At 38.2% G+C, this 64,241-nt stretch overlaps 1 protein-coding gene across 2 annotated transcripts; it reads right to left on the bottom strand.

Moving 5' to 3' along the window:
- Positions 1-7,643: 7,643 nt before the first annotated feature.
- On the bottom strand, positions 7,644-43,507 carry SEL1L (SEL1L, ERAD E3 ligase adaptor subunit). Of its 2 annotated transcripts, none has more exons than XM_027637832.1 (21): positions 43,395-43,507; positions 36,660-36,697; positions 36,090-36,312; positions 32,544-32,711; positions 31,823-31,928; positions 29,991-30,153; positions 27,928-27,981; positions 27,788-27,847; positions 27,092-27,173; positions 26,619-26,773; positions 25,811-25,867; positions 24,742-24,810; positions 22,369-22,446; positions 21,465-21,527; positions 20,603-20,690; positions 20,205-20,353; positions 19,487-19,652; positions 17,907-17,981; positions 16,344-16,516; positions 12,829-12,957; positions 7,644-11,632 (listed from the first exon to the last, which is right to left on the bottom strand). In XM_027637832.1, exons 1-21 carry the CDS (start codon positions 43,468-43,470, stop codon positions 11,429-11,431), a joined length of 2,376 nt encoding a protein of 791 aa, XP_027493633.1. In that variant the 5' UTR covers positions 43,471-43,507; the 3' UTR covers positions 7,644-11,428. The 2 variants fall into 2 exon arrangements, with proteins under 2 accessions (XP_027493633.1, XP_027493635.1); XM_027637834.1 differs by having other exon boundaries at positions 17,907-17,978.
- Between the last annotated feature and the right edge of the window lie 20,734 nt (positions 43,508-64,241).

Raw genomic sequence — 64,241 nt, 5'->3', positions numbered from 1 at the left:
TCAGGGCCCCGTTTTAAATACGATTCAAAGTCAACGGACTTTGCCGTCTCCTCCAGGAGACGGGCAGAAAAATATCAGTGTGCAAATAAAAAAATATAATGCAAAAAATCCTTCTGCTCCGGGGTCATTCAACGGGCGTGCTTAAATACAACACTATTCGTTTGTAACTGGTGATTTTGTGCATCAACTTCTAATACAAATTAACAGGCACCTCAGTTCTTTTGTTGTACCCACCCTGATGAATTTCACGGATCAGCAAATATCCCCCTATTAACTTTATTAGTCCTGACTAATACAGAATACAATGTCTACGAACCAAATTGTTTCTAAGCTGTTAAGCTGTATTAGTATTACAAGTCTAATAATATAACTAGTATATTAATATTAATCTCATTTCTGCCTTTAAAGATTTCAGAGAGTAATTTGCATATGGAAATGTCTTTATTGAGGCATTAACTTCTAACCCCAGTACAATTTCAAGGCTCCAGCTGAAAGGAAAATTATGCAAAATGAACATGTGCATCATCAGTACAAACGTGAGCACAGATGTGTACATTTACATTCATTAGCAGATTCTGGAGAGCTGAGGGAGAAGGAAGTCACCAAAGAGCTTCCTAGAAAATTGTACCTTGCCAGCTGAAAAATGTTAATGACCTTAACATTTGCATTAAACATTATAATAACAGCCTTAATGAGTAATGGGGACTGACTCTAAAAATGGTTAGTTCACCTGGAGAAGAATTAAACTTGTGCAATTTTTTTTTTTTTAAGTGTAAAACACTGGGGAAATCTCAAATGTGAAGTGCAAGATAACCACGCAATTACAACTGATGTTATGCTCAGCAGCTTAGCGTGTCTTGTTGACCTGATTGTTTTGAAGTGGCTTTCAAAGAGGGTCGAAGGTTTACTACTGGTGCGTAGCAAGGTGGTGATACACATTAAGAAGTACACAGTCACTCGAACAAAACTCCAAAGCCCCTGTAGCACAAGCGGGGGACAGCCTGTGTCCCAAAGCGCCGACACGAGTGCCAACTAGAGGTGGCTGGGAGGAAATAACACACCGCTCGCACGTTGCCAAACAGGACTTGCAGATCGTGTCTTATCCAGCAGTGCAAAATGTTGATTGCCCAGACAAAGCCAGTCACACAGAAGATGTTTAGTTGCATACGCTGCCCATGGGCCCAAACGGGTTTAGGTTGGGAGCCATACTCATTTACATATGTACAGGGTAACTACAACAAGGACATGGGATAGTTCTGCTCTAGTATAACTGGTATCTTTGTTCCTTCTCGGGATTGTTTTATGAGCAAAAAGAACTACAGATTAGTTTTCCAATTGTTTCACTTTATATTCCCCATCTTTAATAAATCCAGGATCCAGAATAACATCATTGACCTCTGATGTACTGTACTGTGAGAGATCCTGGCTAGAAGAAGACTTTAAGGCTGTCAATCCTTTCCTGGTTTTGGTCAAGTCTTGAACCTCATTTCTTCTTTTTTTCTTTTTTTTTTTCTTGTTTGTTTTCTGAATAAAAGCAGGAGCCATTACAAAGTAACTTCACAACAATACTACACACCTGTAGTCACAAAAGTAGCTACAAATGCTGTTGCAAACAGTCCAACAGTGGCAGTGGTTGCTATATCTTGTATTGCTATAGCACACAGTATGAAATGTCATCAATCAGGTTGTAATTAAGACTCAGCACCAAAAATATGCTTTCCATCTTTTCTGCCCTTTTCACCCCAAATGCAGCTTTACTGATAGCCTTTAGATGGTTTAAACACTGAGGAAAGGGATGTTTCCTCATTTAAAAAAATCATTTAAGGAAAAAGGCTTGCATATAGTATATTATTTTTTAGCACTTTTTCCTCTTTTATCCAGATTATCGGGCTTAAGCTGGCTCTAGCATCAATTACTTTTTCTGATATTAAGTACATTGAATTTCCTTTATTCAACATACTCTTACAATGGGGGGGGGGGGGTAGGGGAGCAGGGGCAGAGAGCAATAAGATGTTTTAGAACATTTGATTGTCTTAAATTATTGATTCCATCAAAGTTACTACATCATTACCACAATATCAGACATCTCTGTTTAGTAGCAGTATTCTGTTTGGACTTGCAAGAAATTTTTACTTTTTGTTTCTGAAATTCTTTTACTAGTCAGACCTAGAATGAAGTGATTAGCAGGTAACATACCTGTTACGTGCTCTTATATTTTCGTGAGTCTTCTCAGAATCAAACCCACAGAAAACACTTTTCTACAGCCCTGCAGTGGTCAGACAATTGAACTTGATGGTCATTATAGGTCCTTCCCAGTGAAATATTCTATTACATCAGAGAATCAAAACTAAAATAATTCCATATAAATAATTATACATTCAATATACGGTTGAACACTGCTGTTCATACAATAGAAAAAGAAGTTAGAATATACTTGAATATTTATCCCCCCTCAAAGTAAGGACAGAAGGGGGGGAGAAATCAAACACACTCCAGACAGCCTGATTTGCCTACTTCAAGTACTTTGGGTTTGAAGAACAAAGATTATATCCTTCCATTTTCTAGAATATGACAATGCTACATATTAACCATAAAAATACAGCATTCTATTGCTGGTATTCTGACTGATGTTGAAAACGTATGAATGATGAGGCTCTACAGGCTTAGAACATGTGAAAACATAACTATAGACACATGTACTGAGTAACTAAAGGTTAGAATGACCCCAATTCTAATTTATTTTGAAAATATGCATTGCCTGACTTTTTGTTCTTTCAACTTGACAGTTAACTAGGGTTTTTAGTGTGCATATTTCATTATAAAGACATCAATAATTCATTACATCTTTGGAAATTATGCTATTTTATTCCAATATAAAACAACAATTCTCATGCAAGCTTTACTGTAGATTTAATTGAATTCATCAGTTAACAGTATTCAATATGTTTCATGATATTAATTGAAGTGAGGAGATGTAATTTAACTCTTAGTGGTATGGCAGCAGAGGCTTAATTCAGAACTCTACAGAAGCACTTCGAGAATTTTTTACCTATGTCCACAATGAAGTCTGTACTTCACGTATTTCTTTATGCTGTATCACAAAGTACAGTCTCACAGGAGTGTTGTCAGTCATGCTCCTCAGCCCATGAGCTGATATTGACTCGACACAAAGAACAGTAAGAGAAAAAAAAAATGGGTTGTGCCAAAAGATTGTTTACTTAGCTCCCTTACCTTGTGCCATGTGAACGCGAGTAGTCTTTGCTTCAGCCAACACAGCCAAGCCTGGAAGACCATTATGGCAAGATCAGTTTAAAACCAATAGCGCTGGGACAAAGGTACTGTTTCCAGCATGGCAGGCCATCATCTTCATTTCCTGTTCATAGACTGGGCATTTTCCCCAAGGAAAGGAACTGCTAAAATGTCCAGGAACTCTTGCTTTTCCAAGTAAAAGCAAACCAAATTAATCAGTAGCTGCAGAGCATGTTCTGCCTGCAACTCGAGCAAGTGAAGAGTTCATAGAATAGCAGTGTCAGGAGTATTATGGCTAGTGGAGGACTTCAGGAGCACCTATTACTTCATATAAGCAGGACCGGGAGAGCTAAAGACTTACTAAACATACTCATTTTATGTAGTTTGAAAGCTTCCTTTTCTGTGGCTGCAAAAAAGTCTTTATGATTTGGCATTTAGAAATCCCAAGGAGAGAGTGGAAATGAATATTTTATTTGTTGTGTTTAAATAAGGGATAGTATTTTAAACTGACACGGACTATCATTTGTTCTAGCACCTCTCACAGTATCAAGTGGGATTAATGAGACATTAGATTTGAAATCTTAAGAAGGGGATTTATTTTTAGTTTATTTTTCCTATTCATTTTCAGTATTTACCATAGAGTTTTTCAGTTTTCAGCCAAAGGATTATTTGCAAACTGTTTACTCTGAGAGCTGTGCTTTATGATGCTGACCTAGTATCACTAGAAACATTTAAAAGTATTTCATATCAGTCTATCTTTTGGAGCTGAACTAAGAATGACAAATGTAGACTTCTGGGGGCTTGTAAACTCAAACATAATAATTAGGCCCAAAATCAAAAAGAAAAAGATTTTACATGTGCAAAAAAAGTAAATTTTTTTTGTTTTTAAAGAGCTATTCACTGAATACGCAAGATAGCAGAGTAGGCAAACAAAAAACATTCAGTTTGTCAGTTGAGAGGTTACATCAGTGAAGAAACCCTTCTTTCTTGCTCTGTTCTGAGAAGTTCCTACCTACTTGCAACCCGTTGCCTTCCACAAAGATCAGACTCCTCGCAGGGAACTCAGTAAGGCTGTTTGTTTAGCAAAGGGGCAGAAAAAGCCAACACAGCTGCGTGCAGTGAGATCACCACATTTATCTCATTGGGTCTGAATTCTCTTACTGGAGTCACCTCCCTTCTGTGCAATGTTTCCCAGATTTCAACAACCAAGTCAAACATAAAATTATTTGTAAAAAATACGAAATCCTTTAGTTATCCAATTACAGCTGAACATTTAACACAACACTGGGTTCCACAATAAAATGTATACATATTTTGGTGTGGCTATTCTTCCTAATGGACTGTTCAGTCCTCTAATCAATGTGATGAAAACCAGAGATGAAACTTAATACAAACTGAAAAGAATTTACTCAATTCCTCCTGATATCACAGCGTCAGTAATGAAGGTAACCAGAACAGTTTGGAAAACTCTCCAACATGTAGGTTGTCAGGCCTTCAGCCTTTGAATTCAAAGCTGGATGATTCTTTAAGAAGTATCCTTTTTATAATGCAAAGTTGTAAACCTTAAACCGGAACATGCCATGTATTTCTTCAATAGTTTTAACATCAGCTATAATAATGACTTTATGAAGTGTTTTGACTTTTTTTATCACATATCCATTTTTAATACTAGTAATGCAAATAAGCTTTTCCTTTAAAATTGCTGTTGAATAGATATGGGAAACTTTCCAAATAATAATAATAAAAAGGCTATTTAGAAGTACCTAAAATGCCATTAATTAATGGAATTTCATTATATAGTGAAGTCCAGAGCCTACTAAACATTAAAGTAAGATTGGAAAGGAATAAATACTGTAAAATATTTTAAATTACAGTTTTCAAGCTATTAGGATAGCTCAGATATTTCACCAGATGGTCTCAGTGAAAAAGTGATTTAAAAAAAATTCTTCATCACCTGTTGCTAAATGTTTTTCACTCTAGTGGGAAAGATTTTATACTCTAAGAAAATATGGATTTAACTTTGCAAAAGAAGGCACTGTTCTGCAAGCTGTGCCCAACTAATCCACATTTTATCAGTACATATAATATTCCAAAAGATGTTGGAAGACAGACTAGCACAATGGTTAACAGATTTACATACTAAAAAAGTTTTAACAGTCCAGGGACAGTAGTCTTTACCAGGTCTTTCTAGAAGCTACATTGATTTTTAATTTTGAACTTTTGCTCTAAAAATATGAGAGTAGTAAGAGTACTGAATTAATTCATTTTGTTAAATAAGTTTCTGAAGCTCCTGCAACCAACAACTTTTTATCTTTCTCTTTCTTTATATATATATATATATATAAATATATATAAACACACACACTTGATATACACACACATGTATTGCCATGATATGACAATGACTGAAAGTGTGGAAGTTACTCCCTTCCCAATCTTTGACACCTCAAGTATTTAACAACTCTGAGTCACCGTTTAGTGTCTAATACCCCCTTGTGGCTGCAAACACACAGATCAGATACAACTTTTTTTTTTCCCCAGCAAAAGCTATTAATTACAAGGAATAAAAAAAAATTAGTATGAATCCTGAACAGAAATGGAGCCCCGTTCATAAATAACAGATGGGAAGTGGAACAATTAATCTTAAAGTACAGCCTGTGTTTAGAAGAAAAGGAAGTACAGAAAGTGACTGACAGCAGAATTGGAGAACTAGAATTTCATTGTTTTCCAACATGAAAATTAATATTCTTCACAAGTTATTTTCAAAAATCTGGAATTGCAACCTGTGTTATACGGAAAGCCCAAAAAGTTGGATACCAAAAAATAAAAATGTGAGCAACCTATCTCTCTGAAGTGGAGGACTGCCTGAAGTGCTGCTGCCCTAAGAAAAGCTTACCAGAGTAAGTGGCAGCAGCACTGGCACCTCTTGGGTTAAAACATTTTGTCTGAGGCTCAATACAGGATTCAGGTGCTGTGTTGTGGAAGTAGAAATCACATTTATCTCTTCCTACCTGAAATGCAACGATGGTGCTCCATTTCCACTTTTCTTTCTGAAAATGAAATTTAAGACTAGATGTTGAAGTTTTCATTACCTGGATGGATAATACCTTGCCCTCCCTCAGCTCAGCTTTGGAAGAAGTTGATTATGGTCATCTGACTATTTTTGACAACAAGTAGGCTAGAGTGACTTTTTTCCTCATTAATTCTCGAGGAATAAAATAACTGAATTCAAAAATGCCATTAAGATCATGACAATTTAGAGAAGACAAAGAACATTTTGGCATTATACCAAATAACACATTCTAATGAAATGGGTGTTGTAGGTTTACAAACTATACTTTCTAGTAATATTTTAATTTTAATTTAAGTGTTTTTAGTTTTAAGACTTAAGAAGAATATAGCAACATAAAAACCCAAACAAAATCAGGAAACCAAACCAAATTTGATGAATTCTGTGGCTCTTTAAAACAAAAAACCCCAACACCTCTCCCAGCCCATCATATACCTGGTACTCAACTCCCACCACAGAAAACAACTCCATATTGACTACAGGCTACAAGTGAAATAAAGTATCCATACTTCTGACCCCACCTCACCTGAGTACATCATCAATCATATTTCAAAACATGGGGTTTTTAGAAGGTGATGGGTGACCTCACCAAGCTTGAGCTTCATCAGTTCAACTCAAGCTGGTTTTAGTACCAGCAATTCTGTTTTTACCTGCAACAAGTGCTATTGGCAGCAGCAGACAACACGAGAAGACTCTAAATACTTCAGAGAACTATGTAACTTGGGTTGATGCCTGAGACAATTTACCCACGGATGCCTTTCCTAGCCATTATCATTGCTACCCCACTGTCCTTTCCTTCTCCCCAGCTCACAAGCACACTGGAAAGCAAATCAACATAATGCATTTACAAGGGAGGACTCGGTCTCAACAGCTGGAGTCTGGAGGGATGAATGGGTCAAAAAAGGCCTAAAAAGCAAGAAAACTTGTCAGCTTGCAATAGTGTCTCCCCCAGTTATCCATTTCTAGTCACTGAGTTACCCCTCTATTAGTATTGAAAATTTAGTACTAATGCTAAAGTTACTGGTCACTATTCTTGAATCACACAGCAGTTCCATGTCTGCCAGACATGGTACAAATACTGTATATGCTGTCACACATACACACACAGAGGGCAAATTCCTAGCACAACGGAAGATAAAATGCATAATTTCCCATTCCCCCTTTTTATGCCACCCCTAAATTAACAGACTAATTTTTTTGAAGAAGAATTCAAGTGAAATAAGTGTGAGAATACTTCCAGGAAGGGGTGCATTTAACAGTGGCACATACCGGTGCACATGACTAACAATTCACATCCTGTTATAACCACTGTGAACACTGAGGGTAACCACACAGGTGGTATCTTTATTTCACAAGATTAAAGATACAGTACAAAATGAATCTGTACATCTTTCTATTAACAGAATTTGTTTACACAATTATATTACATTTGACCAGCCTTTATACTGATTTTAAATACAAAATAAATTTACAAAACTCCTACAAGACCCTTTAAAGAACTGCAGCTGATAAAAACAAAGGGTTCCCCCAATAGTCCCTATTTGCCATATGTATTTGCAGTAGTTCAAATCAAACTAAATCTTTTCAATTTAATATTCTCTGAAACAAAAATAGAATTTCAGTTTATTGTTGCCTATGTAAAAAGAAAGCAACTTGCAAAGGTGAATGTGATCCCCCTTTATAGGCCAAAACTAGCATATAATAGGTGGAAATTAGATAATGCATAGTCTTAAAAAGTCCTTTCAAAAGCCACATTTTAATGTTCTTCTCCAAAGAGAATAACATTTGATAGATTCTATGTTGGTTTGCCTTTTTTTTTTTTTCTAAGAGCAGCTGACTTATGGAAGATGACTAAAAAGTGAGTAAAACTGTCTCATAAGTTTCATGAGGATGTTTGTATCAAAGGTTTTACCTTCTATTACATTGTCCCATTATATTTATATTGTGATGGACCATATAAAGCAAAGAAAAGTTATTTCAACAGACAGCTCTGGGGTAAGTTTCAACAGAGTGATGTACTAGAATCCTGTTTTCTCAGCAATTCAGCATTTCTTTCAACCAGCAAGAACAGATAGTGTCTTTGATTAATAATTTGAGACACAGAATAATGTGTCCCTCCATATTTTCCCACAGTTTTCCTACATATACAAATCCCACCAACACTTACGGCTCCGTAGTTCCATTCTCTGAGCATGGAAAGAAGAGTATGTGTCTGGGAAGGTCAAATAGGCAGGCTCTGGCCTATGTTACTACACACAAAGAATACAACTTTTCCATTCAAACCACGCTGCACACCCAGAAAGGCTTCTCTTAAATCAAGTTTCCATTCTAAAATACTCCTGCATATAAACTGTAAGACAACCTGTGTGCTACCAAAAGGGAAAAGTACTTCACTGCAGTAAACTGAGCAGTCCAGCTCCTTTAGGAAATAGATGCTTGATTAACTGAGTGCACAAGATATATATTGCTAGTAAGAGTTAAATATACCTCCCTCAAAATGCAAGTTTCAGAGCAGAGTAGCAAGGGATTGTCACAAAAACTTAAGCCGTGGTGTAGATAACCGATTTAGAAAGCTTATTCATTTCTTTAATCCCTGAGTTGACTCACCATTACTTATGGTAAGTACCTTTTTTCTTCTACCACTGCATCCAAATGAATGTCATCTGAAAAAGTCAGTGGTAGTAATTTGGTAGAAGGGAAAAAAGCAGGAGAAAGACTTCCTTATTGCTCCTTCAAAAAGCAGTTCTTTAAAGTGAAGTAACTCGCTGATCTTCAATCATTTTCTTCTGCTGATTTCTTCGGATGTAAAAATGTATCAAATTCAGTGAAAGCCATCTATAAGACTGTCACATAGCAGCAGTGATGAGAGATTCTCATGCAAATAGGATAGAGCTTCTAGAATTTAGTTCTAATAGATCAAACAATCAAAACATTTTAATTATGCAGTAATAAAATTATTAAACATCCTAAGAGGCCAATACCAATCAACCAATGGTATTTAACTGAAAAACATTTTCCATATAATCCTTAATTTATTCATGCCAAGCTAAAAAGAGCTATTAAGTGACAGAGGCAAAAATACTTCAGAAGGAGTGTTCAGAAGCCATGGATGTCTTAGAAATGCAGCTGGGGAGTGCTGTACATTTTAGACATGACATATAAGTTCAATACTGTCCCATCTGCTAATTATGATTAAGACTGAACAAGACATTCCTCTACCATATGCTGCAAACCTCCACACTAACACGAAAGATTTGTCTTCACATAACCAGCTTAAGCATTTTGAAGTACTGAATTCTACTTAGTACCTTTAATACTATCCATGACATTTCCATTCACAAAAGGATGGATTGCTTATCTTCTATTCCAAACTACAGATCTACTGTGCAGCAGTCTCCTTACAAATGTATCAAGTATGAAACCATACCAAAATCTCAATTCGAAATAAAATGTATTGATATGTTGTTGCCAATCCGCTGGAAAAATATTTCCACGAAAGGAAGCCTAACCTTTCAACACAACAGCTTTTGTCAGAAAGCAGCTAAAGCCTCCTCACTTGTATTTCATTCAGCTTTGAGACTACTTCTCAGAGGGTTTAATGCTAGTATAGAAGCAAATATTTAACTGCTATTGGTAAATAAGAACAGACACTTCTGCATTTCGTGCTTCTAAACTGCTCAGCCACTGCTTCCCACCCCCAATCCCGGAAATTATAGTTCAGTGAAAATTGTTACTAAATGAAGATTCCTCTTGCAATCTTAAATCATCAGTTCACAGGTCATATTCTTTACACAAATTAAAAGGCCTTTACACTGACCTGGTGACATCAAGAAGCTATAAACCTAGTCTTCTTTCTCTTTGGATTTTCTTGTTACAAGGGGTCCTCAAGATGGCCCAGCCAGAGACATTATTGTGACTTTCTCATGTATATCAGGTATAAAAGAGATTGGCAACAGCCAGAGAATGCTGTAGCTTTGGAGTAGCATCACTGGCATAAAGCCCATGCCCTTTTGTAGAGAGTATGCATTTTTGTGGCCTTTTTTTGTAGATGCATTAAGCAGATGCATGCATGAGATACACATATATCTTTCTTGCAGTGCAAATCACTAACAGGATTGTTGAAAATTAAATACAGAACTTTCAACTCTAAAAACAAACAAAAAAGTCAGCTAACTCACTGAGATTTCTTGTTCTGTCCTTTCTTCAGTGTCTGTAATAATACTGGTATTTTCTGTAATCTAGACTCAGCCTTCTTGTAAGGGCAAATTTACATAACTTAGGAACACTACTAATTTGGTTTTATGTTGTAAAATATTGCAAAATACACAGGCTCCTGAAGTTTTAGAAGTATGTGAGATCTGGGCACTGTGGGGACAGTTTTCAGCTGATGAGTTTTACAGATTCCAATCTGTCCCAATCCGCCTCATGGGCTACATACTGTCTGCTGAGAACTGTCTAGTCTAAGGGGAAAGACGAAAATACTCAAAACAAAAAAGCACAAATGGAGAGTGGCATGTTTGCTGGCTTAGATCATTGAAAAACTCTAACTATGTTAAACTATCCAAGACAGCATAAAAGACCAAAGTGTAAGAAATACGACAAAGTAAAGAAATAAGGACTATAGAAATACTTGGGATGCAGATCAGAATATAAGTTCATGACAGCTCCAGTCTTTTTAGAGTTTGACTATAGTTCAGCTTCTTGGACTTAAATTGGCCATAAAATTATTTATTATTACTTTTATAAAGGGCAACTGCTATCAAGCAGGCAAAAATCTTCCACTGCTAGCTCTCTGTCTCTTAGGAGATGAAAAGGACTCTGAATAAAGAGGAACTAGATACAGCAGGCAACATTTTTGTAGTAGCACTCTTGTGTTTCCACGAAAAAAGCAATAGTGTTATTCCATTGGCACTGAAATAACATTCAAATCAGTTTCAAAATAATTTTCTTATCCCTGAAAAAAGGCATCACTCTAAGCAGCTTTCAAACATTTTTTTTTAAACTTTTTTGCGCCTCTTTTGGGGGAGGGACTGTTGATCCAAAGTCCTAAATCACAATGAAAATTGTTCCTTTTGGAAAAATCCAGTTCTTTCACTGAGGCTTTTGTTGCTATTGCGGTGGTTGATGCTCTGGTGGTGGTTCTTGTTGAGGCACAGCTGGCCGCAGTCCTGCTGGTCTGGGAATCGCTTGGTGCTGCCTTTGTCTGTAAGCTATAATTGTTCCCAGAAGCAAGGCGATGATAGTCATAAGGTAGAGGTCCCACTCAGGCCCCAGTAGCTGGTCCATATCAATATGTGAGAATACCTCCCTCATCTAAGAAAGAAGAAGCCCACATCATCATGTCAAAGAACAGGAATGGGAAGCAATTAAATTTGACTTGTAACATTTTTCAGGTACAAGTACCAGTTTTAAAACTTCAATAGCTCTTTTCCTCTCTGAAAACACAGTATCACGTCAGTGACAATCTTAACTTCCAGGAACTCAAACACCAATAAGACTAAGAGCCATGCTATATAGGATGAGCTATTCTATTTTGTGTTCTAGAGATGAAAGCTTTCAATATGTAGCTTTGTGGCTTTGACGTGAATGACACACCATTAAGCCTCAGGACACCCGGGTGGTACAATGCTCAGGTGAGGTACAGGGAAACTAAAGTGACTTACTGCTAGTTTTGACTGAAGTGCCTCTTTATCAGACCCCATTTGCATAAGCATTAGCCAACATACACTTTATGCTTCACTACTATATCTGATGATACCACAAAGTCACTACCAATTTAAATCTGCATCAGCAGACTTAAAACTTGGAAAAGCTGTGTTCTGCATACTAGCTTTTGTGAGAGCTACATGGGTCTCAAGACTGCATTTTGTCAAACTTAGCTGAATTGCCTGAAACTGCCATAATGTCTGAATTTATTAAGTAATCCAAAAAGGCAGTAAGATGTCAGACTACGGAGAAATATTTCAGACACTACATGGAAAGAATTCACCTTCTCCAAGCAAATATTTTTTTCCAGGGCTATCACTTAAGCAGAAACTCTGCACATCATCAGCTAAACTATCTAATACAAATAACATTTTTTCCCTCATAGAGATCAAACAGAACTCTAGTGAGGTCATTACAACTGAATATAAAATAGCACAAAAATTAGGGGTACAAAAAATATTTCTCTTTTCCTGAACAGCAATTATGTCAGGTAAATCTGCTTAACTTTGATAGCAGATGGTCATGGATAAGAACAGTCAAACAGGTTTGGGAAATTCTCTTCAAGGAGAGAGCAGCACAGAAGAAAACTGGCCGTGCATGTTTCAATTTCACACAGTTACATAAATAAGAATTAGGAATATCATCTTCAGTTACATTCTTCATATCCAACAACAAAAAACACATCTCTCCGAAGTTTACAGAAGGCTTGAGTAAGACTTCTACTTAAGTAAGATTACAGCTCAAGCTTTTTTCTAAAAATGGAAAACACATTTGCTGTTTTCTTTTAATTCTGCACTACTTACATTGATTTCTCGTACATACTGCAAGGAATAAATCACTCCAAGCTTGCAAAGTGCTAGGAAGACTGGAACCTGAGCATCTGGGCTTGCTTCAGCTGCCATGTCATAAAATCGCTTTGCAAGATGAATATCCTAAAGTTAAGAAAATTCAAAGCTCAGTTTTGAAGAACTTGAAAAATTAACCATTTTTTTTTTTTAATAAGGGATGTTTACCTTTGAATAGACAAGTAAAAGGAAGCTTAAATGTGAGGATGAAGCTATTGTAACTCATACCAGAATTGAAGCTCAGAGATTAGTAATAACGTATTCAATCTATTCACTGTAAACAAGGGCAAATATTTAAGTAACCCTACTACACTCTAACATCTACAACACCACACCAGACATGAAAGACTGAGAAAACCCAAGTCCCACAGGAGTATGCAGCAGCATTTCCTCTCAGTTATACTACAGTATGTCTGCTGCATAGTGCAGCCTCTAACCATTTCTGCACATACACACAAATTAGATTTTACTCCTTATCCAAAATGCACACAACTTGCATTAGTGAGGGCAGCAAAAGCATGAGCACAAACAGAGAGCAACTTTAGGAAGAGCTTAAATTAGTGTTCTCTTCTGTGGCAGTTGAAACAAGGTGGTGACTGTAACAGGAACAGAAGATACATGTAACTGAATAGTTTAACTTTCTGTGTTTGGTGTTTTTTTGGCTCTGCTTCAGACACATACTAGGCAATGTTAGGATACCCGGATACAAACTGTCTATGTTCACCCACTACTGTGAAGGACAGGCCTGTGGAAGACTCACCTCTGAAAGTGTTCTAAGTTGGACACATAAAGCAAGAGAAATCTCCAGGACTTGATGCCACATGTTCATTTTATAATTTTATCCTGATTGTGATTACGATAAAGATTTTCTGCTCATTGATAAAGCAAAGCTTAATTCCATAACACTTGTGGAAATCATAGTATGAAAATTCACACATAACGTGAATGTGATGCAGTAATTCATGTTTAGTATTTTAATTCAATAGAACAACTCATTGGGCCTGGAGAGTCTATCTTACGTATAACTACTTAAAAGAGCTTCCTTATCTCCTTTGTACTGTGGTAGTAGTGGTGGTGTAAAAGCAGATCCTAAATTATGGCTCATTTTCATTTCTGCTTATGCACTTAGTTATTCACTTCTACTTGACAGAAAAGTGACAACTGTAGAAGCCTGAGCTATAAGCACACAAATAGCACTGAAACACCATGCCAAATCTTAAGAGAAGACTGTAAGAAAATTAACTCATTTTTGAGCAGTATATGTAATCAGTCTTCATTTTGACATGTAGCCTCAGGCATCGGACAACATTAAATCTTCGAAGAGTGTCTGGGTGTACATGTGTGAGATTTCTGAACAGGCTTAATATTTGGCATTGAACCTGGTACAAGTTTGAAAACCATCTACGTACAGGAAGCGTAGCATAAAATCCTATATGTAAGAAAGACTAGTTTTTCAATAAGAGAGAATAAGGCAAAAGCTGTTTGGTGAAAAAAGGCAACTCAAAACCACATTAAGAAATACCATATTTATACAGGATCATCCAGAACTAACAGTGGCCTAAATTCAAGTTGTGCAGGCCACCTTACTGCAACATCCTCCCTACCTCTGGAGTGTTTGCAATCTTAATGACATGGATATGGGTGAGGGGAGATTTAAAGTACACATCCCTTTCTTCAAAACACTAAATCCCCAATTTTGTTAGATACAATTGTGCTAAAATGTTTATATGTTCCTTCCAGAGGCCTCCAGTGGAAGAAGACTTCAGCGGTAGACATCCTGCTACATCAGGAGACACGATTTTAACTCTCAGTCATTACAGCTCTGCTCAAAATTCAGCCATTTCCATTCTGGGAAAGGAAAGTCAAATATTCTTCTGCTTCATGCAAAACTCAGTCTTAGCCTTTTTCAGAATATCCTAGCCCAGTCCTAGCCTTATCTAGTCAGTCCATTCTCTCACCTTACAGTTGTAAAGTTTTAGAACACAGCAAACAAAGACATTGCATATCCAAAACTATTAAGACTGGTTTTATACATGTAATTTCCTTGCTTAGACATTCTCAGTGCTCCTTTCCCATACTTATACTAACTATCCCTATTTCTCTTGCAGTTCAACTCTTCATTCCACAGTGGATCTGTAGGAGAGAAAACTATTATTCCTCTGCATAAAGCAAAGCTATATATGCTCATCACAAGCCCCTGTGCATTCATTTCAGCTCTGTGTGTAGCCATCTTCGCTTCAGGTTTGAGAATACTCTGTGCAAATGACAGCATTAGGACTCATTTTTCTCATTATGCTGAACATGAGGTAATAACATTTTCAAAGTTTTTATTACTTGCTCTAAATTGGGTTGCATTCAAGGTAGAAACAAAATACAAAAGTCCATGTCTAAAAAGATTTTTTTAAAAAGACAACCTCCAACTTTAGCACAGTTGCTTTTAGTTGCTGGCTAATTTTCAGAAGTTAACTCTACTTTTGAGGGCTCAGTTAAAAAGAGAAAACAGTCCTAAAATAAAATTTGAAAATAAACTTCAGGAAGAATGTAGTATATTGTATCGCCACTTCTACATCTAGATTATTAAGCATTTTTCAAATGTTGATTGCTTGCTGCTGCCAAAGTAACAATATTGACCTAAGACTTACTCTTCATTGTTCTGACTTTTGCCAAGAATTTAGGGGAAAAGAAGCAAAACCTGGTCTTTTAATAGACCAACGGAATAATTAAAAGGTGCACACCTAGACAAAAGCCAAAGGTTGAAGCTTACTGAAAATAAGGAAAATTAAGCCATTTCTTACACTTTCAGGTCAAATTACTACTAAATTTGTACATTAATTGCATGAAATCATCATTCCTTAAGGTAAAGTAGGCTGCTCAAAATTAGTATGCAATTGCTAATTACATTATTTTGACACATACAGAAACATGTTGCTCTGGATTCCGTAAGCTAATTAACTCATATAATACACCACAGGCTTCCCAGGAAAACAGATACACTGTTTTCTTTGGGCAATGTAGCTGCCTGACTTGAAAAACCGCAGCTAAAAATCACATTGTTGGTGCTGCTTATGGTTTGTTACCTTGTTTTCAAAATGTCATGATACAGGAAACAATTTACCCAGTGTTTTAGAGGATGAGAATAATCCTGTGCTAAAATACTTTTAGGCTGGAGTTGATTTGCATTCATTTCACTACATTTCAAAGTCTTGAAAGCATTACTCAGGCATATGGCACTCTTTTTGCCAATATTTACAATTTTGGGCTAGTGTTTTTCCCCGTCTACATACCATTTCCTCACATAGTTAAGTGTGAAGTGGATATACTCATCCATTTCCCATTGGTGAATGTATTGGGAGACATACTAATTCCCACTAAGTGGTTATATAGTAACCAAAGCCCAGTAGTGGTTAGGGACTTAATCTAATATTGGTAAATGTACTCTAATGAAGCAGACTATCAGGGTACATCTTACTCACCTGCTTGATGCCCAGTCCCTTCTCATGCATGTAGCCCAGATTAAACATTGCTTGAGCACTGTGCTGCTGTTCTGATGCCAGCCGATAGTGAATAAATGCAGTTTCATAGTCAACATCAGTACCAAACCCATAAAAATGGTAATCTCCAAGTTTAATTCTTGCAACAGTATATCCTATAAATCAAAAAACAACAAAAAAAGATAAAATAGCTAGGCAAAGAAACACTTTTGGTTTCCTATGAAGATGCAATAGGGGCTTTAGTATTACTTTCCACAGTTTGCATAAACTGTTTATCTTTTCCCCTTCTCACATAAACAGCTCTTTTTTTTTAATTAGGTTTAGCTAAACAAAACACAACCAATTTCTATTTGCAGATAACACCTTTTCCTAGTAATCCTACCAACATTTTTATTGCCATTAAGTAGTATCAGCTGAAAAGCCATAATGTTGTTCAGTTATAGTCACTTATTACAGAAAAACTTTTTGTTTGCTACATGACCATTAAAGGCTTCAACTTTGTTTTTAAAACAGAGTCACTGAAAACTTTAAACACAGTGCCACATCATCATTTGATAACTGAATACTTAACCATTCCATTCTCTTAACTTCTTAACTTTCTGCTAAAAGCCATGAAACTCTAAAAATTAGGCTCCATTTGCATGATACACTTAATCTCTGACATGAAAAACTAGTAGACAGACAGCAGTGCAACAGATGCACTCACATGAAAACTCGAGACCTCAAGATATTTAATCATTTAGTTCAGTTTTGCTTATTTTAGGATAGGATCACAAGCACCACAGTTTAAACTTGTGTTGCTTGGACATCAAGACTGCATTCATTACTAAACTTTGCTTACTTTGAATAAGAAACTGTGTTTCTTAGAAATGATGACAAGTAACAAAGTACTCTTTAGGATTTTGCATCTCTTTTTCTTTCCAAGTAGGTATTTTTCGAAAAGTCAGTGTAAACATTCTTAATGCTGTTTAACACTGCTCTATAATTTCATATGGAATGGCAAAAGAAACATATATTTGTGTTTTAGTACTTTTAATCTTCAGAATCACAGAAAGGCTCCAACCTGCAATCATACTGCAATGACACTAAAGCTGACAATGGAGCAAAAACACCAACTACACTATGCGGAATACAACTTTTGTTGAACAGAAGGAGGTAAGCTTTTCCTCCTTCCATGTTTTTATAAAAAAACATGAAATCAGACATCAATGACTCTACTAAACTTTCCTGTCTCACCATTTGGGAGGCACTCTGGCCATCGCACTCCCCCCACCACAGATTGTTAGGGTCGGGACCGTAGCCCCTTTGCAGTGGCCAGTTCCCTGCCTGACTCCCTATTCATGCCACTCTCCCACAGCCAGACAAGCTTTCCTTACTGGCTCAACTCCAGGTTTCCCAAAACAGAGTCTCAGATGTCTGAATCCTTTAAACAATTTAATAAGGGCACAGTAACACAAAAAGCAGCTCTGGTCCTCCAGAAGGAACCCTGAATAAAGAATGTATTCCTCAACATAAACTGATTGGAATTGTGAGGTACAGACATACCTTGAGAAGCTGCTCTATTCCAGTGAAGCAAAGCTCGAGGATAGGTTTCATTTTCTCCTACTATGCTAGCTTCTTCTAGAGAAGAAATAATTCAGTTAAATAGGATCATGGTATATGAACACACAACCACAAAATAACCCTCATGCTTATAATTCAGTCTGCTGAAATAAATTAAAAACTTGAAGCAATCTGTGTTAGAGCATAAACAAGATTAATCTGAAATTTATAAAAATGCCTTTCATTCATATGGCCTTTCCATTTATCTGCCCACACAAGAGCTAGGAACAAACGATATAATTTCATCTATGGCTTACCACGTGCCTCTCCCATTCCTGTTGATACATACTTGAGGAATGACAGAAGACGCAAGTCTCAAGAGCACATAATTTGCACTTTGAAAAAGCTGCACTCAAATACAAGGCTAAAGTACAATCTATTTTAGTTTGGCCATCTAAAACCCAGGACTAGTCAGTAAAACAAAGGCTTAAACTCATTACCCAGCCATAGACTGCATGTTTTACACAGCAGTGCTTCTGCTACTTCAGAAGTTGTCCATGTCCTAATTTGAGCTGTCCTGAACTATCAGAGTTCAGACAGTTCAAAGGATTTAGAACGTTAACCTCTACTGTAATTATGGTTTCAGCTGTACTATCTCACAGTTGACACACAGATTTTCTGTATAAAGTGTAGTAAATAATTTTAAGTCAATCTCCAGTTGAGATGCAGATATATCTGAGTAATGACAATCAGAGTTTTAACCCAGGGAAAAATGCTATTTCTTTGCAGTAATGCACTCCCAGCCAAGACTGTCATAACTGTAGATGATTCCCTCAGGTACCTTTGAAAAATATTACCTGAAAATGAAGCTGTTAGGTTAGTGTATCAGCCACCAATAGCTTTCTATATAAGATGTAAAGCTGGTAATGATACCTAGATTTGATATTGAGAAAGTTTAAAATACTGGGTCTTGCAGTTTCTAGAAAGAATTGTCACTTGTACTTCCACTGATTCTCTAGGACTTCAAACTTTAATAAAACCAAGTTCTAGACATCTAGTTCCAGTAAGAGACATGGGACAAGTTTTTTTCAAATCTAACAGAACCAACCGTCCAGCTCTTTATCCCTGCTACACGGGCAGTATGAGTAAAGTTACAAAAAAAGAAAGTGCTGAAAAAAGATTTAAGAGAAAGAACAAAGAACACTGAGACTTTTATGCATAGTGCAGGCCAAAGGTAAATCTAATGCAATTCCTACTTTTAAGGATGTGTTTAGGAAGTCCAGGGAAGAGAATATTCAGCACTGTGCAAGTTTCTAAAGATTCTCTCCCTATGCCATTTTAAAATCCCTAAGTCAGAAATTAAGTGTATTCTAATTTTTAGGCCAGAAAGTCATCCTTAGAGTTGAAAATGAAAACTGACTGCTTTCCAGTGTGAAGAGTTGGAAAGAAGACAAGAGTTTCACTGAAGTTCTAACTGAACAAGAGCTATGTAACTGTAGCTTCAAGCATTCTAGTGTTCTACTAAATGGGTTACTGCAGACCAACTCAAAAAAACCTTTTACAGTACAAATTCAGATCCTTACTCTGATCAAGTATGAAAGCAGCATTGCTTTGAGCAACTTCGTAGCCTTGTTCTGCCAGAAGAAGATACTGAACCACCGCAGAATTTGAATCACCATCTTTGTAGCTGTTGTAGGCAGTCATCAGTCTTTCAGACCAACGCCCCCGTTCACATACATTCTTAAACAACTGCGGAGGAAAAAGGAAGGGCGAAGATACTGTCAGGAACTTCAAAAATTTAGGTTTTGCAAAAAGTAAAGCTTTAACATTCTGATGACTGTTCAAAATATTTATATTTCACAGGAAAAACGTGATAGACAAACTCAGCTGCTTCAGACAGGCTTACTTTAAGGTACAAGTTACTAACAAATACAAGTCAGGATTCAAATGCTTACTCAGAATTATTCTTTAATATGTTAGCTTTTTTGTTACATTTAAATTCAGGTCTAAATGAAGAATCTGGTACCTATAAAATACTGATGCTTGCTTTGTATTACATTCTTTGGATTTTCTTTGAAGTTAATAAAGCAAATACAAACCTGACACATCAACATAAATAAAGACTTTTCTCATGAAATACAAAGGAGTCTGCTAATGTATCACTTTGCTTTTTGATACTCTTAACTCTACAGTCACTGGTGGAATTTAGCTAAGAAAAATGTCCTATATAAACTGATGTGGTTATAGCCAATCTTTTGCAAATCAGTATTATTTGACCTTTACAAATTTATTTTACCTTACCTCAACAGCAGTGTGGCAGGATCGCATCACTCCAGTGCCAGTAGCATGCATCTGAGCCAGGTTATAAAAAGCCAGAATGTGGCCACCCTGGGAGGCCAAGTTAAAATATTTCAAAGCTTGTTTATAGTCTTTCTTGACTCCAATGCCATCTAAGAGAAAGAATATGTCATTGCTATTTATTTCTCTTGAAAAGCAGAGTTGTATGAAATACAGTACTTACTCTTTAAAATTACTCAAGAAAAGCATTGTGAAAGTGTTAGGAAAAGGTAGAAGAAATACAAATTCAATGCAGTAAGCCCATTCTACATGCAGTATGTGCACACTTGTAATGCCACCTAGTGAACAGTGACTGAAAAGGCAGGTACTTAGACCTCGTAAATCGTTTTGATACCACTTACTGTAATACATGGAACCTAGCTGAAGTTGTCCATCAACCCATCCCTGTTCTGCAGCCTTCTGGAAATACTTCAGTGCTAGCTCATAGTTCTGCAGGAAGATATGGTCCAGTCATTAAAGCCTGGCAATACATCACAGTTTAAGAGAGAAAATATGCATGTGCACGTGTGTAGGGACTGATCTATATTACAGAAAAATTACAGCAAGATGTTCTAGTGAAAATATTCACCTGGTCGAAATTTGGAAACAAAAAATGAAACAGACTACAATGACATAAGCATGTCTTAAAGTCTGTAGCTATCTCAAAGCTGGCATCCACATACAGCATTGCTATGAACAGTTACGTTTAACAAAACAGAAGCTCTGCTCTGTTTCTAGAACAATTATTTCATTTATTTCCCCAACTTTGGGCTAATTTAACTTTTGACTATCTGTTTGCATAGCTAAATATAAAACATTTGACAAGAAACCTTGTGGGAAATGCAATAAAGCAAATGAACTAATTAAAAGTTTCAAAGTGTTCCTCCACTCCCACAAGAGACACAAAATGGGGACAGTTAGTATTTATTTCACAAGAAAATTAGAGACAAGTTCAAATCTCCTGCCAAAATGTACACCGTTATGCATTTCTAATAACTTAAGCAACATTTTCAAACTTATGAGAGGGAACTTAGCATGCTTTGTAGCTGCTAATTCCATAGTGTATTTTTTTTTTATATTACAGATTTCCTCAAGGAGTTTTCAGTGTAACAGAAATCTTCACAATTAAGCCTTCTACAGCATTTCCCTCCAGAGAAAAAGTTTGTTGACAACAAAAAGTCACACAATCACCTATGATCAGAAAGATGAGTGTCAAAAGCTTACCACTGGAACGCCTCTTCCATAGAGGTAAGCCATTCCTAGTCCACTCTGTCCAACTGGATTACCCTGAAAACACAGAAAAACACTTCTGCAAAGAAAGGCAAAACCTACAGCTGACATCTTTCAAAACTGGTATGTTTTAAACATCACTAAAACATATAAGCACTCAAGATAGATTTGTCTTGTATCTCTGCTCCTAGTAACAGTTATTTAGGAAGGAAATAGCATCTATGGTAAACTTTATTCAATAACTACAGATGATTGACAGGGAAAAAAAATTCAGTACTACTTATGAAAGTCTACTGTGCACTTTTACAGTGTCACACAAGATGCAGAACTCATACCCATAAGAACCACGAAGGCAATTATCTTGCAACAGTCCCTTTAAAACTTAATATACTGTTTCATGTGCTAAGCGTTTATTTTAATATTAATAAACATTATTATTAATAATTATTAATAGTCAGAATCAAATATATCATAATTAATTATAATTAAGTAGTGTATAATTAATTATAATAATAGCATATTAATAAATATTATCTGTTTACAAAAAATAAGCAAAAAAAATCATATCAGTGCACTGTAAATTTCTGCAACAACTTCAGATTAACAGAAACGAGAATTTCCCAGAATTTCAGACTATTCAGGAGACAATATTTCATACTGATGTAGTAGACTCTACTCATAAAAGTTAGACTCCTTATGCCAAACATAGCTTCATGAAGCACTATGGCCAGAACTGGAGGTGGTTTTTGACATCTTAGACAAGCAAGGTCTAATTATGGGCTAATCTGGGAGTAGGCGTGCACACATGGAAGGGCACATAAAGAAGCATTTGCAGCATTTCGAAACTAATCAACTTCTTAGTGTGCATGCTGTATTTCTAGCTTACAGATAATCATACCATATCAGCAGCTTTCTTGAAATACTGAAGAGCTGTTTCATTGCTCTGAGGTACAACATCACTTCCTTCTGAGTACATCTGAAAGGGAAAAGCATTATTGAAGAACAGCTGAAGAAATCAATTTAGCATGAAGATCATGAAGCATCTTCACCTTGCATATGAGAGGGAGTCTATTGCACTTACAATATTCTAACTACTGCATTACTGAATCATCATTAAAGAACTTGGCCAGAAGCAGAAAATACATCTCTCTGCTATAAAATTTAGATTCAGAGGATTTAACTTTCTAATGGAGAATGAACTGCCCATAAAATTAAACAGTTTTCATGGTAATATCCCTCATTTTCAATTTCTACTAATATGCAGTGAAGAACACAATCAGGTAAAAATCTTGAGAGCAGTGGAAGTCTAACGATATTGGCAGTGAAAATACTTTGTGAAAGCGAAGTAAAAATTGGTTACTAAACAGTTCATTTCATTAGACACAAAACACTCAAGCAGTAGAGAAAGCAGGAACTGCATTTTCCTCTGTCAGGTGCCTTGAACAGCACATTATACTATTTTCTGCAGGCTCTAAGGACATGAATTTTGCATTATCTACTGCAGGGACAGCCTGAAAAAGATGAGGTAGAGCTAGTGCTTACTGCAGCCTAACCTTAGAGAGTATTCAAATGGAGTAATAAGCATTTAGCTCCTCACAGGCTGAAGGTAGTCTGCAACCCAGATCTCAGACCAGTAACCTAAATACTTTTCTAAGCAGTAACACATTATCATCACCACAGGCAGCTAGCCAATCACGTTTTAGATTACAAATCATATAATGGCCTGGGTTAAAGATCGTCTAGTTCCAACTCCCATGCCATGGGATGTTAGTCACTAGATCAGGTTGCTCAGGGCCCCATCCAACCTGGCCTTGAACACTTCCAAGGATGGGACATACACAACTTCTCTGCGCAACCTGTTCCAGTGCCTCATCATTCCTTGAATAAAGAACTGCCTAATATCTAATGCAAACCTCTCCTCATTTACTTTAAAACCATTCCCCCTTGTCCTATCACAATCTATCTTGCAAAACGTCACTCTCCCTCTTTTTTATAAGCCCCCTTTAAGGCATTGGAAGACGGCACTGAGATCTCCTGGGAGCCTTCTCTTCTCCAGGCTGAACAAGTCCAGCTCTTTCAGGCTGTCTTCATAGGAGAGGTGCTCCATCCCTCTGATCATCTTGATGGTCCTCCTCTGGACTCACTCCAATGGGTCCATGTCTTCCCTGTGCCTCCCTTTACTTGCTGCGACGCTGCTTTTGATGCAGCCCAGGATGCTGTTTGCCTTCTGGGCTGCAAGTGCACGCTGTTGGCTTGTGTCCAGCTTTTCACCCATGAGAACCTCCAAGTCCTTCTCTGCAGGGCTGCTCTCAATGACTTTTCCTAGTCTGTGCTCATGTCTGGGATTGCCCTGACACAGGGGTAGCACCTTGCACTTGGATTTGTCAAACTTCATGGGATTCTCACAGGCCCACTTTTCCAGTTTGTTCAGGTCCCTCTGGATGCCATCCCATCCTTCTGTTGTGTCAACTGCACAGCTCAGCTTGGTGTCATCTGCAAACAACTCTCTGGCTGCACCCAACCAGTCAATTCCTTATTCACTAAATATTCCACCCTTCAAATCCATGTCTCATCCAATAAGGATGTTGTGTGGGACCATGTAAAAAGGCCTTACAAAAGTGTAGGCAGATGACATCAGTCACTCTTCCCTTGTCGACCATTGTTGTCATTCCATCACAGAGGTAACCAAATTGGTCAGGCATGATTTGCCCTCAGGAAAAAAGTCCTTAAATCTGAGAAAACTGAAATAATGGCCCACCTTGCAGATAGATTCAGGCTTTAGTCAGAGTAAGTGCAGACGTATTGGCAATTCTGACTCAGATGCCTCAGTTCTCTCCACAGTGTAACAATGTTTTTTTTTTTTTTTTTTTTCCTTTGTCATCTTAGTATTTCCTACTGGGTAAATTTTTGAGCAACCTAGCTTTTTCCCCACATACTGTTTGGAAAAGAATAGGAGCCTATTCAAAGGCACACTCCTCCACAGAAAAAGGACATTTAGGTACTTAATTATTTGATTTTTAAAAACCACTCTAGTTCAAGCACTATTTAGAAAAAATGAAAGTTCCTGAAGTGAAGGAAAATTTAGTCTAGACATGTAGTCTGCTATAACACTCAAATCTTGCAGGAAAACTCAAAACAGTAGCAAAATAGAAATACTTAGATTCCAGCATTCAAGTTTTAGACTGCCTGATATCAGAAAGTGGGAAAGATTTGCTTTTTTTTCATTGAAAGGCAGTCAATTTTTTTACTTTTGAGAGCATTTATATCTTACCTTCCCTAGAAAAGCCATAGCATGTGAATTGCCAGCATTAGCTGCTTGATTGAAGTACTCAAATGCTCGCTGTAGAGAAGAAAACAAGTATTTTAGCCACCATGACTATGATTTGAGAATCTTTTCTCACAAACGGAGGAGAGGCAGGTAGGTTGTTTGCCAACTTACCAAGTTCTTCTGGGGATTAAAGTTATCAATTCCACCTAGTTTAATAAATGTAACAGGGTTCCCCACTTATACAATCGGAATATTGAGCAGCAATCCTTCTCAACAGCGTATTCCAAAAAGCAGAAGAAAAAAAATCCCCAAAGTACAACTGCTACTATGCACAAGCTACATAGGTAAATCTTTCTTTTTGTACCTCCAAGCTATGTTTAGAATAGGAGAGATTTGCCAGTTCCTATTCCACTTTTACACAGAATTTGGTTTTACTCATTTTGACCACTCGCTTTCATCTCTGAACCCTTCTGAAGCAGTCATTTTGAGGTATTTTAAATGTGATGACCATTAAATCATTCCTGTTAAATAATTACTGTATTGGATGAAATAATCCTCAGAACTGCATATCCTCAGCTCTCCATTTTTTCAACACCTACTCAAGAAGAGGTTAGCTATTTTAACTTCTATAAGCAATAGCTAGGTTGACTTATGTCAGCAGAAGTTCTATTTTCTATGCATACTTAATATCTTCAGTACTGAAAGCTGCATGGTTTCACCTACAGAAGAAAAGCCACATAAACTAGACTATCATCACTAATGCATGCCCAGCACATCATGAAGATTCTATCCCATGTACAAAAGTTCAGCCAGTTCCCAGTACTACTTGATGAAAACACAGTTTTCGGTTTTGACTGTCTCATTTCTAAGGTGATTAGTCTTAAACTAATTATGTAAGAAAATCAGTTTCATCTACTAGTTTAATTAAAATTAAGTTTTATTGAACAAGGCTGTTGAAATCATTATATACCTTACAGTGGTACTTATACACTTTCGCTTCACTGTTGTCTCAGTTATACTTTCTCACCCTCTGCCAAGTGTCATATGCATCAGAGATATACAGAAAAGATACCTGATGGTTTTGCTCTACTCCTCTTCCTCCATGCAAGTGCAACTGTCCAAGGCCAACCTAAAAATAAATTTTACATTGCAAGTTAGTCACTTTTCCCTAGGGACTTTCTTTTTCTAGTATTACAGATAGCAGTAAGCTAATAACATGCACAAAGGCAGACCATATCAGAGTTAAAGATGCCACAAAGTTTGAAGGAACAGATTTGCTTCAATAACTACAGTACCTATTTTTTCACATTAGCCTAACTGGAAATTTATCCTAGATAGAAGTGACGTGACTGTCCTTGATGCAAAATAACAACTGTTCATTTGAATCCTGTCTACCTAAGTCTAAAATCATATATGACCAGGTTGGATTGTGACACTCAGACTATATTAGCATCCTCCCCTCCCGCACTATGTGTAGAAGAGGTTCAGCCTGCAGCATGCAGAACTCATGTAAGAGCAGAAGCAGTGAGAAACTGAGATCCACAGACATGGCTAGTTTTTTGATAAATCCTTCTTCCACAACAGCTAAAGCTATCCTCGAAAAAGTCTGGCTGGTTGCTAGCAAAAGCCAAGACCTCTTTCCTAAGATACTAAAGTTGTAACTTTGGGCTTATTTTGCAAGAAAATTTGCATTTTCTGTCCAAGTTCTACCTTAAACACACTAAAATATGTCTCTTCACATAAAAGCTAATTGGAAAAGAGCAAAGAGGTTGATTTAGGGGGAAGAGAACACTAAAGCTCCAATGTTTTTCTGTATTTCATAAAGTTCTTCCTGTAATTCTTGAAAATGTCTGCATGCCATCAGGTGAACTTGATCTTACCTGAGCTTGTACATCTCCTTTCTCTGCTAAAAACTGGTAATACTGGATCAAGTCTTCTTCTAGCATGCCACTTGCCATTCCTGGATTTTCTACTTCATCTGCTAAGCGAATTCGCTGAACCACTGTGCCACCAGTCAAAGAAATGTCACTAGCAACTGGAAAACAGATAAGTTTTCAGACAGTTTTGTTCCATACAGAAATTACACCACAAGTTAGTAAAACCCGATCTCTACAGAGTTTCAATTTGTTACTCAGAGAGAATGAATTACTTTGACACCCTCTAATAATTAAAGACATTTTAACAGAGATAAAAATAGCATATCGTGATTCAGAGCCAAATGGATAACTTGTTTAACAGCAGGAATTCTCTAAGTTTGTACTATTAATGTTGACAGTACTTCTAGTATCTTCTAGTTGAGTAATGCAGAAATACATACAAAGTCAAGAATGTTATCCTAGTAAAAGGTTTTTACCATGATTAGCTACAAGTCGGTAGTGAGTGAGAGCAGATTCACAACTCTGAAGGACTCCTATCCCAGCCCAGTACCGGTAACCCTGGAAAGGAAAATATACAAATATGGGACTATCAGTTACTTGAGAACATACCGCTTGTCAGGTTACAAATTTTTTTTCACGTTACTTGAGCAAGATTTGACAAGACAACAGGCAGGACAAAGGCCACAAGTCCATTGTATTTGCATTAAAAGCAACTGACTTCACACCATTAAAGGTTAAGTGTAGCCAATACACTTGAGATATTACTCAAGAAAAAGCAAATAAGCAGAATGATACTTAAGGGTGAACACCTAAAGCCTTTTACTTACACATGTTGCACATATTTGTCTTAAATCTCACAATACTGATTAAAACAGCATCTTCTGTAAAGATCTTTCATAGCTCTCATTAGACTACAAATGTTAGAAGTCTGATACTTCTGCTTGAAGTCAAGAGATGTAAACACGGTTCATCTAAATTCATAGTGGTATACAGCTTACAATGAGCAGACTTATCCTTACATTAAAAAGGAATAATGGGAAGATACTACTGCCCACCCAATGCACGCAAAGTGGTCTAATATTTGGACAGTGTATTCACATGAAATGAAATCTTACATTAAAAGAGTACAAAAACACTCTTGCATCTGTAAAGTTATTAACAATCTTACTTACCAAAATCATATGAGCGATCAAATTTCCTCCTAAAGCTCCAAAAGTGTAATAAACCAGGGCCTTAAAACAAAATAATTTGTTATTTAACATCTGCCTCTAATATAAAACACAAGAACACACCCCGAAAATTTCTGAATTACCTTAGCTTGACTAGAATTGACTCCTAGACCAGATGCATACAGAAATCCAAGAGCCTAGAAATGAAATAAAATTTGTCAGCACACTCTTCGAAAAATCAAGGATCAATTTCCCTGGAATATATATGCATAAAGAAGTCAAACAATAAATCAAAGCTGCAAAGAATATGCCAAGCTCTACCTTCAGTTTGGTACCTGTTATATCTATGCTCTTCCCTGCCCCTTTTAAAGTATGAAGTTTCTAAGTTATTCACTTGCTTAGGATACTAGCATAAACTACTGTTTCACCAGAATTCAGTTGAGTGGATCAAACGCAAGGAACAAACCACTTCCCTGAATGTCAAATGTAGATCCAGAGGTCCCTAACAGTCAAAGTATCCCAGTTTAAAGGCCCTGAAGTGAAGCTCAGCAGTACATGTCAGGTTATCCATGTACCCCATGTCTCATACATCAGTGCAAACATATGAGAATCATGGCCTTCTCTGGAAGACCTGTATTGTTTGAGTCACTGTCTAACAGATCCTCTGAACTCATTATTTTGCATTTGTTCTGCCATGGGCTAGTTGCAACTGTGACTATAAATGTAAGCGGTTAAAATGCACAGAGCTGTTTGGCTGAGGTTTTTTCAGAAGTTATTTTTGTTCTTAAGATTTACATAGTCACTGCACTATCTGTAACACCTGTTACACCTCTGTGGCTCAGAAGAGCAATCAGTAGCACAGAAGATTGTGAAATACAGACACCTTTATATATACACTACGTTCTAACACTATTCTAGGCAATCTGAAAGCACACACAAAAATCATCTCATACAAATGGTATTGAATTCTAGACCAATAAAAGCCAAGGTCTTCCTTGAGATATAGAGTCTCTAGAGAAAACATGCTCCTGCTTTCTATGGTAAACCAGTACTCTACTATTAAACGGGGAGCAGCAGAAAACTTGGTAGCCAAAGAGTTAAGAGAAATTGGGTAATTGCTTAAGCTGACACTTCCAAGAGAACTAAACAGTAAGTATATGCAGATATTGAGTCATTACAATTAATAACACCCATATTTTATGACACTTCATAACAGTAAGTATGAAAAATGCTATAATGTTCAAAGGCTTGTGGACAAAGCAAGTCTCATTTCACTAAACAGCTTTTAAGACGCCTAGGAGTTTATAATTGCTAGATTATAAACTTGTGTGTATATCTACCTAAGACAAAATAGCAAATGAAAAGCCACAACATCCCACACAAACCACAAGAAAAATATAATACAGTTTCAGAAAAGGTTTGTTGGCTGGAGTCACCTATATCTACCTGTTTTTTGACTTATGCATCCAATCTAGTCAGTCATACAACAGATAAGAAATTAAAAGACCACCACTGTACTCTATTACTCGTAATTAAATAATGGTTTTTTAAACTCAAAGAAAAAGCCTCTCAGGCACCAAACTGATGCCTAAAAACGGGGAGAAAAACCTCACCAGGCAATATTAGTACAGACAAGATGGAGAGCAGCTCTTAATGAAGGCCTTCTGGCTTACAGAGTACAAATCTGCGCATGCACGTACAGAACTTACACTTTTATATCTTCTACTAATTATCATATCTAGTAGGGACATCCAATCCTAAGACCCTTTTTGCCCCTGGCAGCACCCTCAGAACTGCCCCACTGGAGCCCCTCCAAGGGTCTTGAGATTTCTATCTTGCTTTATCTACCATATCTCTTGTTATTCCAGTCCAGGTGCATGTCCCAATGCAATGTTCTCACTAAAGATCTATTGCCTTGAAAAGATAGTTAAAAGATGGTTAAACCGAAGCTACGGTAACGTGACACACAAACTGTGAGAAAGTAACAGCCTAAAGCGAAAGAAAACTACAGTTACATTAAAATCTACAAAAAGTTAGAAATCTTAAAAATTCTAAGGCATCAGTTTTTACCTTGAAGGTGCAGGTACCATCTATAAAAGCATACTAAAATAGCATATAAAGGCATATTTACTTACAGAATAAGTAAAATCTATAAAACGATTTATAAACCTATAAAAAGATCTGTAGAATTTAAGGACAGACATACCATTTGGCCTTTCGGAGAACCTTCTTCTGTCAGTTTTTCCAACAGTTCTTTTGATGACTGGATGTTCTGCTTCAGGTAATCCCCAAACAACAAAGCATAAGACACTTTCTCCATGGCCTTGGTATGATTCATGTCAGCTGCTTTCAGAAGATATTGATATGCTCTTAAGAGAAAACAATTTCTTAGTCAACTTGAGGCAAAGAAGATTCCGTTTATAAACCTGAAGATTCTGGAGGAGAAGTGTTTTATTTCTCTGTTTTAGTCTCTATTTTCTACAAATGCATCAACCTATAGTCAGTCATTTGTTCCAGTTACTAATCAACCATATATGTAACAACTTATGATTTAAATAATAGACAAGCTATTTTAATGTTCACTCTGCTCCAAAAGCAAAGCACTACGCATTTCCTGTTCGGTGAGATAGATAAGAAGTTTAAGGTCAAATGATCACGCTTTTGCAGCAGAACAATTTTAAGTCCTGTACAAGGTATCTAGTAGAATCACTCCTGCGACAGCCTGAAACTCCATCCTGGAGTTTCACTTGTTTGAGAACAAAGCCACTCCAGTGAAAATACCAAGCACTGGGCCAAGAAAACTGCATACATGACCAATTAGGTGATGAAACAGTCAAGCTAACAACGAGAAGGATCTCTGGAAATTCCCCTTTCTATTTCAGTCTCAGAAGTGAGGGCAGTCCTTCAAAGTAATTTCACAGCAGCTAGTTTCACAGCAATTATAACCCCCATAACCTTAAACATGGTAACAGTATTGTCAAGCATGATTCAGCTTGGTCTCTCAGGGACCTTTGATAGCGCTCCAAGATTTTTCTTTACCTCTCCTCCTTTCTATTCTCAGACTTGCTTTCTTTCTTTAGGACATACCAAGGCACACCTGGTTACTCATATAATTTCATCTTCTAAGAAGGTTTAAAATGTGCAAGAGAACGAATATCTAATATTGTTTTACAATTCTTACACTATTTTATACCAAAAAATGTTACTCAGAATCCAACAGATATTGTCTCCCTTTGTCTTTACCAACAACCTTATCTCCACAAACAAATTTAAAATAGTAATAATGCTCACATAATAATCAGCAGGAAGTCACCACTTATGAAGTTGTCAACATGAGTAACAGGGAGCTCTAAATTAACACAGCCATTCTTAATTATAGTGAAAAGCTGACAACTATTTAATCACTAATTGGATATATACAGAATAGAGAGCAAAGAGACCAGAATGAACAGAACACTAATTTCTTTCTTATTCTTTGATTTTGTCTACAGGCATTACCCTATTTTCTCATACAACACTGGTTACTAGAATTTTAACAATTTGTTGAGCTTAAGTTTAATACTATTTTTATGGTGACCAAAACCATCAGAAAGCAAGAAAAAAAACAGAGTAGGACAAGAAATGCCAATTTTTCCCACTTAATCTTTGAAGTAGAATGAGAACGGGACTGTAAGAAACAACAGAAAAAGGACAATTATCTTGTATCACGTTATTTTTCTCCTGGGCAGTTACTACATATAAATTGGGGCTAGACAACTGCAGCACCATCTTGCATTAAGTCAATGTTTTGATGACATCCACTTTTCAGAAACTCATCTCACACAATTTTTATTGCATTCAAAGGACTGCAGGCATAGATCTGTTTTTCTAAATACCCTGAAATTACTATTTATTTTCAGTACTATCACTGCATAGTTTGTTTTTAAATCCAATAAAGCTCAAAATCCTGGGGAAACTCATTTAAGTTCATTTTGATTTAAGCAAGAGTGACCAGACTATGTCATCCTTCTCCTGTGGGAGTGGATAAGGTAGACTCACACTTTCTTCTGAGCCTTTTTACTGCTTTCATTAAGGATTTTCATTCCAATCTGATAAACGTCCTCAGCTTCTTGCATCTGCCTTCTCTTATTAGACTGCTCTTCAGCTTAAAAAAAAAAAAAAAAAAAAAGGACATTAAGAGATCCAATTATACAGCTCAACACTGTTCCCTCAGAATTCCTATTACTTCTAAAGGAAAAATACAGTCAGAAATATGTTTCTGAAGACCAATAAACCCAAGTGAATACAAAAAGCTGTCTAAAGGAGGTGTTGAATATCTTAGGAGATGGTTCCTTCTTATGTGATGTCTCTGACATATGAGTTTGCTGAAAAAAATATTTTCATTGCTCGAAAGAAACTGTGTAGTAAGAAAGGTTCTTCCTTCAGGACATTCCCTAGAGAAGGGTTGCCTTTGTGCAACGAATCAGCAAGTATAATGGGAAATACTGCCAAACCCCTATATTACAGCCTCAAAACTTAAGTGTTTTATAGATGCCCCCTCTGCAAGATTTCCTGATTAGCTCTGGGAAGTGGAATTTGCATTAAAACTTTTTCCATCATGAAAACTTTGCCTTTCTAACTACTTGTTTATCACAGTATAAAGTGACCATTAATATATGACAGGGACTTCTAGATCCAGAAATAAAGGGTATTAAGAGGACTGAAAACACTAGCTTAAAAAAGCATTCATTGGACAAGAACAAGACATTAGGGTACTTACATTCACAGAAGCCCCACTTTTGATCTTTCTTGTAATCATAGGTTGTTGCACACCAAAGCCTGCCATCTTCCCTCCCATCTGCAGTGCACTCTGCATATTCCTTCTCCATAAACAAAAAGGGGAAGTGGCAAGGTTCACCATCTGCAGTGCCCCCAATAGCTGTCAACACTGAAAATGCATACCCAAGAATTAGACCACTCTCCTTTATTTCAAAATTAATCTACTATATATAGTAAAGTGCTCCTATGTTGGTTTTAACTCCTATGAACTACAATTAATCAAGTTTTCTGTAAAATTCCTAATTTACAAAAGCCTGAAAAAGCAACTTTTTTTCTAAATAGCACTTGCAAAATATAATTCTTAGTTTTAATCATGAAATAAAGTAGAAGGCATGTAGTTTCTTACATTCCTTAGTTCTAAGCAAAGAAAATACTGTATAGATTAGAGAAGGCAAGTCTAAGTTATATTTTTATTGCCTATCAAAATAAAGAGCCTTTCTCTGCGTTTTCTCTTCTCTGTGAAAGACCTTGCAATGCACCCTTAAAGTACCTTCCAGAGCATATATTAATTTTAGTCCCAGAGTTGACACAACCATGGCAGAACAACACACATCACTAGATGTTACACTGAAAGTACCTGAATATCACCAGGGATGAAAAGACTTAAGTGAAATCACTGCAATGTGGATGGATGGTTATTCTAATCACTACAAGTCCAGTAATTTTCTGGACTTAAATTCCAGTAATTTACTCCTGAATGTACTTACACTGAAAACATTATTTCATTTCATCAATATATTTAGTTGCATTCAAAATGACTTTGAACAATATGATTTATCATTTCTCACGCACTAACACTTCAAAGGTTACTGACTTCAGTACTGCATTATTTTAAAATAACATCAATCTTCTATGGAGACTAAGAATTATCTTTGTTTTTTGAAGATGGAATTATTTCAATTAGACTTTTAAAAAAGTTTTCCTTTTTCACTACGATAAATCCAACACTTGGGTTCAGCTTTTGAAGATGTTTGCAAAGTTGTGCAATTGACAATGTCAATTATACATTTTTTTCAAGTTAAGTTTGCAATTTTTGTGGTTATAGAGAAAGGTAGTTCTTTTTTCTAGAGTCTACAATTGGAAGGCTTAAAGACCATACTAATATTAATATTTCATGTTTATTTTTTGAAGCAAATGTAAGTCTTCACGTGTAGTTAGCCTTTTCAAATTGCTCTTCATAACTGAATTCCTTGGCAGAAATTCCACCACACCACTCCAAGTTAATTATATCACAAGGAGAAGTGTTATTTTCAGTAACTGCATTCAAAAATAAGTGTCCACATGCAATTAGCTTGGAATAATTTCACACATCTGTTAACTACAGAGTAATGTAAAAACTCAAGCTAAGCGTTCATATAACTACAACTGATGGGACCTCGTATCACTGTCATTTGAACAAACTCCAGGATATAAACACTACTTGAGAATTCAAAGTTTTACTTGCTTTGTTTAGTACCTTGTCCCTTGTATCGAAAGCAATTTTACACAGTGCCCTGCATGAGAGTTAGCTGCACACTAAAGTTATGAAATTCTCCCCAGTTCTCCTCTATTTTTGCTCCCAGATAGTAACAAACAGTAACCCCTAAAGCAACACAGCAATGCAATCACAGGTTAAACTGCACACCACAGTTGTTTTACTACATAAATACAAAGTGAAGCAAACAATCTACCCAGAGGATAAATTAGCTTTTGTGAAATTGAGTGTGTAAGTAGCAATCTACCTCTTTTACTATGTCTGAATAAAGTATATGGTATTTAATTTTATTTTGTCCTTACTTACATCTCATTTCAGACTTTATGCTGCAGGAACTACTCATAGATTACTTATAAGTATTGGTTACATTACTGTAAGATTCTTCTAAATAGGAAAATAAATGCAACAGTAATTGCCAGCTCTGTATAAACTTGTGGGCAGTTTTCAGCAAAAACTGTTAGTATGGAACTTCAGTGTTACAAAACACTACAACACAAAATAACAATAACTAATAAAGGATCAAGACAAGTTCTTTCTTAGAAGGTTAAAAGCTTTAATAGCACTAACTCTAAATTATTAATTTTTTTTTAATGGTCAATATCCTGCAAAATACGTGTGGAAACTTGCAGAACATAATTTTTTCCCATGCGATCTCATGACTACACATGGTAGCTAAACTGTATTCAGAAATGCTTTAATGTCCTGTAATGCAATCCTCTCATCAATAGCTCATTTGGGAGATGTAACATCTGTACCTGAGATATGCTCACTTAAAGAGTTTGCCAGAAGACTGATAAAGGACAGTTTATTCTCCTGACAGAATACAAGTACTTTTCTTTCAAAATTGCTTTTTATATAAGGCCAGTAATCCTTCCATCCACATTGCTTATTTATTTCATTAGGTGTTTCAAAAACTGTGCAAGACTTAAACTTATGGTTTTTGAAAGTCACTTGCTGTACTTTGATAGCTGTAGTTAAAAACCTTAGTTGCCAGGGAGCAAGTCATCTGGCTACATTTTTCTGACATAAGATTAAAAGTACCTTAAAGTTTACTTTTGAAATAGGCTTCACTAACTAAATATGGTGCGTAGCTCACTCTTTTGTGGCAGAAAGACATTTAGTGAATTACATACCTTTTACCTGTACAACACAGCACCTATCAACAACAATAATTAATCCTATTACTGAGTTTCCACAAACTGTATACCAGTTCTGCAGTAATAAGGAAGGCTTATTAAAAAACACTCAGAGTTAGTATATTACAGAGCTCATCTCAAAACTCTGCTTTTTTTTGACATTTGAATGAGTTGAGAAGACAAATACCCTTAGTACCAAATAACTAGATTTTTTTCAGTAATATTGAAGATTTACTTTTTAAGAACAAATGAAGAGTCTGGTGCATAGGCTAAGGTACTCAACCATGCCATCTAGTTATCTGCTAGTAACTGCAGTCAAAAAGTCAAATCAAAATTATGCAGTAAAAAAGCAACACTAGAATTTCCTGGAAATTCAGGCACAAGTATATAAGGTTTTACCTATATTTAAAAACTTACTGAAGTTTACACACAATTTAGATGTTGCCCTAAGGCACTCAATGCTGTTCTAGGAAACTTGTCTTTACATCACTATTTGTTCCCTTTCTGTCAACCGACTCGCTGGGCAAACAGCCAGGGGGCTGAAAAACACTGATGCAATTTCTCACTCTATGGCACACAGGACTGTACTTGAGTCCTACTGAAGCAATCGGGGCCTTCTCCATTTAACAGTTAAAGCTTTACAGCAAGATGGAAACAACAGAATAATGGAAAACTCTTTCAAATGCATCTCAGAACCACTCAATAAATTTCAGAACTTTTTGATGTTACTTTCTAATCGAAAAGGCAGCATTTAACATTCCATTATAGAGAGGTTAAAACACAAGATATTTCATATTATTATTTGTGTTCATCCAAATCCTGAAGTTGTTCAGATGCATCTTTCTTGTCCCTTGTTCAAAAGTCTGTGAACAGTTACCTGGACTCTGCATTTCTGCTTCTTCCAAATCCTTATTTAATAGATTTGACATTTCTAGAGAGTTCAACTCTTCCAGTGAATTCTCTTTTTCCTCTTCTTGACTATGAAAGTTCTCTTCATCCTCTGACTGAGAGTCCGATTTCCCCGATTCAAGGAAGATCTGACCTGCTACTACTCGAGTTCCTGTGGAATGGTCCTTTACCTGGTCCTCTGCAGATAAAGTCTGAAGGAAAGCAGCCACATAATTTAGAAGATTAGAAACCAAAGAGCAGCAGTGGGCTAAAAACCCATTACTTTTTAAAGATATGATTAATTAACATATTAAACAGTAGTATCAAAAGTGTTGACCTACCTCTATCAGCTCTCATTGGCTCTACCCCTTTCAGTTCTTGGAAAAAAAGTTAATTTTTTCAAATTTACAAAACAATGTTAATCCTTTTGATGCACAGAAATTGAGACAGCAAGAGCTACAGAACATTTTAAAACAGAAATCAAATCACAGTTCTGAATTTCAGACCTTTGCTCTCACTCCAGAAGAAAAACAGAATGACTAGAAACTTATCTCCTCACCTTTGAATCCAGTGATTCATCTTGATTTCCCTCTTCATCTAGAAGAGATGTTATAAGTCAGTAAAATTGGTTTCCATGAATAATTATCTCAAAAATAAAAATAAGTTTAGTTATATTATTGTATCATGGTTCTGAAATATTCTAGAGTACTAAGTTGACCAATGCACTTCAGGAAGACCTTATTAGTGTTCTCAGGAGGAATCAAATGTTTCACAGAAGATCCTATTCCTTAAATTATGCCAACGTACTGTGTTTTCAATAGCCAAAAAAGTGTGGGGTTTTTTTTAAACTCAAATCACAGTCTGAATTGTTCCAGTCTACCTAAACTACTTAAAAAGGTGTGCATTAAGTAAAAAAGGCCTATGGAACCTAAGGTTTAGTATGAACAACTTCAGTAGAGACCAGAAAGTTACATTATTATCCTCACACTCATAATTAACATTGTCCTTTGTAGAATGCAAATTCATTTTGCTTGACCAGCATATTAAAACCTTTATAGAGAGGTGTCTCTTCCGAACAGTGAGAAATTAGTTTGTCTTTAGGACAGGTGAAAAAGAGAAGATAATCAGAAAAGCTTATTAATGACAGTTTTATAATTGTTTTGCAGAATTATTTCTGCAACAATATTTTTGTTCCTGTAACTTAAATGGGCTACTCACTGTGCTTCAAACAACTGTGCTAACATTTTTATGGAAAGCCTCCAAAAGTAACACCACTGAAATATGACAGTCATCAGTATCTGACACCACCACATTTAGGTAAACAAAACCCCACTACATTTGAAAGAAGATGTTATAGACCTCCCTCTCTCTGGTACACAACTCACTTAGACCAAAATAAAAGCTCAAAATATAAACAGTTCACTAAGCAAAGCCACCACTAACTCCTCCTACATTTAGAAATCCCCCCTTCTGAGGTTCTGGGGTGCCCAATGTCCTGTAGCAGTGGTAAGGCATTGACAGTCTGGACACCTGCACTGTGACTAGAAAAGAAGTCACAACACTGAGTGTGTTTCAGTTGGCTATGAAAGGTATCTGCTCAAATACCCAATGCCAACACTCTCCAAAAGTTTATAGAAATCTGCTGACTTCCTGGAAGCATTTGACAAACAAAACTTGCGTGCTTTTCATTGACATGCAAGTGAAATGTGTTACCAGAGAGAAATCATCTCTGAAGCGACAAATTACAAACATGACACTTGACCAATACATGTTTTGAAGTCTATGACTACAGCAGAGCAACTGTGGGCATTGGCAATGAAAAGATTAATCTTGGAAATTGCTTTCTGGAGTTTAGCTTCCATATTGTTATTTGAACTATAACCTTTGATTGGAACAAGTAAAAAGATGAGGGAGAATCAACTGTAAGCTGTAACAGCATAATAAAAACAAAGAAAAAATGCAAAGGCTTAAAAGTGAAGCTGCGAAACTATGGTGACAAGAAGTTTGAGAGCGCAACTGAAACAAATGACAGCCCGTTCAGGATAGTGAAGAGGATGTAAAGCTCAAATAGTTTGACTGCCAGCAGACATGGAATTAAAAAGGATCTAGAACAGTCAATATGGATAAGCAGCTGTACTCTACATGTCAAAAAACGAAAGTGTGTAGAGCACTTCAGAAGAACTTGTGGAGACGGCAAAGAGCACTCCAGATAAAACAGACCCTGCAAGAAGCAACCAAGACAGCATGAGAACAAACATCAATTTAGAAAAAAACATCATGAGGCACAAGGAAAAAACAAGGCTAGCTGCATTTTTGGCAGAGACCACACTGCTTTATCATCCTGAGGAACATAACAGATAAGGGTGATTGTGGTAAGTCATAAGAAGTTCTACCACTGAACTTTCAGATCACTATATAACAGTTGTTTTTTAAATACAGTAAAAGTACATATACATTTAGGATACTTGCTGGCATTTCTATTTCAAAACTATAAAACAAAACTGAATTTACCATATTTCCCACAAACTAGTTTCTATTATCCTAAATAATTTTGATCTAAGAGCAAATGCCACCTTTAAGCTCCAGAGTTTGTCGAGACATTCAGACGTGCTTCTGGAGAAGGGGAAAACTGAGACAGGATAACTTACCCAGTAGCTTGTATACTCCTTTTAATATATATGAAGTACTTGTGGAGTAACTGTTATTGCAGTAAGAAACATCATGCTTGGTTTTTTTTAACCACTACACCAGCCAGGGTGACTGTTTTTGTCTGCTCAAAACTAGTGTATACGCCTGATAGCACTAGAGCTTTCTAGTGTTTTGGTAAAGGCTTGACTAACTGATTTCCATTTGTAGAAGGTTGACTTTACAACAAAAGACCACACAGTGGCAAATATAAATAGGTTATATACTCTCTATGCACACATATCAAACAACATTTTTATTGTAACTTCATATGTAAGGCAAGAGACACCCGAGCAAGGCAGAGCTCATTAAGTGTTTGGTCTTCTTCCTTGAAAATAAATAAATCTATTTCCTTTGTATTGCATCATTTAAAATCCCTCTGAAGGAACCAGCTTCCTTATTAAGAAGTTGTACTTCAACAATCGCTTTCAAACAGTGGTTTCAAAACAGTGCTAAAGCAAACCAGAAACACTAATTTAACTTCTCTTAACTCTGAGACTTCCTTCTAAGGTAGGCAGATGAGGCTGCAGTGATGACAGATAACGTGACTAGAGGAGGGATCACTTGCAGCCTTGTTGTTTCACAGAACTGCTGACTAATATGCACCAGCTACTCATAGAAGTGTGTTTACCTCTATGAAACTGTTAAAAAAACTATTCTGAAAGTGTTAATAAAAGGTCTACGGAAAGTCACTGTTGGACCTAAGAACAGTTTATTAGTCAAGGCTCAGCTAGTGAACAAAGTCACAGATGTTACGTTTGTGCACCTGCTTCAAAGCTGATAGTTTAGTTTGTTTTTCCACACTTCAATTAAAAAAAAGTAATTGACTTTTTAAAAAAATTTGGATCTGTTACCAGAGCTGCCTAATTCTATAAACCTCTTCTGAAAAGGCCAAGTGGAAATTAATCTTAGCATTCGTTAAACATATTAGGGATATGCAACGATATATTAAAAGGAGAAGGTAGGCAAAAATACTTGTGGCTGAAGTGGGCAGCTGACAACACTGTACAGAAAGCTTCACTTACAAACAGTGCTGAGCTGTGTAGACACTGCCAGGTGCTCTCATGCTCTAGAGCTAAAAATCTTGTTTCAACTATCCACACTTCATGTATAATTAAAATCTGCTTTAACAAGTATTAATTTTTCCTCAATTAGAAAGACCAGCATTTAACCAGTCTATGTAAATATAGCAAAAGTACTTTGGCAGCCTATGTGAGAGAAAAAGATTCTACCATATGCTGGATAAAGATCCTACCATTTTCAAGAGAGCACTAAAGAGAGGAGGGTAGAAACAAGAAGAGTTATGCACTGTGATTCAGCAAGAAAGTCCTTAGCTCAAGGGAGTTCAACAATTCCAAACTTCTGCTGTATCAGAAGAACAAATCAACTGCCATCAGATCAAGCTAAGGGACTGCTACTACCAGACAAGAAATATTACTACTTTCAATGTTACAGTGGTCACTCACGTTCAGGAAACAGCCAAAATTCAATGAGCGCAAGCAGCTGGCAACCTCCCAGAGCTCTGATGAATGCCTCAACTGATCACTGCAGGCAGTTTCCTTCTAGTTTTTGCCAAGCTCTTCAAGCCTCGAACACTATCACAACACAGCAACTAGTAAGAGTCTGCCTAGAGCAGCGATCTTCTAAGTGGAGTGTGTGCTAGCCAACACACCAGGGCTGCAAGAAGAAAATACTTTTTGTACTGTTACCTTTTCTTAATACAGTGTTCATTCCACCTTTATTTCATTCTTTTCTCATCTGTGTTTTTGCACGTGTTTTATGATGTACACAATATGTTAGGATAATAGTACATCAATGTCTAACATTAAAAATACACATAAGAAGCGTGCTCAAAAATCTTTCTATATAGAGGGGTGCATGAACAGACACAGCTTGGCAAAAAGTGTTTTACAGCACAGAGATTTTCTGTGGTATTTTAGTAATTTCTTTCAATGCTTTTGTGCCAGTGACCAGACCTTGAAAGCGAATGCAAACTCTGTTTATCCAATTCTTGCAGGAAAAAAGGAAATCTTAAGAAAAAAATTACCTCAGACTGCTTCTCATCAAATTTTCAACTGTTATATTCAGCACAGAAACAGATTCGATAGCATAGATGCTACTCCCATTACACAAACCTTTAAAACACGCAGTGAGTTAAGAAAAATCCATAAGTAGCATCTATTCAGCAAGAATAGTTCTAAAGTATCCTTGGCAGCAAGTAAATTGTTCCAAGCTACAATCTGTGCAGTGTATTCATTTTAGTCCAACTAGAAGATTGAGATATAGGTCAACCATCACCCTGAATAAAAATCTTTTTTCCAGTCTCCTTGCAATTGCTGGTTGGTTACAGAACCGACTCTCCAGCAGCTCCTCTCTAAGAATTGAGATTCCCTGTCAGGCAGCAACTCAACAACTCTAGGGACTGTTTTTCAGTTATGTAAGCAAAATCAGACAGGTCAGGGAAAGCCATTGAGCCCTGTCTTATGAAAGAACAGGTACTTAAGTTCCCTACAGGTGTACGACTCTGCTCATTTGTCCTACCAGTTAACGGGACAGTATGAAAATGCCTGCCTATGGCTGAAGTTAGCCACGGAAGGTGTAGAAGACTCAGAGGAAGAATCACTTCCTCTCTTCGGGCAGAATGAGAACATTTCTACCTCTTCGTCTGTGAACAAGAGGAAACAAGCCCAAGAATCATGAAACATTGGCAATCAGAAAAAAAGAAAAAGGAATTCTGTCAATGTTCTTAATGAATGACCAACAGAAGGAGGCCGTTGCTGCTGTAATAAGTAGAAGAAAGTCAGCTTCATCTAGAAAATGCACATATGCTTAGCATTTTTTAGCTGCTTTTGCCAATTCCTCGTGGACTTCTTAATATTCTTTTCCCAGTCCCAGTTTTAAACTCCTTCATAATTTGTATTACTATCATACGATTAAAAGAGTAGTGCCCATTTCTTTAGGTCAGAGTTTTCTTGCATTCACCTGCAGTTTTCAATAAATTGATTTAAACAAAAGTTAATATTTAAAGCTATAGTTAAAATACTTCCTACAAAAAACCACAAAACAATCCACCATTAAAATCTGCTCCTAAAGTCAGGAAATTTAATACTTGAACCCTTTTCACTCATCTTTCTTAAAACCCCTCCCTTCAACATACTCATATCCCAGATGACTCTTTCCAGACCAGACATTAAGAACAAACAAGTATTTAAGGAAGCATTTAACACACAGTTGTAAGGCATACACCAGAAAGTGATACTGCTACTGTGGGAAATCAAAATATGAAGTAATGACAATTTTCTTTCAGAACTATTCTTGCCAAAAATTGGAGCAAGAAAGGTATTCCTCTTATAGTCAGCTGACAAACGATAGACTCTGAACTATATGGGTCATAAAGGCTGAATTAAACTACCAGAACTTCATACTCACAAACACATCTTTGTGATAGTGGACAAATAGTCAAGACAGCAGAGTCGTATGCTAGTACAGGTACTGATGCACACTTGAACAGCCCTTAATTCTGTCACCTCATTTCCATGTACATAACAGCTGGTTTGTCCGACATTCACAGTCTCATCTTGCCTTAGCTGTTTTTCTTTATATACATTATAAATGAGAGCACACAATTCAAAGTAGCTACATGTCCCTGCCTTCACAGAACTTGTCTGCATCTTTTCTATAACCTGGGAAGTGCTCTGTTGGCTTGCAGAGTGATGTACAAAGCTCCAATAATCTGAACTCCAGTAATAGAACTTCAAATTTCAACTTTCTACAGCATAAAGGAAAATGAGCCCCAAACCACTGAACTTACTTTCCTGAAATAGCGTAAAAGCACATCCCCGGTAGTACTGGATAAGGCTGTCTGCTAAAGTACTGGTTTCTGGCTTCAGAAGCACTATATAAATAAATGCATTGCACATCCCCCTCACCAGCCTATGGTGGAAATAAGGGTGTGGGAGGTAGAAATCTTAGGAAAGGAAGTAGATGACAACACATGAGAAGGACACGAAACCTGAGCTGCATAACAACAAAATAAGCACGAAAAGGGTATGATGGGGACACACACAGCGCAGGACGCGGAAACGCTCTCTCTATATATCTGGGTGAGAAAACTGCTGTGACAATGCCGAAATCAGCATTATCAGCGCCTCGGCGAGAAAATGCGTGCTAGGGAGGACAAAACGCCTCACTCGGGTTTTGAGCAGCGCAGGCACCACGAAGTGGGCTCTCGATGAGCTGCTCAAAGGCGGGCACCGCACTGAGCAACGCGGCCACCCCCGCCAGGCCTAAGGAGCGCCCCGGTGAGGCGAAGCGCCGGCTCGGGGGTAGCAGCGGCCCCGCCGCCCCCCGCACTGACGGGAGCCCCGCTCCTGTTCCCCCGCTCCTCCCCAGAGGTCGGCGCTGCCCCCGCGCACACCAAAGCCCAGCCGAGAGCACCGGGTCCCCTCCCTGTCGCTGCCACCTCCGCGCCCGGCCGCGGGTGCCAGGACCCCCTCACAGACACCGCGGCAGCGCCCGGCGCCCCCTCCCACGCCGCACACCCGGGGGGCGAGGCCGCCGCAGTGCTGGGGCCCAGCGGGGCGCGAGGGGGCGGCGCCCCCGTACTTACCGGTCGCGGGCAGAGCTCTGGCGCAGAGCAGCACCAGACTCAGACCCAGTGCCAGGACCAGTGCCCGCCGCCCCATCCCTCCCGCCGGCTCTGCGGGGCCGCCCGAGCGCCCCCGACCCCGCGCCCTGGCCCCGCCCCCCAACCGCCCCCGCCAATCGGCTGCGGCGCTCGCGGCCGAGTACGGGCCGCTGGCGGCCGTAGACGGGCAACGGCTGGGTCTACATGGCCCTCTCCCATTGGTTCGGCGTGCCCGTCCGTCGCCCGTCACGCCCTTCCGTCAGCCAATGGCGCTGCCCGTGTCTCAGCGAGTGCCGGCTGCGCGAGTGCTGCCTTCCGAAACGGCGCCTTCCATTGGCTCGAGTGCCGCTCCTACAACACCCACAGTGCCTTGCGCCGGCGGACGTGCGCCCGCAGGGATCCGCAGACGGGGACTACATCACCCAGAACCCCCCGCGCCGGACTGCGCTGGGAGGAGCGCGGTGGCGCCGCCTGCAGGCTGGACCGGGAGGCAGCGGGATTGCCGGGAACGGAACACACCTCCTTGCTTGGGAGTATGGGAAGCAGGCGTGAAGTGAGTATCTGTCTAGACCGGCACAGATGGAGTATGTGAAACGTAAAGAGCTTTATCTTCCGAAAGGCATCGGTTCTGGGAAGGGGCTGAGCAGTGTGGGACACAACTCTTCGGTTCTCATAAGAATTGCATCTTTCTGTAGATCAGTTCAAAAGGAAACAAAGAAGGGCAACTAGCAATGCGACCTTTAATGGACTGAAACATGTCTAGGTAGTAAATATTACTGCCTCACAGGACTGTAACGGTATGCAATGCTGTGCTGGGTTATGAACTGCATTTGTCCCGCTGCCCAAATACTGATAGGCCATCTCATCCTCACAGTGCTACATTTGGGGTCTCTGTAGGGTGAGAGCAGCCACCAGTGGCTGTATTTCTCCCATAGGAGACAAGAGCAGAAGCTGTGAAACGTTCTGTCCCACCCAGGGCTGGCTGAGGGATTTTCTGACTGCCAGGATAGGGTCCATGGGCAGCGAAATGCCGGCACTGCTTCAACCAGGAGGAGCCTCAGTAGCATGTAAGTGCCTTGAATAGAGCTAATGAATAGGTCTGATTCTAATTAGGAGAATACTGAAGTACCAGTCAATTTTTTCTATTTGTGGTACTGAACAATGCACATCGGCTTTCGGAAAGCCAAGCAGTGCCTGTGGCATGGGAGCATCATCTTGGTGCAGGGCACTTCCCTGCACTTGGATCAGGCCTAAGCTTAACCTATGTTGTGGTCAGTGGAACAGTGTTAAATGAACCTGTCTGTGTATGTCACTCCTTGGAGTGGAGCACCTCGCAGGAGCCAGGGCACCTGGACCAAGGTGGTGTGAGAGGAGGGGAACCCCCCCAGTGTGGGGAGTGGCGCGAGCCCACCACATGTGGCAGTGACTGTTCACATGGGTGGGACAGGCCAGGCCTGGGAGGCAGCACGAGGGGTGCTGACATGAAGACTTGGCCCCAGCACAGGAGATGGTTCCGGTTTGCCCAACTGTGGAACTAAGGCAGGGGTCAGTGGTTTAGGTTTGGGTACTGGGCAGGGGGGACCTACAAGTGTGGCTCCTGTGAGAAGCTGCCAGAAGCTTCCCCTATGTATGATAGGGCCAATGCCAGCCAGCCCCAGGACAAAGCTGCTGCTTTGGCCAAGCCAATCACAGATGGCAGTAACACCTCTGGGGAAGGGGGAAAAGTTACTGTGCAATGGCTGCGGGAGAGAAGAGTGAGAATATGTGAGAGAAACAACTCTGCAGACACCAAGGTCAACAAAAAAAGGAGGGGGAGGAGATGCTACAGGTGCCAAAATAGAGGTTCCCCTGCAGCCTGCGGTGAAGACTATGGTGAGACAGGCTGTCCTCCTGCAGCCCATGGAGGTTCATGGTGGAGCAGAGATCCACCTGCAGCCCATGGAGGACCCCATGCCATAGCAGATGGATACCCAAAGGACCCTGTGGGAAGCCTATGCTGGAGCAGGCTCCTGGCAGAACCTGTGACCCTGAGGAGAGAGGAGCCCACTCTGGAGCAGGTTTACTGATAGGACTTGTGACCCTATGGGGGACCCATGCTGGAGCAGCCTGTTCTTGAAGGACTACACCCCGTGGAAGCTACCCAGGCTGGGGTAGTTTGTGAGGAATTGCAGCCCATGGGAACGACTCACATTGAAGAAGTTCATGGAGGACTGTCTCCTGTGTGAAGGACCCCATGCTAGAACAGAGTAAGAGTGTGAAGAGTCCTCCCCCTGAGGAGGAAGGAGCAGCAGACACAACAATTGATGACTGACTGTAACCCCCATTCCCTGTCCCCCTGTGCCACTAGGGACAAGAGGCAGGGAATTTGGGAGTAAAGCTGGGGAGGAAGAGTGGGGAGAGGGGAAAGGTGTCTTTAAGATTTGTTTTTATTTCTCATTACCCTACTCTGATTTGATTCATGATAAACTAATTTTCCCAAGTCTCTTTTGCCCATGACAGTACTTGGTGAGTGATCTCTCCCTGCCCTTATCTTGACCTACAACCCTTTCCTTATATTTTCTTTCCCTGTCCAGCTGAGGAGGGGAGTAATAGAGTGGCTTTGGTGGCCACCATGTGACTGGCCAGGGTCAACTCACCAGAGCTGCCCAGAGCCCTTGTGGTACTCCCAGCTCCTGAGATATTCAAGACTTCAGTGAACAAACCTCTCTTCAGCCTGACCCAATCAGCCCTCCTGCAAGCAGGGCTTGGGCTAGGTGACCTCTGGAGGTCACGTCTAAACAAATTCATTCCACTTCTAAAGCTGTGTGTGTAGGGCTAAGTGAACTGGAGGAACAAGAGGAAAAATATAATAGGGGAAGCAGTTATTTTTTTCTGAATTAATTAATCACCTTCCAAATAAAAAACGTTAGATGAAATTGCAGACTGAGTTAGTTCCAATTAATTTAGTATTTGCTGTACTCTAAAAGTGTGGTAAATTTATTGCTGCCATTCCATTTATGTGTGCAGCAGCCATAAAATTCCCATTACTTCTCCTAATCAGTTTTACATTTTCTTCTCTGAAGTTTTGAATGGAAGCTTAGGTATTTTTGCAGTGTTTTTTCTCTCTATTCTATTCCAAAATGTGGTGGTATCTTTTATGCAACAGTCCAAGTGACCAGATGAATAGTAAAGGCTCAGATTTCATTCTCTGTGTTTTAGGTATGTTTTCTCAAAGTGTTATCTAATCTAAATTTTCAAGACGTTTTCGAATTGGACCTTTAAGAATACTGCCTAGCACTTGTCTGACGTGATGTAATACTAGACATTCTCTAAGTAGGAGAATGGAAGTGTGCGAGTTAAGTTTTCAGGAGTTTAGTGATATGCATTAGAACTTTATGAGTATTTCTCATACTCTTTTGCTTGCCTTCTGTTGCTATAGTTTGATCATACAACTTTCTGTGTTGTAGCAACACTGCTTTTTACTTTGATTGTGGAAACTTTCTTGTAAAACTCCAGAAGTGGGAGAAGTATGAAGCTTGGTAGATTTTGAAGAACAATTTCCCAAGAACCATCCTTGTAGAATGTTCTCATGAAGTTTGTTCAGCTCGCTTTTAAAAAATTAAAAGGAACAAGCTTCAGTCACCCCTCACGGAAGGTTTCTGTCCCAAAATACGCTGGCTTTGTGATAGGTTTTTCTGATAGAAAGGACAAATCTTTTATTCTTTTAAGTTAGTGTACAAAAGATAGTTTTACACAGACTAATTTTCATATGTTTTTAATGATTTTTTGTACTTTATTTTACAATGTGTTTTTAAAGCTTTTAGACACTTACTTCTGAGAAAACAACTACAAGGAGAGTAATGGTCCTAAATCTCCAGTGTTCATGGCTGTAGGAGGGTTATGATTCTAGCAGGGCCAATATGCAGAGTAAGAGACACAATACAGTTGTTAATTAAGCAACTTGAGGTAATAAAGGTGAAAATTGCTAAGATTAATATCACCTGGTTTGTGAAATCAAGTTCCCAATCACACTTTGAGAGAGAAACAGTGATGGAGAGAGGAAAGAATATTCTTATATTTTATGTTAGAAAAAGAGTTGTTGGCATGGCTTTTATGAGGATTCCAGTCAAGAACAACAAGAAGGATGTAGCTCTAAGAGCTGTCAGCCAGTCTGGACCAGTAATGAATTGTAGAGATTAATTAGACAACATTATGAACTACCAGCATTCACATAAACAGAAATGCAGATAGCCCAGGCCTGTTTCTCCTCTCCAGCTGGTAAGGGTTAAAGCTCACTAGTGAAAACATCAGCCCTTGCTTTCTAGCTCTCCGAATACATCAACATTCACAGATCTAATACCAGTGTGGGCTCTGTTATCCATGCCTAGACTGGTGGCCCTTACTCATTATGCAGGCCCTCCCCTACTTACCAGGTAGTCTGGCTTGATCTTCAGTAGCAAAAACAGATGCACACACTTGTGCGCCATTCTCACAAGCACCCTTTGCTCATGCATCCCTCAAATATTACATCTCCCACTGGGTGGTGATCTAATGTCCATGCACGGACCCTGTGTCCCTGACCTGATTACTGATTCTGACCTGGAGTCTTTCCAAGTACAGGTCTTCAAGCTTGAGGTTCACCAGCAAAGTATACTTATGTGTACACATGAATATACACACATATGTATGCACAGTTAAATTCTCTAGGCAAGTATAAACAGTGTGGTGTCTTCAACTGCTGGCACTTAGACTTACAGGCTCTGTAAGCCACAGTCCCTGCTCCAGTTGCTGGCATTTAGACTCCAGCAGCACACACCCCATTCCCAATGGGGGTATTATCCCTTCCCCATTTGCTGGCTCCCAGATCTCAGTTGTATTCTGATCTCTCTGTTGTCACCTGGATCTACAAACCTGGGGACCCATGGTCTGTTCTCCAGCTGATGGCAACTGCATGCTGTAGCACTCGCATAGGATAGACTGAGATTACAAAGGCAAGTGAGTAGCAGGATTTATTAAGAACAGATGTAGGGCTCAGACAAGTATCCTATGTTTATTCCTCTGGTATCCACCCTTATCTCTCACTTTCCTTAACTTTGTCACTTCCCACAAAAATCCTATAATTTTTACATAATCCCCACAAGTTCTTTCTGTTGTTCTATGTTTTTTTTTGGTATACTCTCACAAAGCCTCTCAAACATCCCATCACACCCATGAAAGTTTTGATTTCCTCTCTGTTCCCTCCTCCCACTCCCTCCCACACCCCTCCATGCCCCTGCCTATGCCTGAATAGTTCATTTTAACAGCCCACCAATCAGCGGCTGAAGAGTTCTGGTTGTTGTCTACCTTATTACCTTCTCATTGATATTTGTGTGTCTGTTTGTTTTATTGCTTTATCACTTTCCTTGTTACTTGTTACTATTACGCTGAATAGCCCTTAACTGGGTAGCTTAATGAACCTTAATGTACATTCTATGTAGTCTTACCGTGGGATAGAGGAAAATGCTCTTGTTTGTTTAAGGTCCTGGGATCATGCTACCTTTTTTATTGGTTCTGATTTTCCCTCTGTTATTGAATTACTGCTATCACTTGCCTTTTTTTTGTTGTTCATTTTCTCAGGGGAAGAGCTCCAGTTATCTTCAATGAGATTTCCTATAGGATTTAATGAAACCAGAGTGTTACATGCTTACCACAGTTGTAGTGTTACAGTCCCAGAGGAATGAGTGAGTTGCTTGTATAGATTTCTTCTGCCTCTGAACTGTGCTGAGAGCTTCAGCTCTCTGCCTAGTGTGAACCTTTCAGCAAGGACTGCAGGTGTGCTTGCACTAAAAATAAGGTTATCCAGTTGGCTATGTGCTCCAGGTCCTGTCTTTAGATGACAATGAATAGCAAACACAAATGAGTTTGCAGGTGCTACAGCATAACAAATTCTAGCCTAGAAATAAAGGGTAGTGACATCAGGTTGACCTAGGTACAAGTCTGGTGAAAACATAGCATTTATAATTAGAAACCATTTTCATTATTGATTAAATGCTGTGTAAAATCATTAGAATTCTATTCTAGTCCCTAATTTTCAGAAGCTGGACAAAATCAGGAAAAATACTTTTATTTAGAAGCAACAGAGTCTAACCATTAAGGGTCTATAATTGGAAATAGGAAGTGATGGTCTGTTGCCTTTTCATACTGCTGCACAGAATCACCTCCTTCTACCTGCAGGCCACCCTCTTCCCAATGCACCCCAGGATATCTTTGGCCCTCCTGGTCTCAAGGGCACACTGCTGGCTCATGGTCAACGTGTCATTGATCAAGACTCCCAGGTCTTTCTCAGCAGAGCTCCTCTCTAGTAGGCCAGACCCCAGCCTGTACTGGTACTTGGAATTATTCCTCCACAGCTGCAGGACCCCACACTTGCCATTACTGAACCTTGTTAGGTTTCTCTCCATACAACTCGCCAGCCTATCAAGGTCTTGCTGAAAGGCAACATAGCCTTCAGGTGTATCAACCACTCCCCCTAGTTTTGTATCACCATCAAACTTGCTGAGGATACCTTCTATCCCTTTGTTCAGATTGTTGACAAACAAGTGGAAGCATGCACATACATGTGAGTTTAGGTATATTGAGGGGTTTGGACATGATTTGCAGAGAGGCATCTCATGAGTTGGAGTGGAAATTAGAACTAACACTACCTGCAAGCTAAAATTTTCGTGTATGTTGCACCTTACTTGCACTTATGGATGTATCAGAGTCAGTTATTTTAGTGGCAATTTCTAGGATAACCTGAATTACTTAGAAGTAAAAAAACCTCAAAGGGACTGAAGGCTTTCAAGGAAAAATAGGACAAGATAACTAGTACAGCATGGAAGTGTGTTCAAGGGTGAGACCTGGTTGTGATGTTTTTCTTTCCAGCTTGTGAGCCCTTTTCTTGAAACTTTCTGTGCTGACTGTAGGCTCAGGACTAAAGCCAGAGCTGTGCTCAGTGATCAGGCAAGTAACAGGATATTTATTATAGGAATAGAGCTGGGTAGTAACTGGGAAACATCCCCAGCGTTGTAATTCTGGGAGGTACACAGCACCACATGAAGAAAAGTGCATCTCTGAGAACATCGTATTTTGCTATATTGACTGTTCCCATGTCTTCTGTGAACTCTCACATATCTAATTTGTGTTTACATTGTGACAACACTGTTGTTTCTGCGTCTTTTTTCACAGTTCGCTCTTAAATATGGCTAGTTACTATTCCTAATGGTTTGCTTAGAAAATTTGAGTCATTCAGCTGGAAAAACAGAAAAGAATCTAAACTATCATTCATAAATAAACAGTCTTGACATTCATGCAGAATGTAATTTATTTGGAAAGATGGTTCATCAAGTGCTTGCAAACAATGAACATACTTGGGGGAATAATTTCTTTTTTTAGATTATTTGGGAATAGGAATGGTAAAAACTGGTTACCTGTATATATTTAGAAATGTGTATGTAGAAATAATTTACATCTAAAAGAACCTAATACTTGATAGTGTAAGAGATCAATATTAAGGATAGATGTCAGCCCACCCAAGATTCTCTTAAGCACATCATCAGAGAACTAACTTGGGGTGTAAAAGATGGAACTAGTAGAAAGCCAGGGCTGAGGTGTATGAGTTGAGCTCTGTTCTTCAGGAGTGGAGCAGAAGCACAAACTTTGCCAAGACATATTCTTGAATTTTGAGGAGGACTTCCCCATTGTGGGATGGGGCTGTTTTCGGGCCTTGGTTCTGTAGCTGCCGCAAGTGAGGTGGTGTAGTCAGTTGTGTGCCTATAGGGCAGAACGGGCCACTGGATGTTGAAGAAGGCAAGATGAAAATCATTGGTTAATGGCTAAATGTACAACTCCATTTCCTTACCTCAAGTGAAGCCTGCACTGGTCTTACCTTGCCACCAAATGATATTGTCACATTGATTCACACAAAGTTCCCCCCTGCCATCAGTTTCATTGTCTTTGTCATGTCAGGCCCCTGATGCACTAACAATGGTCTAGGGATCAGATGTCTAGAGAGAGAATAATGGAAGAGTATTAAACCTATTTTATTTTGAAAATTTTTGCTTTGATGAAAAAGCTGTTTTCTCTAATGATTTAGCTGCTCCTATTTAAGTTTAACTGTAGTTAAAAGTGTAAGCTGCAGAGTGAGAGGGTCTTGCATGCAGTATTTGAATGAATGGTAGTTGAGTTTATACTGAATTTGATGTTCATGAATTCATATAATCTAATACAGGTCTAAGTGGCTTCATTTTCACTGCAAGCTGTTCATATGCTTGAGAGTCAATTTTACATACTTAACAAAAAAGTCTCATGGGAGAGAAACAAAAGGCTCAAGGAGAAGAGAGAAATCAGTAATGGAACAGGGAGGTGAGTAAAGGAAACAGCAAGGAAAATGGGAGTAAGAAAATGCAGTTGAGGAATGATTACAAGAGCTGGGAAAATGTGGACGGAAATCGCTGTAAAAAGCTCTCATAGGAGAGACTGCCCAGATGTTCCCATGTGCAAACTTGTAGTGTTGATGGGGAAGGTAGAATTTATAGAAGCTTTAGCTTCCCATTGCTTGGCAAGTGTGCCACAAACTCCTGTGTTTCATGGCTTGACTGTAGCTCTACAACAGTCTTTGAATTTTCTTCGATGGTTCTCTGAATGTGTCAGTTTTGTGGTCAGCAATGCTAAAGCAGATTGAACATTCTGAATATCTAGGAAAATAGAACAAAAAAGGGAGTTCTGTTCACTGTATCTTAAAAAGGACATAATGGGAGTTAATAGAAGGTACACATGCAGGCACTGAGGGTGTTCAGAAAGATGAACCACCTTCAAAGTTAGAGGAAACTAAATGGACTGGATCTGTTTTTCTTGGGAAAGAGGCAGTTGAAAAAAACTTACTAAATGTTTATAAAATCACAAGTAGTATGGGGAAGACAGGAGAGAATTACCATTTCATAGAATCAAAGAATGACTTCTGTTGGAAGGGACCTTAAAGATCATCTAGTTGCAACCCCCCTGCCATCGACAGGGATGTCATTCAGTAGACCAGGTTCCTCAGAGCCCCTTCCAACCTGACCTTGAACTCTTCCAGGGATGGGGCATCCACAACTTCTCTGGGCAAGCTGTTTCAGTGCCTCACCACCCTCACAGTAATCAACTAATCAACTTGGTGACTCTCCTCTAGACTTACTCCCCCCACTACCCCCGAGTCCTTCTTGGCAAGGCTGCTCTTGATCTGTTCATTCCCCAGTCTGTATTGATACCAGGGGTTGCCCTGACTAGGTTCAGCGTGTTGCACTTGGTCTTGTTAAACATCATGAGTTTCCTTTGGGCCCACTTCTTGAGCTTGCCCAGGTCCCTCTGGATGGCATCCCATCCTTCAGGTGTGTCAGCTGCACCACTCAGCTTGGTGCCATTTTGTTTCCATTTATTGGACTTCCATTGGTGGCTGAATAAGGGAAATAATACACAAATGCATTTGCCTGTTAGAGAATCACAACTGTATTGTCTACCAAGCAAATGAGTGGTAACATCAATGTGTACATGTTTCTAGCCCATTTTAATGGGCTGTAATTTCTGCAAAATTATGTTACTTTTGACCAAGGCAGAGAATTATGGCAGTGAAATCAGGCTCATTTTGTGTATTCAACATGTTCTGAGGAGACAAATTAAAACCAACTGAGATCTGGATGACATGTAACTGTACCATTAAAACACTCTGTTCGGCTTCATAAACATGACCTTTAGTAAGGTCATTCTAATGTGGTTACACAGCTCTTTGCTCCTGAGTGGCTCATATTTCTGTTTTTCAGAAACAGAGTTACATGCTATGTCTGTAAGAGACAGGTGAGAAATAAATTGGAATTAATTTTTCTTATTTCTGTGTGTCTCATAAAATGTTGTGCCTTGTTAAAGTATACACAGGTGTCACAAATAGCTTTAGAGTTATGGCACTCAGGTTAAGGTATTGCCAGTCAAAGGTGATTTAAAATGGATTATTCATCTGTTGCTCCAGGAATCTGAGCTTTCCAAAGGATTAATTAGAGCAAGCATTCATCAGTTCACACTGTGGATTCTCACAGTGGGAAGAAGTACAAACTGCACTTCAGATTTTTTTTTCTCTCTGGTGTGATTGTGAGTTCTAAATGTTTTAAATATTGGTCTTTTTTGACTCCACAGCATTCTCTCAGGACAGTTGCATTGGTGATTGGCTGGTGATTACTTCTGTTGTGATCTTGGGTTTTGTCTGCTTAGCTGCTCTGTAGCCCACAGCGCACGAACAGTTTTGATGGAGCCCAATGTTCATGTTGCAAACTTCAGTACCATTTGCTGTAAACTGACTAGACTAGAGATCCAGCTATCCATTTGTTGTGCAGGAGGAGTTCAGGCTTAAGAACAATTTTCACTTTAGCAGAAAACTCTCTGTACTGCTGCTGCTGCCACCACACTTGTCAGTTTTGGATTAGCGATTGGCTGTTGTTCCTCAGCAGTGCACGGAAGTAAAATCTTAACAATTTTAAAAACACACTTGGGGTGTAAATTATATTTTTCCTGAATTGTACGGGCATCCTCTCTACTGAAGAGTTTCCTGCTGGGTACTAAGCTAAAATATCCAATTCCAGATACCTCAAAGCTTATGAAAGCTGTGACAGTCGGACACTGCAAACAGGATTTTAAGGTTGTCGTCATATTATATAGATATACTAGATATATACGTACTCTCTGTCATACAGATACGTATGTCTGTACTACACGTGTTAGATTTATCTGTAGACGGGGAGGCCCGTCTGCCCCTCCCGCGGCCGCCAGGTGTCACTGCAGGGACAGTTCACAGCGTGAGTCGGGGAACCGCTGAGCAGAGAAGAACGTTCTGCAGTTAATCTCAGATAAATACCGAAAATCCAGCGCCTTCTGAGGGTTTTCCACTGTCGGTTGCACTTACCAAGTGGGTCTCCTTTCGAGTGTGTTAAACCACCTGGAACGCTACTGCTGTTAAAAGTGGCAGAGCGCTGTGGCGAGGGAACTGCTACTTACTGTCCCGAGAAACGTGGTGCCCAGCGACAGAGCAAGGGACAATAAGCACGAACTGTAACACAGGAAGCTCCATCTCAACATGAGGAAAAACTCCTTTACTGTGAGGATGACTGAGCACTGGAACAGGCTGCCCAGAGACACTGTGGAATCTCCTTCTCTGGAGATTTTCAAAAGCCTCCTGGGTGCAATCTGGTGCTGCTTGCTCAAGGTGAACCTGCTTTCAAAAAGGGGTTGGACAACATGATCTCCAACGATCCCATTCAAGCCCATTCTGTCATTCTGTAAAAATAACAGGCAAAGCTCTTCTGGTTCAGAGTCCACTTTTCTTTGAAAAGTCTTGCCTTAATCTCTCAAGACTTTCATAGCTCAGCTGTGAAATAGCATTAGTAATGCATCCCTTCTCTACTGAACAAGAACTTGTGGAGTGATATTTGGCTATTTTAAAAATAAAGCTATTTAAATTTCCAGGTAAACACCATAAAGAAAGCAAACACAGGGCAAAATTTACTTCAGTACAGTGAATAATGTGCAGCATCATTGTGCATAATCTGGCTCACCAAGCTGTAGTTTCATCATAATGGAAACAAGTGTCATTCAGAGATATAGACACTTCAATGTCTAAACATGTTTGAAGTATTTGTATCAAAGACATGAGGAACAGTTTATGTTTCTACGCTTTTTCTTTACTTTGACTTTTACTTTGGGCTTTTTTTTTTTCTTTTTTTCAGTTTGTTGTTGTTTTATTCAAATGGGACTGACTTCCTTAGGTAACTTTGTATTCACTTTTGAATTCTGAGCAGTTTATAATTAAAAACAATTTAATTTTGAAAATGCATACTTTTCTGACTTGAGATTGAAAGATGTATATGTAATTTTAATATAACACATTCCAGATTAACCATTGCTATGGCTTGTTCTCTAGTTTAAAACTGGTCTTTCAGTATTGCTGGAGATGTAGCTGAAGCTTCATGGTACAAATTCACCCAATTCAAGTTTTGTAATCATTAATGTTTGTTTTTATACCAAATTTTATCTCTTTGTCCCTCTTTTTTTATTGACCGCTGAAGTGAACCAGCATATTGTGACGGCAGAAATGGATCAGCATCTGACGTATACTATACTTGTGAAGAAAAGTTGCTGGTTTTCCATCTTTAAAAGAAGCTCTTTGTCCTGAAAGGCCTGTATATACAGTTCTTTTGCATGTGGGAAACATATTATGGAGCTTCAAATTAAGTGAACTGTATGAACACTTATTGGCTATTTTTTCCCCCACAGCTCTAGTATGTGTTTAATTTGGATGCTGCAAAGAACTGATTCTACATCTAACACTATTCGTTGTAGCAGTGTCTGTTTTCAGCTTGAGTGCCATGCTTGGAGTGGAGTTTTGGATTGATGAGATTTTACTGATAAGTGTTTTAGAGGAAAGACTGAGGAGGGGAAGAAAACCCTGTATAATTTAGGTGATCAGGTGCTCCTCTGAGTTTCTTGCACCAGCAAGTGGATGGATGAGCAATGAGACATACAATCGGTTATTATGTGTAACTATATAACTCTTTACTACTTCAGCATGCAAATATTCTAAATTGTATGAACAGAAAGGGAGAGAATAAGACAAAATGTTACCGTTTTAGAGACTTTCATTAGATGTAATATAAATTATGCATATACTTGTGAACAGTTGTATATGTGAATGTTTTATGTTTTTATTCTTTCTCTAAAATGAGAAGGTTGGCAAAAGATATTGAGATTTTAAGAGAATAAATAAAATCTAGTATCAAGATAGCAGTTATTTTATATGTATTTTCTAGGATATTTTATTCTGTGGAACAATAAGGTAGAGAATACTGATGTCTTCTCTTCAGAGTTAATGACTTGGGAGGAGGAACAGTTCAAATATTGCAGTTTCTTTGGGCATGAGTATCACATTAATACATTTTAAATAAAGCAAAATGGGATTGGAAACAGCCCTAAATATTTAAGGCTGTATAATTAAATGGCTGTAACTGCTGCTTTGCAAACATGTCCTGCACTTTTCTTGTAATGGACTAGAATCACTTGAGTTTTTTTCCTCTACCATGCTGAAGTTTGTAGCCTGATGATTTCCTGATTTAAACTCAAATTTTCCTAGTGTTCATGGAGAAACAATTAGGCTCCAGAATTTGCTAATGAACTGAGCCTTGACTTCATTCTTGAACTGAGAGTGGCTTTTATTCTATGGTCTGACTAGGTACCTGTATGCACAACAACTATATTCCAAGGCTCAGTAGTATGAGCTAATGGCTGTATCTCTAGATCAGAAGCCTCTAGGCCTCCTTTCAGTCTGACCTGCTGACCATAAAGCTGTTACCTTCATAATCAGACACTGGTCAAGCTACTGAACAGATACCCATCACTTCCTAATGATATTCATGGTCTAGTCATATAGACCACAGATCCCAAAAGTGAACTCCTGTAAATCTTAGCTTAGCCACTGCATAATTTCCTAAAAAATTGTCTTGGCATTCAAAGATCCTACATTCGTTTGGTTCTCTATGTGAATATAGTAATTTGACTATAGGAGACCTAATTTATAAATGTCAGTTATGTCAGTTACCCCATCTGCAAAATTAGAAATATTAATTAGGCTAAGATTAATACATTTGAAAGACACTTGTGATCCTTGAGTAACCTCATGGAAATATAATTACTATAAAACATCCCATGCATTAAAAAATCTCTTTATAGCTTTAGAAAAGTAGGTGTTACTGTCAAACAATTTTCTTCTATGCTAATGTGTTTATTTGTACTTTTGACTAAGAAAGAAAGAAATAACAGACATTTGACTTTGTAAAATAGAGTACTGTTTATGCAAATTGCAAGTAACCATCTAATTTCTATTAGGACTTGTAAAAATCTTAGTTTAAGATGAAATTAGTGAGAAAGGTTTTCCAGGACAGAAAGCATCAAGTTAGAAAGCACTGTGATGATTAGCGTTGTGCCAATGAAATCATGTGCCTTAGAGGTTCAGTAATGGGCTTAATCCTACAAGAATTTAATTATTTTTATCTTCCGAGGCAAACTTTGAACTCTGTGAATTCTTATGCCATGTGAATAGTCTTTTAGAAATGCATGCCATCACTTGTACCTAAAAACAAAGTGCTATGAATGCTTTACTGGGTCAGATTTTATGAAAAAAAACCCATTATGAGGAAAATCTTTATTAGATCAGAAGCAAATACAGAGTACAGAGCTCTCTGATTTTTTTCCCTGGTCAGGGAATCCATGGTGTCTAATAACCGATAACCTTATCTTTCTGAGATACCATAATCCTTCTTGAACTCTTCCAGATATTTTCTTTTAATCTTATACTACTTGATGGATCTTTTATCTCATCTATTCTCCAGTGCCAAATTGCAGCAAACCTTTTTTTTTCTGTTTTAGCATCTAGGGTTTGAACAATGTTTAAACCTTGTTTTTTACTTTGTATCTTTAGTTTTATGTGTTTTACAGAAAGCAGAGAAGTATGATATTATGAAACAGTCTGAGTTGCATAAAGTACCCAGTTTTATTAAGGAATGTTGTATCTAAAATTGATTTTTAATATATACAAAGTTGTATTATCCCAGAGAATCATAGTCTTCATGGAAAATGGATGTATTTCCATTGAGACTCACTGTGGGAAAAAAATCCCATTTCTTTTCCATCAGTTTCCTAAAATCCCAGAGCATAAACCCCAATGGTTTTATTTTTTTGAAACATAAGTACTTCAACAGCTGCAGCTTAATATGAATAAGCAGAGCATGCACGTGAACTACGTTGAACATACATCAAATTACCTGCCTGATACATGATATCACCATGCCGTAATCCTGAGAGCTGTACGAGATCTGTAATCAAGTTACATTTAGAGAAGTAGCTATACGATTCTCTTGCACTTATACCTGCCTTCTGAAAAGATAAATCTCAGATTTACAGAAGAAGTGTTTTATGTATATTCTGGTTAAACTTTTATGAGATGCTATCCCAGGAAACAAGAAATTGAATTTCAAAGGGTAGAGGAAAGAGACAAAGTAGATATAACAAAAACGACTAATTCTACCTGTCTTGTCTCTCAGGCTGTCTACTAAATTCTCTTTTTCTCTTTGTGCTTTAAAGCAGAGCTGCAGAAATGAGTGAAAAATTGACTAACCTTACAATAAAGTCCTATGGTGATGTGTTCTTCACATCAGTTGTGAAGTGTACAGAAAGAGCAGAGGGTTTTATGCTGAGTTTTGGGGACAAAAAACCCCAGGTCTGTAGATGCTGAGGTGGAACTTCCAGAACATTTAGTTCTGCATAAAGGAATTTAGCTTATGCAGCTAAGCAGAAGCAATACAAATGCTGCCAGCTGACTTGCCTGAGCAGTTACAGTGCTATCATTGTGAATGCTGAATCCTTATGCCAGCACTTGCACTAATGTGGACTAGAAGGAAATATTTGTCTGGATAAGTACAAACATCAAACATCTATAAAAATGGCATGGTCTTTGTGGACAGTTTGAATAATAAAAGAGCTACATTTAGAGACTAAATTGTTTATTGTGAACTGCTCTCCCAGTTTCTGTAGTAAGTGATCTCATATATCAGTGTTTAGTGCTTTCTCAAGTAAAACAAACTAGTGTGGTGCTGTTCCTAGACTGCCTCAGTTCCATTCACATGCTATTATGTTTACCACCAGCATGCATCTTTCTCTCCTCAGAAAATATACAAATGGGCAATGCTTGACATTCTTTCTCTTTTTTCTTTCCCTCTTCTTCTCTTAGTTTGAGTCAAACTACCCACACAACACAGAGATAATACATTTTTTCTTTTTAATATAATTGAAAAATGTCAGTTGCAGCCTTTCTTGGAAAAGCTGCATCAAGAAAATTACTTTTTCTACCCTCACTTTTTTTTCCTCTTTAGTAATCCCAGTTATGGCAGGAGTTTATTTTGTTCTTGCTTTTTATCTGAAAAGTCAATTTCACAGACTAATCACAAGACTGTGAATAGGAATTTCTGAAAATATAAGTGTGACTATAGCGTGATGGGTACTTTACATGGTAAAGAAGGATGCACGCTCTTCTGAGGTGGTAATCAAAGAGGGTTTATTTCAAATTCGGCGCTTCCCTTTATACCCTGATATCATGTGACCTTCTAACCAACAGGGTTGTCCATTTAGACGCATGCTTCTTTGGACTTCTCTGCCCCCGCACGTCCCCCGTGCCTTGGAGACGCCTCCTACGTGTGACATTGCTGAGGTCTCCTGAAGCAATCACTCTGCACTAATGTTGTCAAACCATGGGGTTATCATGATTTTGCACAGATGAACAGTTGATAAGTCAGAAGACAAGGGCCGTTCACGGGTTGCCATCATACCATAGATCTAATATCCAGCCAAAGATTGTGATCATATCATAGATCCAACAGAGCCATAGTGTTCATGGGCTGCAGGGAATAAGGGATTATGTAGATAACAATGATTAGAAGAACACTTACACTCGTCAATTTGAACAATTGTTTACAAACATGTAAAACTTGCATCAATTCATGTAATCTGCTCAGTCTAGTCATCAGCACATGTCTGAGTGGTTGGGCAGATAGGGCTTATACGAGGTTGAAATAGTTCAGTGTGTCCATCATGTGTAATAATCTTGTCTATGTAATAATTTGAATGGAAAACAAAGCATTATTTATTCCATCGGGGCTTTATGGCATACACTTGGGGAAGAATGTACTTGTAAGTGCTTTGCTGAGTCAGGGCCAATGGGAAATGCTTCTAAGGATTAAGTAGCAATTGAAGACAATAAAAATAGTTCTTTTAATTTAAATCTTTTCATATGTGCCTATTATGCTGTGTTTCAAAATGGTAACAAACACAGTAGTGAAAGTCTCAGAAATTAAGTAGTTAACTTCTCCAAGGAGGATACAGGAAATTCATTTAGGTTACTGTAGACTGTAATTTGTCTGGAGAATTACATACTTTTTCCTTAAACTGTACTGAATTTTTGATCTGTGGAGTACTGAATCCTGAGTGGATGGTGAAATGTATTAGACTAGGGAATAGCCTCCTAAAGAAGGCAGGAGAAGCTTTGTCCATTGGGGAATTTACAACTGCACAGTGAAAATGTTGGGGAGCCAAGCTTATTATTGTTCTTAAAGGATGGATTATTCTGTAATTCATAGACAATCTAACCCAAGGGGTTCGCAGAAGGAGATGGAAGGGAAATAATTCAAATTTTATTTGAAAATAAATTGTTTATTTTGTTGAGTCAATTAAAAAAGCCTCCTCATTCTTCTTTTAAAGCACACCCTTGCTTGCTGAAGACTGGACTTTTTTGAGACAATCTAATTTCATTTTAAGTCAGGATATTTGACCACCTGGAGAAGGAAATAAATAAAGAGATCTCTAGTGTGAGTTGTTTGCATGCTTATCAGAAACACTACGTGGGAGAAACCTGGCGTGTTCATATCACCAGCTAGGGAACAGGAATGTTCTACCATTAGTTGAGGGGAAAAAGATTCTCAAAGTGAAATACCAGTTTCCAAGTCTGAGACACTAGAAGAGCAATTCTTCTGGGTTCTCTTGGGTCTTATTTTGTGAAGTATTTTCATGAGGGATCAAAAAATGTGCTGGTCTTTCCCTTCCAATTTGTGAGTATGTAAAAGTTTTAGGGTGATTCAGATGTTGAGCTCAGCTACAGCAGATCATGGTACTTGGTGAAAATGTCCAGCTTTTATAACAAGAACTAAACTAAAAAATAGAAATTAAGTCAGTTTTGTGTGTTCTTCCCATTTTGTGCTCACTAACTGGAAGCTAATCACCTTTGGTGCTTTGACTTTCCAGTTTTGTCATGTGGTTTGGTATAGGGCATTGATATTGTGCAACACCATTTTCTGCTCCTATCCTGTCATTACTGGACTTTCTGGTGTGTCCTCTACAAAGGCAAAAAGGAATAATTTCTATCACGATTATTTTGTCCATCATCTTGATGGATGTGCCCAAACACTGGAAACCCTGTGGGGAAGAGATTGTCAAATGCACAAACCCAAAGTAGGAATTAACTGTCTGGAAAACAGTTCAGGTAGAGTTTGCAAACAGCCCACAGGATTAAATATTGTTCACCATTTGAGTAACTTGGGAAGTCCTTACAATGCCAAGATGTAAGATTAATTTACAGTGGATTTCCAGATAGCTGCTTGCTTTCTTGCTTTTTTATAAGCTGTATGTGTCTTCCTCTTTACCTGCTGGCATACCAGGCCTGCACAAATATATTACCTGATGTATTCATCCTTAGCTGCTTGGAGTAATGCCACATGGGGAAGAGTGCTTGCCTTTGAAGATTGATTCCCGTCTCTGACTTCTTGGTCCAAAAAAACCAAAGCAGCGTAACTACTTTAGGAAGATTTATGTCTTCTTTTGGCACCTAGTAGTCAGTTTGCAGTCAATCTATCAGCTAGGTGCAGACTTAATTTGAGAGAGTAGTAAAGTCTTATTTTCTAGTTGTTGGATGTGAAAAGCTGCACATCTTCTCTAAAGGTGCTTAGTGGGATTTCCGTTGAGGTGAATAACTCTCTATCAACCAGAGAGAGAGGATTTTCTGATACAAAGCAGTTAACCAGTCCCCCAAAAGATTTTTATGGCAGAATGTATTGAAGACATCTGCTAAATGGGACACTGCCAGCCCCCAGGCCATATGCTTCATGTCCCTGGCATATGCACAACTAAGCACAACAGCACTGAACATATTGGGAGAGGTATGGATGCCTCTCCACCATCTCCTCCCACTCCTCAGAGAAACAGAATGGAACAAACTTTTGCTGCATAAAAAGCTGTATTAGAAATTCACTGTCCCTTAGTCAAGGATCTAATCAAGAGATGGAGTCAGAACACCTCTGTGTCTGTCCAGCTCTGCTGGTCACTGATGTCCTTTTTAACAAACTACAGCTCAGAATCTACCTTTGGTTTCTGTTTGTGTTGGGAAAGGTTACGATTGTAGAGTTTTCTGTCTCTCGACTCCCTGTACACCACTTCAAAACCAAGAAATGGAGAGTGTTAGGGCTTTGGTGTCTAAGATGAAGTATTTTCTGATTCTCTTAAAAGTGATTTCTTTCTGTGTTTCTCACAGGCAACAGTTCTATTTTTATATTGTAAAACAATTAAGAATCTACTAGGTTTATATATTTCCCTATATCTTGTAAAAATAATAAAATGTAATTACCAAAATTCAAAATCAAGTGAAAAACGTTGAAGTAGCTATTTTCTAAATTTTGCTTACAGTTTCATTTGATTTTTTTCAGTAAAGTATGTTTTCTTCTGTGCACACTGTTCCTGAGACAATCTTATTGTACTGATTTTTTCCCAGTTCTTTTATGTTAAAGCTATTATGAGGTCATTTTTGTATAACTTAATTTATACTTTATCCCTATGTTAGAGCAAGCTATGGAGTGGAAAGTGCATGCCAAAATGTATTAAAATTAAAAGTAGTAAGATGGCATTTTTAAGGTGTATTATGAACAATACCTCTCCAGTTGATTGACATAAATCGGGTCAAGTTATCTGTTGCTAAACTGAAAGTAAAATTATAAATTGTGATGCAGAACAGCTAGAAATATTCAGGAGCTTTCCCTGCTCTGTTTTTTAGCCCTTCTATGATATTATGGATAGTATACATTTATTCATTATAGTCAAAGTGGAATGTGGGGAGCACCAGCTAGAAATAAGTATGTTTTAACCAGCAGTTCTGGAATTCTAATAGATAAATAAATCTAGCATTTTAATTCTGAGCCATTAATTAAATATTATGGAGTGTTGGAGACTGGTGAAGTTCTGTAACAGTGCAGAAGTGCCATCATAATACAAATACTTAAAAGTATTATAAGGGACTATTAAACACTCAAGAGAATAGCTACTTTTGCATAAGTCTTGGCAACAGAGTAGAACAGTTTGGATGCCATCAACAAAAGGTTAGAGACAAAGAGCATATTATTGTCAGTCAAGATGGTTTTATGGAAATGTGTTTTGTCAAACAAAACTGTCATCACCTGACATGATCACAGATCTGGCTGATAAAGAGAGCAGAATGAATATAGTGTACTTGAATTTCTCAAAGGCATTTGTTCTTATCACTCTAACATCTTGATGGGGGGAAGCAATGAAACTTGGCTCCAAGAGGTTATATATTAGATGGATTAAAATCTGGCTTCATAACAGATTTAAAAGTTGCTGTTGGGAAGAAAGCATGGTGTCTGTTTCCTGACAAGGTACCTCAAGAATCTGTTTGCTTTATATTATTCAGCATTTTAGCAGTGTTCTGAAATGTTATTTAAATTATTTACCAGCAAATAATATTGTGATTATACTACTGCATTATTAGACAATAATCTGAATTATCCAAGTCATCACATTTGAACATTTTCTACAGATAAATATTAACATAGTATGTGTAGGAGTAGAGAATATTGCCTATACCTATTCCAAGAAACTCCTGAAAATGAATAACTTAGAGCAGGAATTATGAAAGTGAGTACCTATCTTGATACAGGTTTATTGAAGTGATGTGCAAAAAGTTTCTGCTATGAACACAAGGACTCTGCTAAAAATGGGAATAGCAGGTAAACATGCAGATGTAGTTTTACCTCTGTAAGAGTGCTATATTACTATATCTAGCTTTGGGCTTTCTACTCCAGAATCAACATGACAACACTGGAGGAACTTCAGAGAAGGGCATAAAAATGATCCTTAGCTGGAAATGGATTTGAAGACATCGATATATTCTACTTATTTCTCAGTAGTCTAAAAGTTGACTTAATATAC

Source organism: Corapipo altera, unplaced genomic scaffold (assembly GCF_003945725.1).
Source record: "Corapipo altera isolate COAL_440 unplaced genomic scaffold, ASM394572v1 23, whole genome shotgun sequence".
NCBI lineage: Eukaryota > Metazoa > Chordata > Aves > Passeriformes > Pipridae > Corapipo > Corapipo altera.
The sequence above is the reverse complement of the archived record's forward strand: the minus strand, read 5'-3'. Positions and strand labels throughout refer to the sequence as shown.

What these genes read in the sequence shown, in the direction of transcription:
- SEL1L (XM_027637832.1), bottom strand. Translation starts at nt 43,470, where the DNA reads ATGGGGCGGCGGGCACTGGTCCTGGCACTGGGTCTGAGTCTGGTGCTG. An exon ending in CCGACTTGTAGCTAATCATG is followed by an intron (nt 26,774 to 27,091) that starts GTAAAAACCTTT and finishes TCTGTTTTCCAG; the next exon opens with TTGCTAGTGACATTTCTTTG. An exon ending in CCTGCCACACTGCTGTTGAG is followed by an intron (nt 19,653 to 20,204) that starts GTAAGGTAAAAT and finishes TTTCCTCCGCAG; the next exon opens with TTGTTTAAGAATGTATGTGA.